The 72,089-nt window shown below is 43.6% G+C and overlaps 1 protein-coding gene across 2 annotated transcripts; it reads right to left on the minus strand.

Annotated features, from left to right (window-relative positions):
* Nucleotides 1-9,392: 9,392 nt before the first annotated feature.
* TREM2 (triggering receptor expressed on myeloid cells 2) lies at nt 9,393-37,676 on the minus strand. Of its 2 annotated transcripts, XM_066598690.1 has the most exons (4): nt 37,551-37,676; nt 36,617-37,022; nt 36,415-36,525; nt 9,395-10,221 (listed from the first exon to the last, which is right to left on the minus strand). In XM_066598690.1, exons 1-4 carry the CDS (start codon nt 37,591-37,593, stop codon nt 10,053-10,055), a joined length of 729 nt encoding a protein of 242 aa, XP_066454787.1. In that variant the 5' UTR covers nt 37,594-37,676; the 3' UTR covers nt 9,395-10,052. The 2 variants fall into 2 exon arrangements, with proteins under 2 accessions (XP_066454788.1, XP_066454787.1); XM_066598691.1 differs by lacking the exon at nt 36,415-36,525 and having other exon boundaries at nt 9,393-10,221.
* Between the last annotated feature and the right edge of the window lie 34,413 nt (nt 37,677-72,089).

The following is a 72,089-nucleotide window of genomic DNA, read 5'->3' on the forward strand; positions in this document are numbered from 1 at the left end:
GTAGCCCCTCGCCTGCCCTATCCGTTGCTGTGTCGTTCCCATCACTTTGTTGAATTGCCCAGATTTTCACACATGAAAACCTTAGCGAGCATCGGCAAAATACAAAAATGCTCTGGTCGCCCATTGACTTCAATGGGGTTCGTTATTCGAAACGAACCCTCGAACATCGCGGGAAGTTCGTTTCGAATAACGAACACCCGAACATTTTGGTGTTCGCTCATCTCTAATATTAATCCGAAAAAGGACATGACTATCCAGTTCTGACTATTACCCCCCAATGTTGATCAAGAGGAAGGCAAAAAACACCAATTACGTACAAGCCAATTTTCTCCATTTAAGGGAAAATAATTCCTTCCTGACTCCAATCTGACAATCAGAATAATCCTCAGGAGAGAATTCCATAGTCTAGGTCCCTGTGTATTGCTTCTGTACGGTGAGTGATACATAATAACATAGTAACATTAGTATATTAATCTGAAAAAGGACATGACCATCCAGTGCAGCCTATTACCCCTAATGTTGATCAAGAGGAAGGCAAAAAACACCAATCAGGTAGAAGCCAATTTTCTCCATTTATGGGAAAACAATTCCTTTCTGACTCCAATCTGACAATCAGAATAATCCTCAGGAGAAAATTCCATAGTCTCACTGCTCTTACAGTAAAGAACCCACTTCTATTTTGGTGTAAAAACCTTTTTTCCACTATACATAGAGGGCACCACCTTGTTACAGTCATAGTCCTGGGTATAAACAGATCATGGGAAAGATCTCTGTACTGTCCCCTGATATATCTATACATAGCTATTAAAGCGCCTCTTTGTTACAGCCACAGTCCTGGGTATAAATAGATGATGGGAGAAATTTCTGTATTGTCCCCTTACATATTTATGCATAGTTATTAGAGTGCCCCTATGTTACAATCACAATCCTGAAATGATATGCAATTCACAGCAGCACCACGCAATAAGTAGTAACCTTCAGTATAAGTACTTGCCTTGCAAGCCTTGATCTGGACCCGGACACCAAGGATCCCTTATCCAGAACAAACTTCATCCACAAGGAAAGGCAGCAAGAAAAAATGGGATCTCTCATTCAGAACACATGAGAAAGTTGGGTTAAAAATAACCTCCCCACTTTTATTAAATAAAAACTGGCATCTTACAGCAGCGACGTTTCGGCCATGGTCACTATGGCCTTTGTCAAGCTAATGCACCAGAGACTGAACATACATATATATATCATAAATGTTAAAAACAATAGCACTCACCTGTGTCCATCCGGAGGCACCATTAGCCATGTTTCCCGCTTGTCATCACGGCGTCCAGACCGCTCTACTGCGCATGTCTCCAAATCACAATGCCCTCAAAGTACCTATGAGCAAATCGCCTCAAAACAGAACTGCACATGCGCAATTCTGTAGCGGCCAATTAGAAAGAGGACCAAGCCGGCAGTACCCTACAGAGCAGACGGCACATGCGCAACCAACGTGTAGCCAATCCCGGAGCAAGCCCAGACCACAGTCATAGCACACAGCGTCGGCGTGCATGTCGTTTGGAGGTACACTTAGCCATGGTCCGGATAATCACATTTTTTCTTGTGTTTTTTGGCATGTTTCCCCTTTTTTTGGATTATATCTTTTTTTGATTATAACTTTTTTTGATTACTATTGTGGTTTCAATAACGTTTATTTGTTTTGGCATATTTTGTCTATTGTTTTTCTTTAGTGTTCCTTAATAAATAAATCTTTTTTGGTGGTTACGGTTGATTCATTTATTGTTACCACCATTGTTTATGAAATGATTTTATTTTTGGTAGATTAACATAGGGAATGATAAGATTAAATAGATATAATAAAGTTAGATTACTGGGTACTCTTGTTTATTTTAAATATTTGTATATATGTGATCCGCTCAGAGTACTGGGTGGTGTTAAATATCTGTGTTGATATGTAAGAGTTGGAGGATATATATGACAATGTTTATGACAGGCGTTTTCGCCATTATTGACTATGCAGCCAACACATTGTGGTTGCTAGGTAACGCTAGATGCTGGGTGATCCTCCGGACACAGATTTTGACTGTGTTATACATTTAATATGCATGTAATGATGCCGGATGCACGCCGACGGTGTGCGCTATGACTGTGGTCTGGGCTTGCTCCGGGATTGGCTACAGGTTGGTTGCGCATGTGCCGTCTGCTCTGGAGGCGATTTGCCCATAGTTAAGGTGAGGGCACGCATGATGATGCCGGACGCACGCCGCTGACGTGTAGGGTACTGCTGGCTTGGTCCTCTTTCTAATTGGCCGCTACAGAATTGTGCATGCGCAGTTCTGTTTTGAGGCGATTTGCTCATAGGTACTTTGAGGGCATTGTGATTTGGAGACATGCGCAGTAGAGCGGTCTGGACGCCGTGATGACAAGCGGGAAACATGGCTAATGGTGCCTCCGGATGGACACAGGTGAGTGCTATTGTTTTTAACATTTATGATATATATATATGTATGTTCAGTCTCTGGTGCATTAGCTTGACAAAGGCCATAGTGACCATGGCCGAAACGTTGCTGCTGTAAGATGCCAGTTTTTATTTAATAAAAGTGGGGAGGTTATTTTTAACCCGACTTTCTCATGTGTTCTGAATGAGAGATCCCATTTTTTCTTGCTGCCTTTCCTTGTGGATACAATCACAATCCTGGGTATAAATAGATGATGGGAGAGATCTCTGCATTGTCCCCTGATAATTCTATACATAGTTATTAGGTTGCCCTCTTGTTACAGTCCTGGGTATAATAGATGATAAGAGAGATCTCTGTACTAATCCCTGATATATTATACATAGTTATTAGATCGCTCCCTTGTTACAGTCCTGGGTATAAATAGATGATGGGCTAGATCTCTGTATTGTCCCCTGTATTATACAAAGTTATTAGGTCGCCCATCAGCCGTCTTTTTTCTAAACTAAATAATCCAATCTTGATAGCCTCTCTGGGTATTGTAGTCCACCTATTCCTTTTTTTTAGTTTGGTTTAGTTGCTCGCCTTTGTACCCACTCAAGCTCTGATATATCCTTCTTGAGTACTGGTGCCCAAAACTGTACACAGTATTTCATGTGTGGTCTGTCCAGTAACTTGAAAAAAAGAAAAGAATAGTGTTCTCGTCATGTGCCCCTATAACTAGAGATGAGCGAACGTACTCGGTAAGGGCGATTTCGCAATCGAGCACCGCGATTTTCGAGTACTTCACTACTCGGGTGAAAAGTACTCGGGATCGCCGGGGGGCAGGGGGAGGCGCCGCGGAGCGGGGGGTAGCAGCGGGGAACAGGGGGGAGCCCTCTCTCTCTCCCTCTCCCCCCCATTCCCCGCTGCAACCCCCCGCTCACACACAGCGCACCCGAGTACTTTTCACCCGAGTAGTGAAGTACTCGAAAATCGCGGTGCTCGATTGCGAAATCGCCCTTACCGAGTACGTTCGCTCATCTCTACCTATAACTCTTTTGATGCACCCCATGATCCTATTTGCCTTGACAGCAGCTGCCTGACACTGGTTGCTCCAGTGGAGCTTGCAGTTAACTAAAATTCTCAATTTCCATGTCCGTGTTACCCAGTGGTTTCCTATTTAATGTGTAATAGTGACATGTATTTCCTCTGCCCATGTGCAGAACCTTACATTTATCAGTTTTAAACCTCATGTGCCACTTTTCTATCCAAACCCCCAAATTATCCAGATTCATTTGCAACCATGTACTGCCCTCTTGTGTTAATATCTTTACATAGCTTTGTATCATCTGCAAATATTATTGTTTTACTCTGAAATATTTCTACCAGGCCATTAATAAGTATATTTAAAAGAATTGGGACCAATACTGCCCCCTGTTGTACCCCACCAGTAACAGTAACCCCTTTTATACTGCCCCCTGTTGTACCCCACTGGTAACAGTGACCCAATCAGAGTATGTACCATTTATAACCACTCTTTGCTTTCCATGACTGACCAATTACTTACCCAAACCAAGCATTCCCATTTTATATACCAACCTTTTATGAAGCACAGCATTAAATGCTTTGGAAAAGTCCAGATACACAAGATCTAGTGACTTTCCCTGGTCCAGTCTAGAACTTACCCACTCATAGAAGTTGATCAGATTGGTTTGACAGGAGCACCCCCTCATAAACCCAAGCTACGGCGTTATGCAGCTATTTTCCTTCAGGTACTCCAGGATAGCATCTTAGAAACTCTTCAAACATTTTACTCACAATAGAAGTAAGACTTACTGGCCTGTAGTTTCCAGGTTCAATTTTTGGACCCTTTTTTGAATATTGGCACCACATAGGCTATACGCCAATCCAGTGGAACAGACCCTGTCACTATAGAGTCCTTAAATATGAGAAACAAGGGTCTGTCTATCACATTACTTAATTCCTTTAGAATCTGGTGGTATATGCAATCAGGACCTGGTGATTTGTCTATTTTAATATTTTTAAGCGGCTCTGGACTACTTCCTGGGTTAAACCGGTAACATTTAGCTGAGAGATTATAACTCTGTATTTCACCTGACATTTTGTTTTTCTCTGTAAATGCACTGGAGAAAAAACTATTTAATAGATTTGCTTTCTCCTCATCACCCTCTACAATTTCACCTACATTATTTATTAATGGGCCAACACTTTCAGTATTAATTACTTTGCTATTTACATAGTTGAAGAACAGTTTAGGGTTAGTTTTACTCTCTTTGGCAATGAGTCTTTGTCTCCACTTTTACTGCTTTTTACATAAATTATTTTTTTCTCTATAGGTGCCTTTTTGTTTTAGTAGGTTTAACACTTTTTCTTTTGCTGTTTATTGCCCCATTTAGATCTTTATCGAGCCACACTGGTTTCCTTCTATTACTAACCTTTTTATTCATGTAAGGTATTAAAGGGGTTGTCTAGCGAAAGCAAGTGGGGTTAAGCACTTCTGTATGGCCATATTAATGCACTTTGTAATATACATCGTGCATTAAATATGAGCCATACAGAAGTTATTCACTTACCTTCCCTGCGCTGGCGTCCCCGTCTCCATGGCTCCGTCTAACTTCAGCGTCTAATCGCCCGATTAGACGCAGCAGCAGCGTCTCCATTGAAGAGAATGCCTGCATTTTTTTTTACACTAAAATTTTTGTTTTTCAGGGAAGAGCTTATATGTAAAGCTCTTCCCTGAAAAGCAATTCAGGGGTGCCAGCAGACCATTGTCTTCAATGGAGCTGCCGGCATCAGCCACGGCTCTATTGAAGACAATGCGTGCATTCCCTATTGTGCACGCATGTACTATCTTTACAGGCACGTACCTGTAAAACACGGACATGTGAACACACCATAGGGAATGCATTGTTTCTAATAGAAGCGTGTTTTTGTGCGTGCGTACGCACGCACAAAAACACGCTTGTGTGAGGCCACCCTTGACCTCTCTAAAACTGACCTCTCGTCTTTCCGCCTTCCAACAGACCTCCCGTTAACATCTCCATTCCAGTGTCTGGCACCATCATAACCCGCAGACAGCATGCTCGCTGCCTTGAGGTTACACTGGATTCTGACCTCTCCTTAACCCCCCACATCCAATCTCTGGTCCGATCATGCCTAGTGATGAGCGAGCATACTCGCTAAGGGCAATTGCTTGAGTGAGCATTGCCCTTAGCGAGTACCTGCCCACTCCAGAGAAAAGATTTGGCTGCTGGCGGCGGGCAAGGAGCGGCGTGGGAGAGTGGGGAGGAACGGAGGGGAGATCTCTCTCTCCCTCTCTCTTCCCCCCCCCGCTCCCCCTGCTCACTGCCGCAACTCACCTGTCACCCGCGCCGGCAGCCGAACCTTTTCTCTCGAGCGGGCAGGTACTCGCTAAGGGCAATGCTCGCTCGAGCAATTGCCCTTAGCGAGTATGCTCGCTCATCACTAATCATGCCACATGCACCTCAAAAATATTGCCAAAATCCAACCGTTCCTCATCATGGACACGCTAAAGACCCTCGTAGTCGCCCTCATCCACTCCCCACTCGACTACTGCAATTCGCTATTCATTGGCCTTCCCCGCACCAGACTTGCTCCACTCCAATCCATACTAAATGCGGCAGCTAGGCTCATTTTTCTATCCAGCCATTACTCAGATGCCTCTGCACTATGCCAGTCACTGTATTGGCTGCCCATCCACTGCAGAACTAAATTTAAACTCCTCATTCCCACCCACAAAGCTCTCCATGGCGCTACACCACCGTACATTGCCTCCCTCTTGTCCGTACACCACCCAGCACGCACACTCTGATCTGCTAACACACTGAGACTAAACACCCCTCTAATACGAACCTCACATGCTCACCTACAGGACTTCACCAGAGCAGCACCCATCCTCTGGAACACTCTACCCCAAGGCATCTGGACAATTCCCAATGCACGAAATTTCAAATGCGCCTTAAAAACTCCAAATCTCCTGATGTAGTCCCCCTTCCCCTCCCTATGGCTCCCCACACTTTCCACCCCTGCACCTGCTTACCACCTACACTCCGTTTGCTTTCTAATAACTGATTTCCACATGTAATTCTCGTATTGCGTGTGTTCCCCCATGCCTCATCCCCCCCCTGTACCTCCTGTACCACCCCTACCCCATTTTGTTTCAAACTGATTGTATATCACATGTAATTCTTGTATTATCTGTGTTCCTCCTATGCTTGAAAGCGCTGCAGAATAAGTTGGCGCTATACAAATAAAGATTATTATTAATATTATTATTAAATTGGGATCCGCAGGTTACGGCTTTCCAGTTTATATCTATTTGCCTCAGTAATAGATTTTCGGTGCCTTCTGTTATATTTGGTGGCCTATAGAAAACCCCTATGATGATAGTTTTTCCCTCCATGTATTTCTATCCACAGAGATGTGTTCATCTCCCTCACATATATCTTCCCGTAATGTGGGCTTTAAATAGAACTTTACATATAGACAAACCCCTCCCCCTCTTTGGTTTTCACAATCCCTTCTGAAGAGACTGTAATCCTTTAAGTTCACCGCTCAGTCACAGCTTCTATCCAACCAGGTCTCTCTTATTCCCACCAAGTCGTAGTTTTCCTCAGACATCATTCCTTCCAGTTCGTAAACCTTATTGGTCAGACTTCTTGCATTAGTCACCATGCAGTTAAGAAGGTCTTGGTTATTTTTTATATTCTGTGTATCCCTTTTAACTATCCTGACAGTTCTAACTGTACTAGCCCCTCCCACCTCCATTTCCATTCCTTAGTCCCAGATCACTGTCTACACTATCTTCCTCTTTATCTCTCTGGTTGCCTTTCCCCCAGTCCATAGTTTAAACACTCCTCCAACCTTCTAGCCATCTTCTTCCCCAGCAAAGCTGCACCCTCCCCAATGAGGTGCAGCCCATTGTCTTTGTGTAAGCAGGGGGACACCAAGTGCTCACCTGGCCAAACATATATGGTTAGCCAGGGAAGGGCTTCTATGCCAGCCATCAAATATGAGGGAACTTGCCACAGCTTCTCAAGGTCAAGGTACAATGGCTCCCATCTGGTAACCAATGTTGGGAACCTGCATTCCACTCCATGCTGTGGATATATTGTCACCCTATCACACTTTTATATATATATGTTTGGAGCTAAGCACAGTAGGGCCACCAGCATTGAAAAGGTTAATGAGGCTGCTTGCACAATAAACATTTTTTGTGCAATTGTGCTTACATCCCTCTGACTTGGGGCGCTAGCGCTATGTTCATTGCTAGCTATGCTGGCATGCACCAAGACCCACACTATCTGCTTCGACTCCAGCCATCTGTTGGCCGTCCCTGAGTTTGGCAGAGCTGGAAGCACATTGTAGCTGTTGCTGGAAAGTTGCAGCATTTGTAGCTTCTGGTTCACGCACTAGAAGCTCTACATGCCTCACTTTCCCACAGTGTTCTCACCTGTTTTATTTTTTTTGCATTCACCCTCTGTTGGACCATTCACTTGAATTTGGCGCTTCTGCGGTTATATTGTAAGCATTGTGGGTGGCATTGTGCAGCCTTTTCTTGCTTACGGTTCAATGACTGGGAGCTCCATGTGCCTCACTTCCGACCTTCCTCGGACCACTTCTAGCACAGTCTGCCCCACTTCAGGAAACTAAAATGAGGTTGCTGGAGGCAGTCCCTCTACACTTACAGCACAGTTCGCCCAACTTTTAGTGATTGCACTGAGGCAGCTAGAAGTAGTGTTCACTCCACTTCTAGTGCATCGAGAAAAGTACCTAGGCTGACTGGGAGTTCATGGACTGTGCTACATGATGCAGCTGCGCCCAAGCTCACCAGGCATAGGAGAGGCCTCGCTGACACAGAAATGTGGTCATTGCAAGATAACTGTTCCTGGACACCATCCCTCTCCTGTGGACTCCAGAGATTATTATTGTTAGAGACTCCTGATGCCTGTTCTTCTATTGACTCTCCTAAGAACTTATTATTACTAAACCTGTTAAACCTTCTTACCCAGCTAAAGGTGTTCCCATAAGTGATATGGTACCATTCACCTCTGGCGAGGCATCTTGATAGACGGCTCCCTTCTACAGTCCAAGTTCTCAGTGATCTCCATTGTTTGCTAGATTATATTCTGACTGGTACATGGATGTTCATCAGTAAGTAAGCAGCAAAGCAGAAAAGGTTCTAGGTTAAGCAGCAAGGGGCTGAATGACCTCTGCATACATGGCTAACTCTTTATATCCTGGTTAAGGCGGACTGCTTACTTTTCTGAATTTTATTCCTCCTATCATCTAACCTTCTAACCACTGCCTTTTGTCTAACAAAAGACCCCCAATTTAGCCCATCCCCATAAGCTGTCTCCCAGGGCCATTTTTTGCTAGCTGTCTGCAGGTGTACCTTGCACTAGGTATACTAGCATAAACCAGACTTGTATCCTCCCCTTTAGTTGCCTTCTTTTCCTTAATATGACAGCAGTAACACTCCTAATGGCCACTCTTTCTTAGTTTACCCACAGTCTTCGCTCTTTTCCTAACTATTATTCTAAAAATTAGCAATGGAACGTAGACGCTGTATCTTTGCTGAGCTTTCTTTTCTCTACATGTTCATTTTTGTGGCTGTGACTCAGATGCATGCTGTTGGTGATTCAACACTTATAAAGTACGGGGAGTTCAAATAAGGAAGTTTGAGAAAGAGTACTTGACCACTAACTCGCTGATCTGCAGAACACTTAAAGGAGAACCAGTCATTTTTTGTGCACCTGCACAATGCTGTGTTCATTCCTGCTCAGGAAGTCATCTATGACACAAATATCTTGTTACACAATTTGTTATTAATAAGAAATCTAAAATCACAATACTATAACTACCTGTATGATATAGATTTGTATAATGTAAATTTTCTAATGACTTTTTCAGTTATATTTCTTATATATTTTTTATTTTTTTAATTATCCATTTCTCCTTTTTATTATTTAAATTTCCAAAAACCACTCAGATAATAACAGTGTACTGTTCCCCATGCCCATGAATAACAGCCCAAACTGTTACTAAAATCTGACTAATCATATCCTAGTTATGGAAGCTAACAAGAAAGAAATACAGCAACAAACTTCCCAAGCGATCCTTAACAGACAGACAGCTAATAATTTTACGATTGATGGGATAATAAGGCTTTCTAAGTATGTAGTTTAGCATTCTAAGAAGCTGTGCTCCTGTGCTTTATAGCTCCCAAGCCTCTTTCCAGCGTGTAGGACAACAGCAGTGGCAGAAGACATTAATAGGTGGGATGTGTTAGACACAACCTTTTGTTTTTTGGAAAAGAGATGCAGGTTTTCTGGCAGTTTTTCATGCACCTTTTTTTTTACCCTAATGGACCTTTCCCACAGTATGGAATTGCTCTGCATGGACATTTCTACGACACAATGTTATCCCTATGGGGCTTGAATTTAGCATCCTGATAGTGAAAACAAAACTACTGAAATCCAGTGGTTTTGTTTTGTCCCGTTATGCGGCTGAGATGATCATAGCCACATAACGGGAGAGAAACACAACCAATGTGTTTAAGCCTTAAATGTGAATTAGTTACTGTTGCCACTGGGCCTGGTTTAGATGCCCCATGTAAACGTAATTAATATACTCGGGATAGTCATTTCTTTCCTCTCTGACAACGGCCAGGGAATGTTCAACCTCTGAATGTCCAGCAGACAACGGAATGAAGGATGGTTCTTGGTCCGCACCGCTTGAGTAAAAGCTGCAAGACATAAAGAGACGGTGGTAATTGAGAAACTGAAATTATTGTTACATAAAGAAAAATCTTATTTATATTTATTAGGAACAGATAAGGGCCTTAATACACCTACTCACTGAAAAAGAGTAATACATACTATCTTATTATTTACAGTCTTTGAGCCACCATTTGTCTTGATTAGCCACCAGGCCAGCCCTAACAGTAACTACTTTTTAAGTAGTTCCTACACATCCTGGATGAGTCTTGGGTCACCATCATATTGAAAAACAAAGAGAAATAGCTGTGGCAGCAGGAAACTATGCAATCACAAAATCTTTATTCCTCCAGACACCATACGACGTTTCGATCTAGCAAGATCTTTTTGATAAAGATCTTGCTAGATCGAAACGTCGTATGGTGTCTGGAGGAATAAAGATTTTGTGATTGCATCGTTTCCTGCTGCCACGGCTATTTTTCTTTTGACTGGTTCCTTGGAGCTGAGCGATCCGGCTCCTTGCTGCGGCTGGCACATTGGACGGTCCCACCCAGAGGGTTGTATGGCGTTGTGCTGCCCTGGACTTTGCTATTGATATTGAAAAACAAAGGATGTCCCAATTAGGAACAAAGCAGATACAATGATGTATTGTTACAAAATGCTGTGGTAGGCATGCTGGTTCAGTGTGTCTGTATCAGCCCTACACCATCTTACCACTAAATTACCTGACCACTACACTATCTTACCCCTACACCATCTTACCCCTACACTATCTTACCCCTACACTATCTTACCCCTACACTATCATACCCCTACATTATCTTATCTCTACACTATCTTACCCCTACATTATCTTACCACTACACTATCTTATCGCCACACTATCGTACCGCTACACTATCTTACCTCTACACTATCTTACCTCTACACTATCTTACCTCTACACTAGCTTACCTTTATACTATCTTACCGTTATGCTAACTTACCACTACACTATCTTACCTCTACACTAGCTTACCTTTATACTATCTTACCGTTATGCTAACTTACCGCTACACTATCTTACCTCTACACTATCTTACCTTTATACTATCTTACCGTTATGCTAACTTACCTCTACACTATCTCACCTCTACACTATCTTACCACTATAGTATCTTATGTCTACACTATCTTATGCCTGCTTTAGACACAACAATTATCGCTCAAAAGATGTCTTTTGAGCGACTTTTGAGCAAAAATCGTTGTGTGCATTTTAAGGGCGAGGTGATCGCTCAAACGGCAGTTTGATTGACAGTTTTGAGCGATCACCTTGTGCTCCGAGCGGGCTATGCAGAAGACAAGTGGGGCCACTTGTCTTCTGCATCCACCTGTTCTCTTCTTGGAACGCTCAGCTATTATACAGGTAAGCGCTCCGAGCGGGGTATAAAGAACACAGCTGGAGCGCTGTGTTCTTCATACCCCACTTGTGTTCAGGGAGCAGGATACAGCTAAAACAATAGTATCAGCTGTATCCCGCTGTGAACTTCTGATAAGGCTGATTGTTCTCTTTCAGCATGCTGAAAGAGAACGATCAGGGATTCGTTAACAAAAACAGCACGATGTCAGTGCAGTTCGACATAACGATCCTCGCTCAAAAGATGGCTTTGAGCGATTTTTGAGCAAGAATCGTTGGGTCTTAGCCAGCCTTTACCTCTACACTATCTTACCTCTACACAATCTTACCTCTACATTATGTTACCACTACACTATCTTACCACTACATTATCTTACCTCTACACTATCTTATTACTACACGATCTTACCTCTACATTATCTTACCACTACACTATCTTACCACTATACTATGTTACCCCTACATTATCTTAGCACTACTCTATCTTACCACTATGCTATCTTACCGCTACACTAACTTACCTCTATACTACTTTACCACTACCCTATCTTATCACTACACTATGTTACCTCTATACAATCTTACCACTACACTATCTTACCTCTACACTACCTTACCTCTAGACTATCTTACCACTATGCTATCTTACCTCTACACTCCCTAAAGCCCCATTTACACGCTCAAAATTCATTCAAAAGATAGGGAGAATGACAGTTTGAGCGATCATTCTGCATAAGCTGCTAATGGACACTAATGCCCATTGGCTTCATTGGCATGTAAATGAGGCTCCCTTCACTGTATGCAGATAACAGTAGGTGGTATGTTATCTGCATACAGCCCCTTTCTTCTGTCAAGGGACTGCAGCTAAGAACAATGCTATCAGCTCTCCCGGGGAGAATCACAGCGTGTGGTCCCTGCTATCAGCTGCCTGGCTGAACAATGGATTTTAAACTCAACATAAAATCATCGTTCAGCCGAAAAGCAAATGATGGTAGTATTTGCATGCAATGATTATCGCTCAAAAGACATCGTTTGAGCGAAGTTTTAATGATAATTGTCCCGTGTAAATGGGGCTTTACTTAGCTCTATACTATCTTACCTCTACTCTATCTTACCACTACCCCATGCTTTATGGTGGGAAGTGCACTTTGAGGCATAATTGATTAGCCTTATATGGACTTGTCAGACCAGCAGAAATTCATCACTTCATCTAATGTACACGTCTTTGTTCCTTGGACCAAACAATTGTCTTCCTTTTTTGTATTTCTCAGTAGAGGGTTTTTTGCAGCAGTTTTACAGGGGGGGGGGGCATGACTCACACAGTCTGGTCACAACAGGGGATATTTATATTCGTCTGCTACTTGATTCTTTGAAATTACTTGGACTGTAATCTCAGGGGCGGGTAACATACATTTTCTGAGGCTGGAAAGTGCAACATATTTATCCCGTGTAATGAAGATTACTCTTGGAATATTTTTCCTCTGGCGATTAGAGTCTGTACCATTACAGCAGTTATTTCTTGTTGCCACTCCATTTGAAAAAACATTGAAAGTTTTTGCATTTCCAGTATTTACTGATCTAAATTTCTTAGAGTAGGGGCTTATTCACACAGGGCCAGAATCTCGCATGATGATTGTGTGTTGCAAGACACACAAAACGCACTTGAATGTGAACTCCATTCTTTTGAATGGACTTATTCACATGAGCTTTTTTCTTTAGTCCTTTGCAGCTGCACTGTGAAGATAAAAATCACAGCACATTCAGTCCTCGAGCGTTCCTGCCTCCGGAGCGTTTGCTTTCAATGGGACCTTAAAAGACATCCCATAGCACTCACATGCCGTGCAATGTGATGTTTCCTGCTCAAATCAATGGGAAAAGACTTGCGATCCTCTGATGGTGTTTTATTTTCTTCTTTGCTTACATGAGCAGGTCCTGCCATATTGTGGATTTCTTCAAACTGAAAGAACCAAACGGGGCTATTTAAAACCCACCCTACTTTGTTGATGCTGATGATTAGAGTATGATAGTTATAGGGGATTGAACAGATTAGTGCATGCACAAATACGATTACCCGTATGGAGCGTATTAGCGCATGGACAAGTGATAATAATTTTTTTTTTTAACGTTTAAATTTAGCACTATTGTGCGTGGTGAAAAAAAAACAAAGAAAAATAGGACAGGACCTATCTTTTCTCGCACACTAATGAAAACGAAGCCATTGAAATCAATTGTTTATTTCGTCACATTTTGCAAAACCTGAAAAAATCATGTTTGTCTGTTTAAGCCCTGAATGAGGAAAGACATTCCATAAATATAACTTTTTAAACTATGCAGAATAAATTGACTTTCCCTGGATTTAAAATGCGCACTGCATGTCAGTTCTGCTATGGATTTCTTAAAACTTGTTCACATGGCTTGTACTGTAAATGTGCTACTTTGGTCCGTTTTTGCCTTGTATTTGATTTTGTCAGTATCATTTTCTATTGAGCAAATATGAAACCATGCTTAGGCCGCCTGTCCCCGGCGGGTCAGATTTCGCAAGCAGATTCAGGCCTTAGTCAGACGGGCGTTTTTAGCCGCGATTTGCGCATGCGCATGTGTCCGGCGATTTTATAAAACCATTGCTTTGCAATGGTATCGGACACATGAGCGCTTTTTATGCGCTCGTCCGATAAATTATAGAACAAAAAATCGCAGATCTGCGATTCCTGTTCTCTTCTGTATATGTGCTCAATGGGGCCGGCGGCAGCAGCGCCGACCCCATTGAGAACATATAGAAGACAAATCATTCTTCTCTGCCACAGCTGTAACAGCTGTGGCAGAGAAGAACGATGTTTGCCCATTGAATTCAATGGAGCGGCAATACAGCCGCTCCATTGAAAGCAATGGGCTGCCGGCGTGCGCGGGGTGAATTGTCGGGAAGGGGTTAAATATATAAGCCCTTCCCTGCAATTCATCCTAAAATATGTTAAAATAAAAAAAAATTGTATACTCACCTTTCCGCTGCAGCCGGAGTCCAGCCACGGCCGCTGTCAGTTCTCCTGAACTGCTTCTCGGCACTATTCAGCCGGCGGGGCTTTAAAATCCCCGCCTGCTGAATGATCTGCCTCTGATTGGTCACAGCCCTGACCAATCAGAGGCCGGTTTCACTCACACACCCATTCATGAATTCATGAATGGGTGAGTGACTGCTGCCTCTCAGCGCTGAGCCAATCAGGGGCAGGTCTGACTCACATCCATTCATGAATTCATGAATGGGTGTGAGTGAGGCATGCCTCTGATTGGCTCAGCGCTGAGCCAATCAGGGGGCAGGTCTGACTCACACCCCCTTCACACCCACTGCAGGACGGCCGTGCGGAGCTCCGGCTGCCGGGAGAAGGCGAGTATACAATTTTTTTTAATTTTAACACATTTTAGGATGAATTGCAGGGAAGGGCTTATATATTTAAGCCCTTACCGACAATTCATCCCGGGCTCCCCCGCAGCGCATTGCTTTAAATGGAGGCGGCTCTATTGCCGTCTCCATTGAATGCAATGCGCTGGACAGCTTCGGCCCGTTTCTAATGAAACGCGGCTAGGAGCAGATTTTCGGGCGATTTGCGGACGACTTGCGCGCACCGGTCACGCGATTTGCGGATGCGCATCCGTCATGCGATCCGCAAATCGTGCGAAAAAACGCCCGTCTGACTAAGGCCTTAAACTGCGAAAGAACATTAAAAGTCATTACGATTTATCGTAGGACTGACTTCAATGGAAGCTTCAACGTGTAGATTCGCAGCAAATCGTGGCATACTGTGATGGGATTTTTATTGCGCAAGCGGAAAATCACAATGTATGTCCGCTCGTGGACAGCGGGCTGTGTTTTCCATAAGCATCCTATGGAAAGCATTTTATGCGTGATTCGCGTGTGGATTATCACCGCGGATCACGCAATGTAAAATTGCCTGTGGACAGGCAGCCTTAGTCTGTACAAAAATCCAATAAATAGCAAATATGGAGACAAATACAGATCAAACAATGATTAAATACTGATGACATGTGCAGTATCATCTGTAACACGTCCGTATTACAGATCCGCATTATGGATGTCTGACTAAATGGTTGAGTGAAATTGGCCCTGGGCCATTTTCACAGGGCTAAGAAAATCGCAGGAGATTTGTGAGATGCTAGATGAACAAATCTTATATGAATATGAATCCCATTCTTTTTTTAATACACGAGTGATTTTTCCCTGCATCGCACCACAATGTTTATTTATTTAATATATATCTATGTATCTCATATCTATCTATCTCATATGTATCTCATATCTATGTAACTATCTCATATCTATCTATGTATCTCATATCTATCTCATATCCAGCTATCTACCTCTCATATCTATCTATATCTCTCTCATATCCATATATCTATCTCTCTCTACCTATCTATCTCTGTCTCTCATGTCTATTCATCTATCTCCTGTCTCTCTCGTATATATTTATCTATCATCTATCTATCTATCTCATATCTAGTTATTTATCTACCTCTCACATCTACCTATGTATCTCTTTTATATCGATCTTATATCTCTCTTATATCTATCTTATATATATCTATCTCATATATATCTATTTCTCTTATATCTCTCATACCTCTCTCATATCTTTCTATTTCTCTAGCTATCTCCCTCATATCTATCTGTCTATTTCTCTAATATCTATCTGGCTATCTCTCTCATATCTATCTATCTAGCTTATCTCTATTTCATATCTATCTATGTATCTCATATCTATCTATCTACCTCTCATATCTATCTATCTATCTATCTATCTATCTATCTATCTATCTATCTATCTATCTATCTATCTATCTATCTATCTATCTATATGCATCATATCTATCTCTCTCTCTATCTCTCTCATATCTGTATATCTAATATCTATCTCATATCTACATATGTAGATCATATCTATCGATCTATCTATCTATCTATCTATCTATCTATCTATCTATCTATCTATCTATCTATCTATTTATTTATTTATTTATCTATCTCATGTCAATCTATCTCTCTCTACCTATCTATCTCTGTCCCTCATATCTATAAATCTATCTTTATTAGAGATGAGCGAGCACCAAAATGCTCGGGTGCTCGTTACTCGGGACGAAATTTTCGCGATGCTCGAGGGTTCGTTTCGAGTAACGAACCCCATTGAAGTCAATGGGCGACCCGAGCATTTTTGTATTTCGCCAATGCTCGCTAAGGTTTTCATGTGTGAAAGTCTGGGCAATTCAAGAAAGTGATGGGAACGACACAGCAACGGATAGGGCAGGCGAGGGGCTACATGTTGGGCTGCATCTCAAGTTCACAGGTCCCACTATTAAGCCACAATACCGGCAAGAGTGGGCCCCCCCCCCCCAACAACTTTTACTTCTGAAAAGCCCTCATTAGCAATGCATACCTTAGCTAAGCACCACACTACCTCCAACAAAGCACAATCACTGCCTGCATGACACCCCGCTGCCACTTCTCCTGGGTTACATGCTGACCAACCACCCCCCCCCACGACCCAGTGTCCACAGCGCACACCAAACTGTCCCTGCCCAGCCTTCAGCTGCCCTCATGCCACGCCACACTCATGTCTATTTATAAGTGCGTCTGCCAGAGGAAAAGCAGGCACACACTGCAGAGGGTTGGCACGGCTAGGCAGCGACCCTCTTTAAAAGGGGCGGGGCGATAGCCCACAATGCTGTACAGAAGCAATGAGAAATATAATCCTGTGCCACCGCCATCAGGAGCTGCACACGTGGGCATAGCAATGGGGAACCTATGTGCCACACACTATTCATTCTGTCAAGGTGTCTGCATGCCCCAGTCAGACCGCGGTTTTTAATTCATAGACACAGGCAGGTACAACTCCCTATTGTGAAGTCCCTGTGGACCCACAGCATGGGTGGCTCCCTGGAACCCACCGGCGGTACATAAAAATATCCCATTGCATTGCCCAACACAGCTGAGGTAGTAATGTCGTGCTTAATGCAGGTGGGCTTCGGCCCACACTGCATGCCCCAGTCTGACTGGGGTTCTTTAGATGTGGAAACAGATGCATTTATAATTCTCTGTGGACCCACAGCATGGGTGGGTGCCAGGAAGCCACCGGCGGTACATAAATATATCCCATTGCATTGCCCAACACAGCGGATGTAACGTCAGCTGTAATGCAGGTGGGCTAAAAATTCATTTGATTACACTGTAGGCGAGGGCCCACAAAAATTGCTGTATCAACAGTACTAATGTACATCCAAAAAATTGGCCATGGCCAACCAAGAGGGCAGGTGAAACCCATTAATCGCTTTGGTTAATGTGGTTTAAGTGGTATCTAGGCCTGGAGGCAGCCCAGTTTAATGAAAAATTGGTTCAAGTTAAAGTTTCAACGCTTTTAAGAGCATTGAAACGTATAAAAATTGTTTAGAAAAATATGAGTGAGCCTTGTGGCCCTAAGAAAAATTGCCCGTTCGGCGTGATTACGTGAGGTTTCAGGAGGAGGAGCAGGAGGAGGAGGAGGAGGAATATTATACACAGATTGATGAAGCAGAAATGTCCCCGTTTTGGATGGTGAGAGAGAACGATGCTTCCATCCGCGGGTGCAGCCTACGTATTGCTTAGGTATCGCTGCTGTCCGGTGGTGGAGAAGAGAAGTCTGGGGAAATCCAGGCTTTGTTCATCTTGATGAGTGTAAGCCTGTCGGCACTGTCGGTTGACAGGTGGGTACGCTTATCCGTGATGATTCCCCCAGCCACACTAAACACACTCTCTGACAAGACGCTAGCCGCAGGACAAGCAAGCACCTCCAGGGCATACAGCGCGAGTTCAGGCCACGTGTCCAGCTTCGACACCCAGTAGTTGTAGGTGGCAGAGGCGTCACGGAGGACGGTCGTGCGATCGGCTACATACTCCCTCACCATCCTTTTACAGTGCTCCCGCCGACTCAGCCTTGACTGGGGAGCGGTGACACAGTCTTGCTGGGGAGCCATAAAGCTGGCAAAGGCCTTGGAGAATGTTCCCCTGCCTGCGCTGTACATGCTGCCTGATCTCTGCGCCTCCCCTGCTACCTGGCCCTCGGAACTGCGCCTTCTGCCACTAGCGCTGTCAGATGGGAAGTTTACCATCAGTTTGTCCACCAGCGCCCTGTGGTATAGCATCATTCTCGAACCCCTTTCCTCTTCGGGAATGAGAGTGCAAAGGCTCTCCTTATACCGTGGATCGAGCAGTGTGTACACCCAGTAATCCGCAGTGGCCAGAATGCGTGTAACGCGAGGGTCACGAGAAAGGCATCCTAACATGAAGTCAGCCATGTGTGCCAGGGTACCTGTACGCAACACATGGCTGTCTTCACTAGGAAGATCACTTTCAGGATCCTCCTCCTCCTCCTCTTCCTCCTCCTCAGGCCATACACGCTGAAAGGATGACAGGCAAGCAGCATGGATACCGTCAGCAGTGGGCCAAGCTGTCTCTTCCCCCTCCTCCTCATCCTCCTCATGCTCCTCCTCCTCCTCCTGAACGCGCTAAGATATAGACAGGAGGGTGCTCTGACTATCCAGCGACATACTGTCTTCCCCCGGCTCTGTTTCCGAGCGCAAAGTGTCTGCCTTTATGCTTTGCAGGGAACTTCTCAAGATGCATAGCAGAGGAATGGTGACGCTAATGATTGCAGCATCGCCGCTCACCACCTGGGTAGACTCCTCAAATTTTCCAAGGACCTGGCAGATGGCTGCCAACCAGGCCCACTCTTCTGTAAATAATTGAGGAGGCTGACTCCCACTGCGCCGCGCAAGTTGGAGTTGGTATTTCACTATAGCTCTACGCTGCTCATAGAGTCTGGCCAACATGTGGAGCGTAGAGTTCCACTGTGTGGGCACGTCGCACAGCAGTCGGTGCACTGGCAGATTAAACCGATGTTGCAGGGTCTGCAGGGTGGCAGCGTGCGTGTGTGATTTGCGGAAATGTGCGCAGATCCGGCGCACCTTTCCGAGCAGGTATGACAAGTGGGGGTAGCTTTTCAGAAAGCGCTGAACCACTAAATTAAACACATGGGCCAGGCATGGCACGTGCGTGAGGCTGCCGAGCTGCAGAGCCGCCACCAGCTTACGGCCATTGTCACACACGACCATGCCCGGTTGGAGGCTCAGCGGCGCAAGCCAGCGGTCGGTCTGCTCTGTCAGACCCTGCAGCAGTTCGTGGGCCGTGTGCCTCTTCTCTCCTAAGCTGAGTAGTTTCAGCACGGCCTGCTGACGCTTGCCCACCGCTGTGCTGCCACGCCGCGTGACACCGACTGCTGGCGACGTGCTGCTGCTGACACATCTTGATTGCGAGACAGAGGTTGCGTAGGAGGAGGAGGAGGGTGGTTTAGTGGAGGAAGCATACACCCCCGCAGATACCACCACCGAGCTGGGGCACGCAATTCGGGGGGTGGGTAGGACGTGAGCGGTCCCAGGCTCTGACTCTGTCCCAGCCTCCACTAAATTCACCCAATGTGCCGTCAGGGAGATATAGTGGCCCTGCCCGCCTGTGCTGGTCCACGTGTCTGTTGTTAAGTGGACCTAGGCAGTAACCGCGTTGGTGAGGGCGCGTACAATGTTGCGGGAGACGTGGTCATGCAGGGCTGGGACGGCACATCGGGAAAAGTAGTGGCGACTTGGAACTGAGTAGCGCGGGGCCGCCGCCGCCATCATACTTTTGAAAGCCTCCGTTTCCACAACCCTATACGGCAGCATCTCCAGGCTGATAAATTTGGCTATGTGCACGTTTAACGCTTGAGCGTGCGGGTGCGTGGCGGCGTACTTGCGCTTGCGCTTAAACACTTGCGCTAGCGATGGCTGGGCGGTGCGCTGAGAGACATTGGTGGATGGGGCCGAGGGCAGCGGAGGTGAGGGTGTGGGTGCAGGCCAGGAGACGGTAGTGCCTGTGTCCTCAGAGCGGGGTTGGATCTCAGTGGCAGGTTGGGGCACAGGGGGAGAGGCAGTGGTGCAAACCGGAGGCGGTGAACGGGCATCGTCCCACCTTGTGGGGTGCTTGGCCATCATATGCCTGCGCATGCTGTTGGTGGTGCCTCCCCAGCTGATCTTGGCGCGACAAAGGTTGCACACCACTGTTCGTCGGTCATCAGGCGTCTCTGTGAAAAACTGCCACACCGTAGAGCACCTTGACCTGTGCAGGGTGGCATGGCGCGAGGGGGCGCTTTGGGAAACAGTTGGTGGATTATTCGGTCTGGCCCTGCCTCTACCCCTGGCCACCGCACTGGCTCGGCCTGTGCCCACACCCTGACTTGGGCCTCCGCGTCCTCGCCCGCGTCCACGTCCTATAGGCCTACCCCTACCCCTCAGCATGGTGTATTAGCAGTGATTTGATTTCCCAGGCAGGAAATAAATTGGCGCAAGCCTGCTGTTAAACGTAGCTGGCTGCGTATGATTTGTTTACTATCTCCACCCACCACACACGTACACAGAACGCTGAGGACTGACAGAGACAGGGCACATAAAAATGTTTCCCTTTTTTTAAAAAGAAAAGGCCCACTGACTATATTCAATCAGATAAGATATGTGTTGCACAGAAATGCAGTTATATGAAGTGCAGCACACCGGAGACTTTTCCCAGGCAGGAAATAAATTGGCGCAAGCCTGCAGGACAAATAGAATGTTTCCCTTTTTGGGAAACGGAGGGCCCACTGACTATATTCAATCAGATAAGATATGTGTTGCACAGAAATGCAGTTATATGAAGTGCAGCACAGCAGAGACTTTTCCCAGGCAGGAAATAAATTGGCGCAAGCCTGCAGGACAAATAGAATGTTTCCCTTTTTGGGAAACGGAGGGCCCACTGACTATATTCAATCAGATAAGATATGTGTTGCACAGAAATGCAGTTATATGAAGTGCAGCACAGCGGTTACTTTTCCCAGGCAGCAAATAAATTGGCGCAAGCCTGCAGGACAAATAGAATGTTTCCCTTTTTGGGAAACGGAGGGCCCACTGACTATATTCAATCAGATAAGATATGTGTTGCACAGAAATGCAGTTATATGAAGTGCAGCACAGCCGAGACTTTTCCCAGGCAGGAAATAAATTGGCGCAAGCCTGCAGGACAAATAGAATGTTTCCCTTTTTGGGAAACGGAGGGCCCACTGACTATATTCAATCAGATAAGATATGTGTTGCACAGAAATGCAGTTATATGAAGTGCAGCACAGCGGTTACTTTTCCCAGGCAGGAAATAAATTGGCGCAAGCCTGCAGGACAAATTGAATGTTTCCCTTTTTGGGAAACGGAGGGCCCACTGACTATATTCAATCAGATAAGATATGTGTTGCACAGAAATGCAGTTATATGAAGTGCAGCACAGCGGTTACTTTTCCCAGGCAGGAAATAAATTGGCGCAAGCCTGCAGGACAAATAGAATGTTTCCCTTTTTGGGAAACGGAGGGCCCACTGACTATATTCAATCAGATAAGATATGTGTTGCACAGAAATGCAGTTATATGAAGTGCAGCACAGCGGTTACTTTTCCCAGGCAGCAAATAAATTGGCGCAAGCCTGCAGGACAAATAGAATGTTTCCCTTTTTGGGAAACGGAGGGCCCACTGACTATATTCAATCAGATAAGATATGTGTTGCACAGAAATGCAGTTATATGAAGTGCAGCACAGCGGTTACTTTTCCCAGGCAGCAAATAAATTGGCGCAAGCCTGCAGGACAAATAGAATGTTTCCCTTTTTGGGAAACGGAGGGCCCACTGACTATATTCAATCAGTACTGCACACGGATAGATGTGGCCCTGAGAAGGACCGTTGGGGTTCTTGAAGCCTACACTAACTCCTAACACTCTCCCTATAGCAGCTTCGGCACCAACAGCACTTTCCCTCAGCTAACTCACAAGACATATGAGGCGAGCCGCGGGAGGGGCCGACTTTTATACTCGGGTGACATCTGATCGCCCCAGCCACTCACAGCAGGGGGGTGGTATAGGGCTTGAACGTCACAGGGGGAAGTTGTAATGCCTTCCCTGTCTTTCAATTGGCCAGAAAAGCGCGCTAACGTCTCAGAGAGGAAACTGAAAGTAACCGGAACACCGCGTGGTGCTCGTTAAGAGTAACGAGCATCCCGAACACCCTAATATTCGCACGAATATCAAGCTTGGACGAGTACGTTCGCTCATCTCTAATCTTTATCTATTCATCTATCTCATATCTGTCTATCTAGCGCATATCTATCTTTTTTTATCTATTTTTCGTATCTATCTATCTATATCTCTCTCTATCTATCTCTATATCTATCTATGTCTGTCATATCTATCAATCTGTCTATCGCTCTCCCATGTATCTGTCTATCTGACCTATAAAATCTCTCTCTCTCCCTCTATCATATATATATATATATATATATATATATATTTATTTATATATAGATAGATAGATATACTGTATATACCGGCGTATAAGACGACTTTTGAACCCCGAAAAATCTGCTCTGAAGTCGGGGGTCGTCTTATATGCCGGTAATACAAAAAAAAAAGTGTAAAAAAAAAAAATCATTACTCACCTCCCCCGGCGTTCTGTTGCGCTCCGGCAGGATGTCGCTCGCTCCTCGTCCCCGGCGCAGCATTGCTTTCTGAATGCGGGGCTTGAAATCCCCGCCTCCAGAAAGCTAATACACACGCCGTCAGCCAGTTACAGCCATTCAACGACAGCATTGAATGGCTGTGATTGGCTGAAGGCGCACGTGTGTTAGCAATCACACCCATTCAATGATGATCTCTCTCTCTCTTTATCTGTCTATCGCTCATATGAATCCCATATCTATTTATATTTCTTCCATATATATATCTCACATCTGTCTATCTCCCAAAACTATCTATAGGTCTATCCCTCACATATCTATTGATCTCTCTCATATATATCTATCTCTCTAATATCTATCTGTCTAATCTCTGTCTCATATCTGTCTTTCATATCTATTTACCTCTTATATCTATCTATACATCTCTCATATCGATCTCTCTCTCTTTATCTGTCTATCTCTCATATCTATTTCATATCTATTTATCTATCTTCTATCTCATATCAATCTCTCTTTCTCATATCTATCTATCTATCTATCTATCTATCTATCTATCTTCCCAATGTCATAGAAACTTAAAATTTGGCACGAGCATTGAATATGTCATAAATAGGAAAAGTTAATAGGTCCCAACTCAATTATTCAATCTATGCGCAAAAGAATTAGCGTCCAAATTTTACGTACGGAATCAAATTCTCTCACTTCTCCGTGTCATAGAAACTCGAAATTTGGCAGGAGCATTGATTATGTCATAAATAGGAAAAGCTAATGGGTCCCAACTCAATTATTCAATTCTAAGCGCCAAAGAATTAGCGTCCAAATTTTACGTACGGAATGTAATTTCCTTTTTTTCCGGTGTCATAGAAACGTGAAATTGGGCACGCACATTGATTATATCATGAATAGGAAAAGCTATTGGGTCCCAACTCGATTATTCAATTCTATGCGCAAAAGAATTAGCGTCCAAATTTTACATACGGAATGTAATTTTCTCTCTTTCCGGTGTCATAGAAACGTGAAATTTGACACGGGCATTGATTGTGTCATAAATAGGAAAAGTTAATGGGTCCCAACTCAATTATTCAATTCTAAGTGCAAAAGAATTAGCGTCCAAATTTTACGTACGGAATGTAATTTTCTCACTTCCTGATGTCATTTTATATAAAGGAAACATCGCATGGTTACCTCCTCATGGTGTTTCCTGGGTAACGCAGAGAACTATGCAAAATGGTGAACATATGTTTTTCCGGTATCTCTAAAGTAACCACGACTTCATAAGATTTTCCGTGTGAACACCAGATAAACACCAGTACCAAATTAACTCGGGCGAAGCCGGGTATATCAGCTAGTCTATATATATAAAGATGAAAGCCCTCACTGACTCACTGACTGACTCGCCACTAATTCTCCAACTTCCCGATGTCGTAGAAACATGAAATTTGGCACAAGCATAGATTATGTCCATAATAGGAAAAGTTAATGGGTCCCAACTCAATTATTCAATTCTAAGCACAAAAGAATTAGCATCCAAATTTTACGTACAGAATCTAATTCTTTCACTTTCCAATGTCATAGAAACTTGAAATTTGGCACGAACATTGATTATGTCATAAATAGGAAAAGCTAATGGGTCCCAACTTGATTATTCAATTCTATGTGCAAAAGAATTAGCGTCCAAATTTTACGTACGTAATCGAAATCTCTCACTTCCCAAAGTCATAGAAACATGAAATTTGCCATAAGCATTGAATGTGTCATAAATAGGAAAAGCTAATGGGTCCCAACTCAATTATTCAATTCTAGCGCAAAAGAATTAGCATCGAAATTTAACGTACATAATCTAAATCTCTCACTTCCCAATGTCATAGAAACTTAAAATTTGGCACGGGGATTGATTATGTCATAAATAGGAAAAGCTAATGGGTCCCAACTCGATTATTCAATTCTATGCGCAAAAGAATTAGCGTCCAAATTTTACGCATGGAATGTAATTTTCTCACTTTCTGGTGTCATAGAAACGTGAAATTTGGCACGGCATTGATTGTGTCATAAATAGGAAAAGCTAATGGGTCCCAACTTGATTATTCAATTCTAAGTGCAAAAGAATTAGCGTCCAAATTTTACGTACGGAATGTAATTTTCTCACTTCCTGATGTCATTTTATATAAAGGAAACATCGCATGGTTACCTCCCTGTGGTGTTTCCTGGGTAACGCAGAGAACTATGCAAAATGGTGAACATATGTTTTTCCGGTATCTCTAAAGTAACCACGACTTCATAAGACTTTCTGTGTGAACACCAGATAAACACCAGTACCAAATTAACTCGGGCGAAGTCGGGTATATCAGCTAGTCTATATATATAAAGATGAAAGCCCTCAGTGACTCACTGACTGACTCGCCACTAATTCTCCAACTTCCCGATGTTGTAGAAACATGAAATTTGGCACAAGCATAGATTATGTCCAATATAGGAAAAGTAAAGGGGTCCCAACTCGATTATTCAATTCTAGCGCAAAAGAACTAGCGTCCAAATTTTACGTACAGAATCTAATTCTCTCACTTCCCGATGTCGTAGAAACATGAAATTTGGCACAATCATAGATTATCTCCATAATAGGAAAAGTTAATGGGTCCCAACTCAATTATTCAATTCTAAGCGCAAAAGAATTAGCGTCCAAATTTTACGTACAGAATCTAATTCTCTCACTTCCCAATGTCATAGAAATTTGAAATTTGCCACGAACATTGATTATGTCATAAATAGGAAAAGCTAATGGGTCCCAACTCGATTATTTAATCCTAAGCGCAAAGAATTACTGTCCAAATTTTATGTACGTAATCTAATTCCCTCACTTCCCAATGTCATAGAAACTTGAAATTTGGCACGAGCATTGATTATGTCATAAATAGGAAAAGCTAATGGGTCCCAACTGGATTATTCAATTCTATGCGCAAAAGAAGTAGCGTCGAAATTTTACGTACATAATCTTAATCACTTCCCAAAGTCATAGAAACATGAAATTTGCCATAAGCATTGACTATGTCATAAATAGGAAAAGTTAATGGGTCCCAACTCGATTATTCAATTCTAGCGCAAAAGAATTAGCATCGAAATTTAACGTACATAATCTAAATCTCTCACTTCCCAATGTCATAGAAACTTAAAATTTGGCACGGGCATTGATTATGTCATAAAAAAAAAAAGCTAATGGGTCCCAACTCGATTATTCAATTCTATGCGCAAAAGAATTAGCGTCCAAATTTTACGTACGGAATGTAATTTTCTCACTTTCTGGTGTCACAGAAACGTGAAATTTGGCACGGGCATTGATTGTGTCATAAATAGGAAAAGTTAATGGGTCCCAACTCAATTATTCAATTCTAAGCACAAAAGAATTAGCGTCCAAATTTTACGTACAGAATCTAATTCTTTCACTTCCCAATGTCATAGAAACTTGAAATTTGGCACGAACATTGATTATGTCATAAATAGGAAAAGCTAATGGGTCCCAACTTGATTATTCAATTCTATGTGCAAAAGAATTAGTGTCCAAATTTTACGTACGTAATCGAAATCTCTCACTTCCCAAAGTCATAGAAACAGGAAATTTGGCACGAACATTGATTATGTCATAAATAGGAAAAGCTAATGGGTCCCAACTTGATTATTCAATTCTATGTGCAAAAGAATTAGTGTCCAAATTTTACGTACGTAATCGAAATCTCTCACTTCCCAAAGTCATAGAAACAGGAAATTTGCCATAAGCATTGAATGTGTCATAAATAGGAAAAGCTAATGGGTCCCAACTCAATTATTCAATTCTAGCGCAAAAGAATTAGCATCGAAATTTAACGTACATAATCTAAATCTCTCACTTCCCAATGTCATAGAAACTTAAAATTTGGCACGGGGATTGATTATGTCATAAATAGGAAAAGCTAATGGGTCCCAACTCGATTATTCAATTCTATGCGCAAAAGAATTAGCGTCCAAATTTTACGCATGGAATGTAATTTTCTCACTTTCTGGTGTCATAGAAACGTGAAATTTGGCACGGCATTGATTGTGTCATAAATAGGAAAAGCTAATGGGTCCCAACTTGATTATTCAATTCTAAGTGCAAAAGAATTAGCGTCCAAATTTTACGTACGGAATGTAATTTTCTCACTTCCTGATGTCATTTTATATAAAGGAAACATCGCATGGTTACCTCCCTGTGGTGTTTCCTGGGTAACGCAGAGAACTATGCAAAATGGTGAACATATGTTTTTCCGGTATCTCTAAAGTAACCACGACTTCATAAGACTTTCTGTGTGAACACCAGATAAACACCAGTACCAAATTAACTCGGGCGAAGTCGGGTATATCAGCTAGTCTATATATATAAAGATGAAAGCCCTCAGTGACTCACTGACTGACTCGCCACTAATTCTCCAACTTCCCGATGTTGTAGAAACATGAAATTTGGCACAAGCATAGATTATGTCCAATATAGGAAAAGTAAAGGGGTCCCAACTCGATTATTCAATTCTAGCGCAAAAGAACTAGCGTCCAAATTTTACGTACAGAATCTAATTCTCTCACTTCCCGATGTCGTAGAAACATGAAATTTGGCACAATCATAGATTATCTCCATAATCCTTCAATTCTATGCGCAAAAGAATTAGCGTCCAAATTTTACGCATGGAATGTAATTTTCTCACTTTCTGGTGTCACAGAAACGTGAAATTTGGCACGGGCATTGATTGTGTCATAAATAGGAAAAGTTAATGGGTCCCAACTCAATTATTCAATTCTAAGCGCAAAAGAATTAGCGTCCAAATTTTACGTACAGAATCTAATTCTCTCACTTCCCAATGTCATAGAAATTTGAAATTTGCCACGAACATTGATTATGTCATAAATAGGAAAAGCTAATGGGTCCCAACTCGATTATTTAATCCTAAGCGCAAAGAATTACTGTCCAAATTTTATGTACGTAATCTAATTCCCTCACTTCCCAATGTCATAGAAACTTGAAATTTGGCACGAGCATTGATTATGTCATAAATAGGAAAAGCTAATGGGTCCCAACTGGATTATTCAATTCTATGCGCAAAAGAAGTAGCGTCGAAATTTTACGTACATAATCTTAATCACTTCCCAAAGTCATAGAAACATGAAATTTGCCATAAGCATTGACTATGTCATAAATAGGAAAAGTTAATGGGTCCCAACTCGATTATTCAATTCTAGCGCAAAAGAATTAGCATCGAAATTTAACGTACATAATCTAAATCTCTCACTTCCCAATGTCATAGAAACTTAAAATTTGGCACGGGCATTGATTATGTCATAAAAAAAAAAAGCTAATGGGTCCCAACTCGATTATTCAATTCTATGCGCAAAAGAATTAGCGTCCAAATTTTACGTACGGAATGTAATTTTCTCACTTTCTGGTGTCACAGAAACGTGAAATTTGGCACGGGCATTGATTGTGTCATAAATAGGAAAAGTTAATGGGTCCCAACTCAATTATTCAATTCTAAGCACAAAAGAATTAGCGTCCAAATTTTACGTACAGAATCTAATTCTTTCACTTCCCAATGTCATAGAAACTTGAAATTTGGCACGAACATTGATTATGTCATAAATAGGAAAAGCTAATGGGTCCCAACTTGATTATTCAATTCTATGTGCAAAAGAATTAGTGTCCAAATTTTACGTACGTAATCGAAATCTCTCACTTCCCAAAGTCATAGAAACAGGAAATTTGCCATAAGCATTGAATGTGTCATAAATAGGAAAAGCTAATGGGTCCCAACTCAATTATTCAATTCTAGCGCAAAAGAATTAGCATCGAAATTTAAGGTACATAATCTAAATCTCTCACTTCCCAATGTCATAGAAACTTAAAATTTGGCACGGGGATTGATTATGTCATAAATAGGAAAAGCTAATGGGTCCCAACTCGATTATTCAATTCTATGCGCAAAAGAATTAGCGTCCAAATTTTACGCATGGAATGTAATTTTCTCACTTTCTGGTGTCATAGAAACGTGAAATTTGGCACGGGCATTGATTGTGTCATAAATAGGAAAAGCTAATGGGTCCCAACTTGATTATTCAATTCTAAGTGCAAAAGAATTAGCGTCCAAATTTTACGTACAGAATCTAATTCTTTCACTTCCCAATGTCATAGAAACTTGAAATTTGGCACGAACATTGATTATGTCATAAATAGGAAAAGCTAATGGGTCCCAACTTGATTATTCAATTCTATGTGCAAAAGAATTAGTGTCCAAATTTTACGTACGTAATCGAAATCTCTCACTTCCCAAAGTCATAGAAACAGGAAATTTGCCATAAGCATTGAATGTGTCATAAATAGGAAAAGCTAATGGGTCCCAACTCAATTATTCAATTCTAGCGCAAAAGAATTAGCATCGAAATTTAACGTACATAATCTAAATCTCTCACTTCCCAATGTCATAGAAACTTAAAATTTGGCACGGGGATTGATTATGTCATAAATAGGAAAAGCTAATGGGTCCCAACTCGATTATTCAATTCTATGCGCAAAAGAATTAGCGTCCAAATTTTACGCATGGAATGTAATTTTCTCACTTTCTGGTGTCATAGAAACGTGAAATTTGGCACGGGCATTGATTGTGTCATAAATAGGAAAAGCTAATGGGTCCCAACTTGATTATTCAATTCTAAGTGCAAAAGAATTAGCGTCCAAATTTTACGTACGGAATGTAATTTTCTCACTTCCTGATGTCATTTTATATAAAGGAAACATCGCATGGTTACCTCCCTGTGGTGTTTCCTGGGTAACGCAGAGAACTATGCAAAATGGTGAACATATGTTTTTCCGGTATCTCTAAAGTAACCACGACTTCATAAGATTTTCTGTGTGAACACCAGATAAACACCAGTACCAAATTAACTCGGGCGAAGTCGGGTATATCAGCTAGTCTATATATATAAAGATGAAAGCCCTCAGTGACTCACTGACTGACTCGCCACTAATTCTCCAACTTCCCGATGTTGTAGAAACATGAAATTTGGCACAAGCATAGATTATGTCCAATATAGGAAAAGTAAAGGGGTCCCAACTGGATTATTCAATTCTAGCGCAAAAGAACTAGCGTCCAAATTTTACGTACAGAATCTAATTCTCTCACTTCCCGATGTCGTAGAAACATGAAATTTGGCACAATCATAGATTATCTCCATAATAGGAAAAGTTAATGGGTCCCAACTCAATTATTCAATTCTAAGCGCAAAAGAATTAGCGTCCAAATTTTACGTACAGAATCTAATTCTCTCACTTCCCAATGTCATAGAAATTTGAAATTTGCCACGAACATTGATTATGTCATAAATAGGAAAAGCTAATGGGTCCCAACTCGATTATTTAATCCTAAGCGCAAAGAATTACTGTCCAAATTTTATGTACGTAATCTAATTCCCTCACTTCCCAATGTCATAGAAACTTGAAATTTGGCACGAGCATTGATTATGTCATAAATAGGAAAAGCTAATGGGTCCCAACTGGATTATTCAATTCTATGCGCAAAAGAAGTAGCGTCGAAATTTTACGTACATAATCTTAATCACTTCCCAAAGTCATAGAAACATGAAATTTGCCATAAGCATTGACTATGTCATAAATAGGAAAAGTTAATGGGTCCCAACTCGATTATTCAATTCTAGCGCAAAAGAATTAGCATCGAAATTTAACGTACATAATCTAAATCTCTCACTTCCCAATGTCATAGAAACTTAAAATTTGGCACGGGCATTGATTATGTCATAAAAAAAAAAGCTAATGGGTCCCAACTCGATTATTCAATTCTATGCGCAAAAGAATTAGCATCCAAATTTTACGTACGGAATGTAATTTTCTCACTTTCTGGTGTCACAGAAACGTGAAATTTGGCACGGGCATTGATTGTGTCATAAATAGGAAAAGTTAATGGGTCCCAATTCGATTATTCAATTCTAAGTGCAAAAGAATTAGCGTCCAAATTTTACGTGTGGAATGTAATTTTCTCACTTCCTGATGTTATTTTATATAAAGGAAACATCGCATGGTTACCTCCCCGTGGTGTTTCCTGGGTAACGCAGAGAACTATGCAAAATGGTGAACATATGTTTTTCCGGTATCTCTAAAGTAACCACGACTTCATAAGATTTTCCGTGTGAACACCAGATAAACACCAGTACCAAATTACCTCGGGCAAAGTCGGGTATATCAGCTAGTCTATATATATAAAGATGAAAGCCCTCACTGACTCACTGACTCACTGACTGACTCGCCACTAATTCTCCAACTTCCCGATGTCGTAGAAACATGAAATTTGGCACAAGCATAGATTATGTCCAATATAGGAAAAGTAAAGGGGTCCCAACTCGATTATTCAATTCTAGCGCAAAAGAACTAGCGTCCAAATTTTACATACAGAATCTAATTCTCTCACTTCCCGATGTCGTAGAAACATGAAATTGGGCACAAGCATAGATTATGTCCATAATAGGAAAAGCTAATGGGTCCCAACTCAATTATTTAATTCTAAGCGCAAAAGAATTAGCATCCAAATTTTACGTACAGAATCTAATTCTCTCACTTCCCAATGTCATAGAAATTTGAAATTTGGCACGATCATTGATTATGTCATAAATAGGAAAAGCTAATGGGTCCCAACTCGATTATTTAATCCTAAGCGCAAAAGAATTAGTGTCCAAATTTTATGTACGTAATCTAATTCACTCACTTCCCAATGTCATAGAAACTTGAAATTTGGCACGAGCATTGATTATGTCATAAATAGGAAAAGCTAATGGGTCCAAACTTGATTATTCAATTCTAAGCGCAAAAGAATTAGTGTCCAAATTTTACATACGTAATCTAATTCTCTCACTTCCCGATGTCATAGAAACTTGAAATTTGGCATGAGCATTGATTATGTCATAAATAGGAAAAGTTAATGGGTCCCAACTTGATTATTCAATTCTAAGCACAAAAGAATTAGCGCCCAAATTTTACATACGGAATCTAATTCTCTCACTTCCTGATGTCATTTCATATAAAGGAAACGTCGCATGGTTACCTCCTGTGGTGTTTCCTGGGTAACGCAAAGAACCATGCAAAATGGTGAACATATTATTTTCCTCGGTATCTCTAAAGTAACCACGACTTCATAAGATTTTCCGTGTGAACACAAGATAAACGCCAGTACCAAAATAACTAGGGCGAAGCCGTGTATATCAGCTAGTCTATCTACCGTATATATATCTCTTATATCTGTCTATCTCTCTCATATCTCTCCTATCTATCCATCCATCTATCTATCTGTATCTCTCTCATATATATCTCTCTCACTTCTATCTGTCTATCTATGTCTCTTTTTCATATATTTGGGATAGAGATTAGAGATAAATACGAGAGAGATAGATACGATATATATATATATATATATATATGTCTATCTATATATGTCTATATATATGTCTATCTCATATATATGTTTCTATCTATATATCTCTCTTATATCTATCTATCTGTCTTAAATCTATCTATCTAGCGATCTAGCTATCTCTCTTTCCCATATAAGAGTTTATGCTCATTCTCCAATTTCAAAGCCCCAAATTCTCAGTAGTGTTTAGCTAGAGAGAAAATGTTATCTCTAGCTAATGCTGGTTCTAGAGAATAGGGATATCTATTCTCTCAGATAACGCAAGCAAATATTACAGGATCAGCTGATGCGATATGCTGAACCAGAATCAATTTTAAAGTTTCAGTATTTTCTAGTTGATACAAAAAAGGCAGAATCTCACTATCAAAAAGTGCTTAGATGCTGAAATGCCAGAAGTAAAATGATAAACTAATAAATAAACGATGCAATAAGACCTGTGGCCCTTATGGTGGACCACAGGTATAGCCCTGTGGTAAATCCCATCGTAGATATCCCTATTCCTGGGAACCAGCATTAGCTAGAGATAACATTTTCTCTCTAGCTAAACACTACTGAGAATTTGAGGCTTATAAATTGGAGCATGAGCATAAACTCATCCACTACAATTGTGCAAAGCTTCAATTTAAGCCTTATTCAGCCAGTTTTTCTCTTATTAATAGATATTGTGTTGAGTGAACATATATAGATCCAACAAGGTCTCAGTTTTCACCCTGTCACAAAAATATCTAATATATCAAATAGACCACATATAGAAGTCAACTTGACAGATGCCTTTCCACACCGGAAACCTAGTGGTTCAGATTTTTATTAAGCTAAATTCTTGCTGTCTGAATGTTGTCCTATACTGAATAATATAGAACATTGGTTTTTGATTAACTGTTTGTACCCTGACAGGGAAACGTGTTGAGACATTCTATGATATATAGTAGTTCTCTCTAGTAGGTTGAGGGACAAAATAGAGTCACCTTGTATGCGTGGCGAGGTCCTTTGGATTGAGTTGTTTCATAAATATTTAGTATACCATGCTAAAGGACAAAATAAAGTCAGCTTGAATGTGTGGCTGGATTTTGGTTGGACTAATACACACACCGAATATAGAGACTGTGTTCTCCCAGTGAGCTTGTGGTACTGAGATCCCTATTCACATTTAGTTCACAAAGATATCAATCTTACGTGTGCTTTCAATCACAATCATAAGTGCAACATCATTAGCTGTCAACTAGATACGTGGACAGACTTTTGTTGTATTTCATTTTCTTCTGAACCTCTTATCTGAGAGGTACCTATTATATGTTTTCAGTGACACCTAAAGGACCCCTTTATTTACAATCTGTAGAATATCCACTATTAGAGATGAGAGAGTATACTCGCTAAAGGCAATTGCTCGAGCGAGCATTGCCTTTAGGGAGTATCTTCCCCGCTCGAGACTGCAGGTTCGGGTGCCGGCGCGGAGGAGCGGTGAGTAGTGGCTGTCAGCAGGAGGGAGCGGGGAGAGAGAGATCTCCCCTCCGTTCCGCCCCGCTCTCCCCCTCCGCCGCTCAGTGACCGCTGCCGGCACCCGAACCTGCAGTCTCGAGCGGGGGAGATACTCGCTAAAGGCAATGCTCGCTCGAGCAATTGCCTTTAGCGAGTATACTCACTCATCTATGTCCACTATGCTACCTGGATAATTACTATCCTATTTAAGGTGCTATCAGATTGTATATGTATTTGTACGTCTGTTTATCAGCCCTCTCTGTTTTTTAATTAAATAAAAATGATCTTTTATTTCTATAAGTCTATTCTGTGAAGGGCCTTTTTAGTGAAATCATAGACTTTTTTTCTGCCTCTGTGAGTTTGGTTATCTCTCTCTCTCATATCTATCTATCTATCTATCTATCTATCTATCTATCTATCTATCTATCTATCTATCTATCTATCTATCTCCTATCTAATATCTGCTTTTCTATGCATCTCATATCTATCTATCTCCCATATCTATCTATATATCTCTCTTATATCTGTCTATTTCATATCTATCTCTCTCATATCTCTCTTATGTCTATCTTTCTCATTACATTCTCTCTCTCTCTCTCTCTCTCATATATATATATATATCTGTTTCGCTCTCTCATATCTATCTAATCTCTATCTCGTATTCATCTATCTAATATTTATATTTCTATCTATCTCAAATTTATCTATCTCATATCCATCTAGCTATCTAATATCTATCAATCTATCTTTCTCATATATATCTCTCTCATACCTATCTGTCTATCTCTCTCATATTTATCTATCTATCTCATATCTATCTATCAATCTATCTACTATATATCTCTCATATCTATTTATCTATCTATCTCATATCCATCTAATATCTCCTTTTCTATCTATCATATATATATATATATATATCTTTTATATCTATCTCTCTCATATCACTCTGTCATATTTCTCTTATCTCTCTCTCTCTCATATCTATCTATCTGCTTATCTCTCTCATAGCTCTCTGTCTATGTCTCTCATACCTATCTATATCATATCTATCTATCTATCTCAAATATATTTATTTAGCTATCTATCGTATATCCCTCTCTTTTTATCTATCTGTCTCTCTCTCTCTCTTATTTATCTATCCATCTCATATCTATCTATTTATCTGATATCTATATATCAAATCTCTATCTCATATATCTAGCTATCTCAAATGTATCTATGTATCTATCTATGTCATATCTTTCTATCTATCTACCTATCATATCTATCTTTATATCTCTCTCATATGTATTTATCTATCTTCAATCTATCCATCTATTTATCTTTCTCATATCTATTTATATATCTCTCTTATATCTATCTAATATCTCCTTTTCTAGCTATCTATGTATCTATATATCTTATATCTATCCATCTCCCTGTCTCTCATAGCTATCTCATATCTATCTATCTCATGTCTATCCATCTCTCTCATATTTATCTATTTATCTCATATTTATCTGTCTATTGCTTTCATATCTATATATCTATCTTATGTCTATTTAATATCTATCTATTTGTAAGTGCGCAATTGTCCAGCTACTAAATGACTAGACTTGTTCTTCGACAATACAGCTTGAGTACAGATGTACTTTGCATTCTTGAATGTCAAAACTAGCATTTCTTTAAAGTTTTGAGAGTCTGTTCTCTACAGGTGATTTTCTCATTTAAAAACATAGAATTTGGCACTCCTGTATAATATAGACATATAGCTTGTTTATTCATCTTTTCTTGACCGTGGAGGTAGCAGTATAGTTAGGGCATGAGTCTGCATTGCCACCTTTGATAGCAGTAATTCCATCCATATTTCATCATGCAACACTAGACCATCATTTCTTATTATGTATGCACTTTTTACTTGTCAGATTAATGTCTTTAATTTTTAGCTTTTATTTTCTATGCATGTTTAATATGCTAGTATTTAACACTTAGGATCTGTTCACATCTGTGTATGAGGTAGTGATGAATAGGAGTGCATGTGCACAGCCTTCTGAAAGGAATCATGCTGGTGTGCTGACTTCCCTGGGGACACCACTGGAACCACTGTGGATAAGCTGTGGATAAAAAGATGCTCCCCAGACCCCACATCACCCAAAACTATAAGCACCATAACTTAGTTTATGGTCCTTGTAGTTGATGACTGGTTCCCTTTAGTAAAGACTGTTTGTAATATTATAATCAACATATCGTAGTGTTGCTGCTAGTTGTGTATATCATTCATGAAAGGAATATTTAGGATTTCTTACGGCTCATGTTTTTTCCACCAGATGTAAATGAGTCCTAGCAGAAGTAACTTGAATGAAATGTAGCTGGTTCCAATTGCAACCAACATTCCAGGCGTTAGTGTTGATGGAGTCCTTTTTAACAATAAAACACACAGAATTAGTCAACTTAAGGTAATATTATGAAATTCTTAAGCCTTCTTAATGCAATGCTAAGCTATCTTACCCAGATATGCTGTACTGTGTATTTATAAGTTCTGAATCACTTAAATCCGGTTTGTCTTCAAGAACGTTTACTTGGATCCTTTGTAGAGTGGTAACATCAGAGTATGAGACTGTCCTACACTGGTAAAAACCAGCATCCGACTTCTGTAGATTTGTCATATTGATTGTGATAATACCCTTGTGATAATTATCAGTGATTTCAGCGCTCACATTTCTTCTTTTGTATTTCAACCAAAACGGACGAGTACTAACAACAAGCTGACAAAAGCCAACATCATCTTCTTTACACCATATCTTCTTCTTCCAACGGCCTCCATGTTGCTCGTATGGACAGACAACATTAAGTGTTTCTCCTAATTGTCCTGTATACACAGTTTTATCCTTTGACAGACACCAGTCTGATATACCTAATAAAAGATGGACATTATCTCAATCAGAAAAATTGGAAATTGTCTAAGATCCACAAGATTTACACAAATGGTAACAAAATTAAAATGATTCATGTGTAGGCCATTATATTACTGAAAAAAAGGTGTACGGAGCTAAGATAGCATGATGCAAACCTTTATACATGTTACAGGAAGACAGAAGGGAGAGAGAAACATGATGAAAATCTTCATATATGTTATCCAATAAGAATTTCAAAATGATTTGTTGACTTAATGGTAAAAAGAACTAGTATATTATTACTTTATATCAGGAATATTGAAATGTCAGCATTTTTCAAGGATAAAGGTTGAATAAGTGAAATAGCCAGCATTGAAACACTAGTAATTTTCATGGACAATACTGTTGGTATCTGAGAATAGTATCTCTGTATTATGCCATCATACTCCCCAAACAATCCACAACTGAAAATGTATTCTGCAAACAATTAGTCAAACTAACAATACAAAAACTCATTCATCTGGTATTTTTTTAAGGTGGACGCTTACCCAGTAAAATGATAGTGAAGGTGAGTGAGGAGTAATTGTCCATTCCTGGAACATGTGGAGAGAAAAATCCAAAAGATCCCTTCTCTTTAAACTATTCACAGACAGTGAAGTTGCAAAATAAGTGATGCAGCCTTTGGTACTGATGATTGTGCAATGTATTCAGACAAAGATATATTTAACTAAATGCTTACATACAGAGGCCATGTGATGTGAGGTAGCATTATCCAAGCGTGCATCATGAATATGTGGCAATTTCCTGACACTATTTTAAATAAGGTTATAGTAACATTCACAGTAAAACAGTAGGGTTCAAGACATAGAATTAAAAGCAGAAAAATACGACAAGGTCCATCTAGTCGCCCTTATATTATTCCCTTGTTATTCCTCTCTTAGGATAGATCTAGGCTTATTCCCAGCAGCTTGATTTGTAATTGATTTTTATTGATAAAGTGTACCATAATAACCCCCCTCTCCCTTCTCTCCTCCTGTAACATATATAAAGGTTTCCATCATGTCCTCTTCTCCCTTCTCTCCTCCTTTAACATATATAAAGGTTTCCATCAAGTCTCCCTCTCCATTTTCTCCTCTTGTAACATATATAAAGGTTTCCATCATGTCCCTCTCTCCCTTCTCTCCTCCTGTAACATATATAAAGGTTTCCATCATGTCCTCTTCTCCCTTCTCTCCTCCTTTAACATATATAAAGGTTTCCATCAAGTCTCCCTCTCCATTTTCTCCTCTTGTAACATATATAAAGGTTTCCATCATGTCCTCTTCTCCCTTCTCTCCTCCTTTAACATATATAAAGGTTTCCATCAAGTCTCCCTCTCCCTTCTCTCCTCCTGTAACATATATAAAGGTTTCCATCATGTCCTCCTCTACATTCTCTCCTCCTGTAACATATATAAAGGTTTCCCTTCCCCGAAAATAAGCCATAGCTACGCTACATGAAAAAAAATACAATACTCACCTAGCAGGCGCCGTTCGGCTCCCTTAGGCTGGGCTATATATATAAAAGGAGGAGAGTAGATAGAGGAGTGACATGATGGAACCTTTCATATATGTTACAGGAAGAGAAACAGGAGAGGGTGACATGATGGAAACCTTTATATATGTTACAGGAGGAGAGGAGGCAGAGGGCCACATGATGGAAATCTTAATATATGTTACAGGAGGAGGGAAGAGAGAGGTGTGACATGATGAAAACCTTTATATATTGTAGCAGGGTGAGAGGAGAAGTCAGGGATGGAAGATATGTGTCGCAGAGGTTGCTCAACTTGGTGATGTAGGCCTCGCATCCTCTCTCCTGTAGAGGGTCTTCACCTGAGCCAGGGAACCAGGTGGAGCTCAGGCACCTGATAGATATAAAAGGAGTCAGTCTGCAGAGCAGGGTGTGTGTGTCTGTGTGTGTCTGTGTGTGTCTGTGTGTGTGTCTGTGTGTGTGTCTGTGTCTGTGTCTGAGTCTGTGTTTGTGTCTGTGTCTGTGTCTGAGAACTTCAAACATGTGCACTGGGGAAGATTAAACAGGAGTTTGACTTCCCAGGAGGCTGATGAGATCCCTGTCCCTGCTACCACTGACTAGAGGAACTACTCACAAGTCTGCTAAGAGGTTGCTACCAAGGAGGCTCCACTTCAAGTTGGTAAAAACTGCCTGAACCAGAACTACCACTGTTATATGATTTATTGCTATGGATAAAAAGGACATTCAGATGTTCATAGTACTTACTGCACTGAACTTAAAGGACTTTTGATTTCTTTCACTTTTACTGAGATACCAGCTGTTTATGTTATAACCTCTCGTGTGAATAAACAAACACGAACGGACTTTTGTTGTTTGCCTGGTGTTTAAACCCCCTGGAGCGTCACAAGTAGTGGAGGATTGCGCTGGCAAATAAAGACCCACTAATAAATGTCCTGGGTAAAAACAGCAATAGGAGCCGCCTCTACAAGCATGGAGGAGGTGATGAAACAGTTGGTGCAAGCAAATCTGCAACAACAGGAGACCAACCAACTCCTGATCAAGCAAATGGCTATACTGTCTAAGACTGTCAAAAAAGAGACTGCAGGTTTTTTCAGTAAAAAGACCAGTATGGACATACTAAAGACGGTAAGAGGGGCATTGCAGAAAATGACCCCAGAAGACGACGTGGAAGCTTTCCTTACAATCTTTGAGAGAGTAGCAGAAAGGGAAAAGTTGCCTCCAGAGCAGTGGGCGGAGGGGCTAGCTCCTACTTGACTGGGGAGCCGCAGAAGGCCTACTATGATCTGACACAGTAAGGCGTACATGAATATGGCAAACTGAAAGCGGAAATTCTTGCTCGCTTGGGAGTTAGTATGGCGGTCAGAGCTCAACGGGTCCACAACTGGAAGCACCGCCCGGACAAACCTCCCAGGTCCCAGATATTTAACCTACTACACCTGGCCCAGAAGTGGCTACAACCAGAGTCTTCCTCCCCTGCACAAATGGTGGAGAAAGTGGTGATGAACCGGTTTGTGCAGACCCTGCCCAGAGCCATGCAAAGTTGGGTTGCTCAGAGAGATCCACGAGATGCAGACGTGCTCGTAGGTCTGGTGGAAAGGTACCTCACCGCGGAGGAGATGTCGGCTGCTGTGGGATCCGTGTGCCGTGACCCTAAACCTAAGGGGGATAACCAGTCTAATGCAGAAGCAGCCAAGCAGCTCCACTTACTTGTTGGGAGTGCCAGGCACCTGGGCATATTGTAGCTCACTGTCCTACCCGAGCTGAACCAATGGAATGTACATATAAACGCCGCTGCTCGTTATGGGCTCACCCAACATGTGGCGCAGTTCCTTCAAGAGACCAACAGCCACAGATGTTTCAGGTAACAGTGAACAGTGCCCGGGTTGCTGCGCTCTTTGACTCAGGGAGCCTGGTCACGTTGCCTCCCTACCCCACGTGCTCACCCCTGAAGGGAGGTTGGGGGTGGTGTGCATTCATGAGGATACCAGAGAGTACCCGGTTGCCCAGGTATCGATTACCACAGACTCTGGGACTCATCAGCATCAGGTTGGGGTGGTGGGAAAATTACTCCACCCTGCAATTGTTGGGAGAGCCTTTCCCTTGTTTTGGGACCTGTGGATGAAGGTGTCACACCCCGGTGATCGTGTGGATACTACAGGACTCAATAAGGGTACATTGGACCCTCCGATGGACAATTCTGTTGCTACCAATAACTTTCCCTTTGCAGGTGTGACTGTGGGTGATGATGAAGTCCCAGAACCACAGGTGCTTGCTCTGGAGGTGGCTCAAAGTGACTTTCGGTCAGCCCAAATCACTGATCCCACATTGAGAAATGCATTTGAAAATGTTTTGGTGGTAAATGGTACTCCCCAAAATGTGGGGGCTGAGGAGAGCTTCCCCCACTTTGAAATGTATAATGAATTGTTGTACCGAGTAACACAAGTATGGGGTGAGTTAGTGAAACAACTACTGGTACCTGGTTGCTATAGACACAGAGTCTTCGATATGGCTCACACACATGTATTGGGGGGTCACCTGGGAGCAGACAAGACACAGGAGTGCATCCTACAAAGGTTCTTTTGGCCAGGATGAATTCATGAGATAACGTCGTTTTGCCATTCCTGTCCTGTTTGCCAGGTGACCGCACCTGTTCCTCAATTTAAAAGCCCATTGGTAGGGAGATAAGGACACGATGAGGACAGGGGGACATGACGAATACCTATATACATGTTACAGGAGGAGAGAAGAGAGAGGGGCACATGATGGAGATCTCTATATATGTTAGAGGAGGAGAGATAGGAGAGGGGGACATGATGGAGTCCTTTATATATGTTACAGGAGGAGAGAAGGGAGAGGATGACATGATGGAAACATTAATATATATTACAGGAGGAGAGAAGGGAGACAGGGGATATGATGGAAACCTTTATATATATATATGTTACAAGATGAGAGAAAGGAGAGTGAGACATGATGGAAACCTTTATATATTACAGGAGGAGAGAAGTGAGAGAGGGGACATGATGGAAATCTTTTATATACCATGTTTCCCTGGAAATAAGACACTGTCTTACATTTATTTTGCCCCAAAAGATGCACAGGGTCTTATTTCCGGGGGGTGTCTTAATACTCACCTAGCATGCGCCGTTTGGGTTCCTTTCGCTGGGCTGCGGTACTCCGACAGTCTTCCGTGTAGTTTACCACTTTATGGCGACCTTGGCTTTTGATTTTCAATTGAATGGCAAGAAGGATGTGACAAAACAGTTTTTGGTCAAACAAGCCCTGAAAGGTTTTAGAAAAGGAAAGAGGAGACCAGACCGGCGAAGGCTGGTGTCGTTCAGTTTATTGCAAAAATTGGGGATGGTATTAGATGAAATTTGTTTGGAAAGTTTTGAGAAAGCGTTAATCAGATTGACTTTTTCACTGGCATTCTTTGGGGCTCTATGGTTGGGGGAGTTGGTTTCTCCTAGTAAAAGGTTAGGGGGTGATTTATATGTAGAGGACGTTAGGCTTGTTGAAAGGTGTTTGGAGATTTGCATTCCAAGACAGACCAAGTGGGAAGAGGTAAAATAATTGTTGTGCGTCAAGTTAAGAGGGCGCAGATGTGTCCAGTTAAGCGTTGGGAAGTCTACAGAAAAGTATCGGGGCCATTGTTGTGTCATGCGGATGGTACTTTCTTGTCCAGATTCCAGTTTTTCACAATTTTTCGCAAGGCCTTGAGGAGCCTGGGACTTGATAGTTCCCTGTTTGGGGCCTGAAAATACAGGCGGTAAAAAGGATTGGCAGATAGGAGTCCAGGCAGTATAGGTCATATATATAACCGCATTTATTAATGAGGGTTGGGAGGGTGTGAAATAGGATGTGTGGTTTGCATTATGTTGGGGTAATTCCTCCCCCTTTTTTCTTCTTCTTTTTTTTTTAACAATAATTTTTATTGAGTTTTCAATTATACATACAAAGGCACAGCAGTATGGAAAGATTTCAAATAACAAGAATGTAGCTAAGAGCCTTGTATCTTCTGAGAAGGGGTATATAACAAAATAATAGCAATCAATTGCTATCGTAGTTCACATCTTTCATTGCTATTTTCAAGAAGAACATTAGACAATAAATAACAATGGCCTGGCTAGGGCCAAATAGTATTTCAGGGGGGGGGGGGGGGGGAAGGGAAGGATTGGATGGTGGGGTAAGGTGGGGGAGTATTCCTTCTCTCTCAGGACTGCCGCTCCTAGGGGAAAAGACACTAGGAAATCGTATTTAGGTTACTAGGCTCATCCCTGCCGTAGGAAGGGTATAATTTATCCATTTAGTCCATATATCAAGAAATGTATTGCTTTTATCTTCTGCTATCGAGGTTAGCCTTTCATTTATCAAATACCAGTTCATGCGGTGTTTAACTTCAGAAAAGTCCAGAGAAGCTTTATGCCAGGAATGGGCAATAATTTGTTTTGAAGCTAAGAAAAGGAAAGAAATCAATTTTCTAGAATTTGGGAATATATCCTTGATCTTTTTATTGAACAGAGCCTCCCATGGATTTTTGCGCAGGTTATGGTACATAACTGAGTAGATTAGGGAGTATGTTCTAATCCAAAGTCTTTTGACTCTGGGGCAGGACCACCATATATGGAGCATGTCTCTGGGGAAAGAACAACCCCTGAAACATTCTTTAGAGTAGCCAGGGACCGCATGTGCGATTCGAGTGGGGACCAAATACCAACGAAGAAGGATTTTATATGAAGTTTCCAACATTAATATGTTACGGACCCCTTGATTGGTGGAACTCCAAATCTGAGACCACCCCTCCTCACTTAGAACATCCCCCAAGTCCCGTTCCCACTTGGTTACCTATGATAATTGTGTGTGGTATATACTGTAAACAAGGTTCGAGTATATTTGAGAAATGAGACTTTTTGCCTGCAGGTGTTTAAGGCAGAAGGATTCAAAGGGGGTGATGGTGTGCGGAGATTTTGTATTTTTCAATAGGAAGGACAACCAGTTTTTTAACTGTAAATAGCGGAATATTTCTGAGAATGGCATGTTCTTATTTTTCTATAGGATAGGGAACGTGGTCACACCTTCCCGAGCGAGTAAATGGTGAACCTTAGTAATGCCTCTATGTGTCCAGTTTTGAAAAGCTAAAGGGCAGTCATGACCTGGTGGAAATAACGGATTACGTAAGAGTGGCAGCAAGGGTAGATGAGGGGAGAGCAGATTCCTGGAGTATTTTATGGAGTCCCAAACTCTAAGAGAATGTTTTATAATTGGGTTAGATATTGTGGGCCTATGAGTCGGGGGGTTCCACAATAGTGAATCTACTGTGAGGGGGTGGATTTCCATGGCCTTTATCGAAAGCCAAAGAGGGACATTTATGGTGGAATGCAGGGAGGCTAACTGGGCCACTAGGGCTGCCTCGTAGTATTTTGTAAGCTGTGGGGTTCCCAAACCTCCTTTACGCGTATGTCTGTACAAAGTGGAACGTTATACTCTGGGGATAGAGTTATTCCAGATGAAGCAGAGGGTCATCTGTTGGAGTGTTTTCAAAAAATGCCCAGGAACCTGAACTGGAAGAGCTCTAAAAAAATAGAGAAGTTTAGGAAGGAACAACATCTTTAAGGGGTTCACTCTTCCAATCCACGATATGTGGGATCGGTCCCAGCTTTCCAACAGTAGGTGAAATTTACGGAGGAATGGTATATAGTTTTGTGTGTATAACGTATCATAGGAATTAGTCAGGCTCACCCCCAGATAGCCCAGTGACCCCGTTCACCATTGAAATGGGAAGTTAGATTGTAGCAAAGAAAGTGTGTGAGAGGGCAGGGTAAGATTAAAAGCTTTTGATTTTGTTTCGTTAATTTTCAAGCCGGAGATTGTGGGGGATGATATTATAGCAAGAATGTTGTCGGCAAACATGCTGATTTTGTGGTGGACCCCAGCAATTTCAATTTCACTAATGTCACGATTATTACAGATTTTTTATAGCTAGTGGTTCTAAGGCTAAAATGAAGAGGAGTGGAGAAAGTGGGCAGCCCTGCCTCGTGCTCCACTGGATCGTAAAGTTATCAGAGCAGAAGCCCTTGTACCGAACAAAAGCTTTAGGGGAATTACATAGAATTTGCAACCAAGTTATAAACTCGGCAGGGAACTTCCAATGCTCTAATACCGAGAACAGGTATGACCAGCTCAAGGTATCAAAGGCTTTATAGATGTCCAGGGAGAGCAACATTGCAGGGATGCCCCTGGTTTAACAGATATGTGTGAGGTGTGTTATCCGACAGATGCTATCTGGAGCTTGGTCCTTTCCAATTATAGATGGTAAAGCCGTATTTAATCACGAAGCTAGAATTTTAGTGAAGAGTTTTATATCAATATTGATTAGAGAGATTGGCCGGTAACTTTGTTTGTCCAACAGATCTCTTTCAGGCTTGGGGAGCATGGAAATGGCTGCCATAAGTGATGCTTGTTGAACGTGTTGACCATCCCGCATCACGTTAAAATAATTAGCAAGGTGGGTATGAAGTAATGGGGAGAATTTTTTAATAGTAAGTAGCAGAGAAGCCGTCCGGCCCTGAGCGCTTATTCACCTTCAGTGCTTTTATCGCATCTGTAACCTCATCTGGAGTAATTTTTGCAGCCAATTGTTTCAAGAATGCCTCTGGGAGTGTGAAGAGTGTGGTGTCTCTGAGGTATGCGCTCCATAGGTCTGTTGGCGTGTTTCGTGGTTGGGAATATAATTTGGCTAAGAACTGTCTGAATTCTGCGTTATAGTCAATGGGTTTGCCGTGACTGTGCCATGCTTTGTACGGAGCCTAAAGATGGGGCTCACTATATAGGGTGAGCACGGAGTCTGCGAGTTAGTGGCGTTGTCGGTTTATTATTTAGTATGTAGTATCATTGGTAGGACCAACGTAATTTTCTTTCAACTAGATCTGTTATACATATATCCAGCTCTGTCTTAACTTGCGTAAGCACCCTTATATTTTTACGAGCTGGACATTTTTTAGCAACATCTTCTAACTGTAGAACTTTCTATTCTAGATCTAATTGTCTTTGCAAGCGCTCTCTTTTCCTCCGAGAGGATGTTTGGATCAGGATACCACGAAATACCACTGATGAGGCAGAAGGGTTATTGATAGCAAAATATTCCTCAAGTTGAGGTGTTATGGAAGACACTATATCAGGAAGCGCTAGTAAAGAATCGTTAATGGTCCAGGAGGTATTAGTAGGTTTTGACATTAAGGAGTCGCAGATGATGGATACTGGACTATGGTCGGACACAGGGACAGAGAGGATTTTAGAATGTGAAATTTGTGGCAGAAATAAAGCCGGTACTAGTATGTGGTCTATTCTCCGGTATAGAGAATGTGGGGCAGAGAAGTGTGTGAAGTCCTTGACAGTGGGATTAACTTCCTGCCTGGAATCAACAAGATGGTATTGCGAGAGAAGTCGTTTAAAGTTGTGTGAAATGGCATGTTGTGGTTGTATATGGGGCGTTGGGAGGAAAATCGCGTTTCTGTCCAGGGTCGGGTCTAAGATACAGTTGGAATCTCCGCACAAGATAACTGTACCACTCTTATTGGCTTCTACAGATTCAAGTAGCTTTGTAAGAAAATTTATTTGTCTGCAATTTGGGGCGTAATATGCTGCGATGGTGACTGGGACGTCTTGAATTACACCTGTTAGAATTAGGAAGCAACCTTCAGGATCTAATATGGTTGATGTATGAGTAAAAGGAACAGAGCGACCAAGATAGATAGTCACCCCTTTTGTTTTAGATGGTCCCATTGCCGAAAAGAAGGTGGGATAATGAGGAGAGAGATATCGTGGGAAGGAGTGGTCAGAGAAGTGGGTCTCCTGTAAGCATACAATATCGGCTTGAATACTTTTATAATAGCGGAAGGCTTTGGATTGTTTATTGGGGGAGTTAAAGCCCTGCACATTGTGTAAAACGATTTTTAAATCCATGGGGTCGTGTTTGAGAAATTATGAAAAATAAATGATCTTCTGAGACCCCAGTCCCGATAGAGAGGGAGGGAGGAGGGGGGTGAAGGATAGTGGGGGGTGGAAGGAATGGCCAACAAAATAAGCATTGTCACTAAGACAAGTAACTTGTATAAGAGAGGCTGCCGTAGTAGTCATGACAGCAACTGCTAACAGTAACGGCACACTGCAATGGTGCCAGAGAGAAACCGAGAATTATGATAGGAAAATTGAAGTAAGGAGACCCCTACTTTAGGGGGATGTCAAAAAAAAGGGGAAATAGGATATTAGGAGGGAAGGATAAATTGAAAAGAAAGAAGAAAAAAAAAGGGATGGGAGGAGAGAAAAACTTACTGCCTACAGCAGTGGTTAATATGTGATAAACAGCAATCAATGAAAGCCAACATCCGACTCTCTGCAACAACCAGATAGTAGGCTTGCAACTGAGACTGGAGAACAGTCATCTGTCGTGGGAGACCAACTATCGAACCTTATATAGATGAAATTCAGAGAATAAAATAGGAATAACCGTGACAGAATATACTTGTAGGACAATAGATAAATTTCACAAAAGTCAATGTGATCCACGTAATGGGGATTGTCCTGTATAAAAGAAGGGACGTCATGTACCACTATGAGTGTAGCGTTATTTGGGACTAATGGGAGGACTCCATAAATGTTTAATGTCCAAGTCCTGCCACGAGTCTCTGTAAAAAAGTAATTTAGAAGTGGAATGAGCTGCCCACAGAAGTTGTTCTTGGGTGCTATGGAAATGCATTTTGTGAACTTTGTCCCTCGGGGGACCTCCTGGTTTACGGGCTCACAGTGCTCTATGGACTCCAGCCTCTCAATAGGGATGTTGGGACAGAGTTCCTGAAACAAGGTTGTTGTGGTGGACTGGAGGTCTTGGATGGATTCAGGAAGGCTTCAAATTCGTAGGTTGTCCCTACAGACTCTATTTTCAGCGTCCTCCAGCTTGTCGTGGAGGATCAAAATTTCCTCGTGCAGCTGCTCTACTTCCTTTTCATGGGACTCGAGGACAGTTGTTGCATTGTTCATTCGGTCTTCCTATGATGCCGTTCGGCATCCGGGGTCTCAAATCTCTTTAGTAAGCTTAGACATAATGTCATCTGAGGTTTGTGAGAGCTCTTTTTTTAGTATAGAGTGTATTTGGGGCAGAGGAGAGTCAGATATAGAGGCTGTGATAGCATCTGGATTGGATGGGTCCGTAGGTGTGGAGATCTGGGCGGCTGAGGTGCCTTCCATTGATGAACGAGACGACTCTTCTGAAGCGGCCAGGGAAAGCGTATGTCTCGAAGATCGCTTGGACATTGTCTGAGATTGATCATTCTTCCCCTGCTTTGTATAAGAAGGACACATAATTTCGGTGGAACTTAACAGGAAGCAAGTAGGTAGAAGAGGTGGGGAAGAGGTAGGGGTCTCCTTAGGTTATTACCCTCTATCCGTCACCGGACACAAGTTTAACTACATTAGGGCCATGTGGTCACCCGTGCGGCCAAATGTCGGCTGTAACAGTTTTAGAGGGCGGCGGAGTCTAGGCCACCAGTGTATGTGGTGGATAGAGAACTATAGTTGGTGTCCTGTTGTAGATGGTCAGTTAAAGTGGATCAAGAGGATGTATCATGTATTTATACACTTAAAAGTAGTAGGCTCTCAATTTTATAATAATAGATTCTAATAATAGATTATGGTAGGACAAAAGGAGATAGCGGTCTAACAGGTGGTGAACAGGCGATTGATGACCGTATCCCGTTCACAACAGTTTGTTGAGTTAACTGTCAGTTCCAATGAGACAATTACTGGGAGTATGAGCTGCAGATGAAGTTTTACTGTAGAGTTACAAATTTCGCCACTAGATGGCAGCAGAGTCACATAGAATCAGGGAACTGAAGTGTAATAATCAGGGACCTGAAGTTCCTAATTCCAGGAAAGCCGTCCTGTTCTGTAATCCACAAAATGGAGGCTCTGGATTATTTAATTCACAATGAAGTAGATGAATTTGCCCATGCTTGTAAACTGTGGATTTATTCCTGCTGGGATGATAAGGAACCCCTGCCTTCTCAGCTCCGCTCCCTCCTTACTTTCACTACCCTCTCCTGTAGCTGCAGGGAAGAGCACGCTTAGAAATGTTCCAACTTAAAATTGTGGTTGCCACGTGTGTAGGGAACCCCCCCACCCTGGTCAGCGGCCCCACAGCAGTGAATCCCGGGTGGCTGTGTCCATCTCCTGCGAGGAAGGGGCGATGTAGTACTCACTGCGGTCCCCGATGCCCTCCATGACCCATTTGGTGGCAGTCCGCAACATGAGGGAGATCTCCTCTCAGCTCCAGTAGTCAGTGGTAGTCAGCAGCGCCGCGGGTGGGAGCCTCAGAAGTAGCGGAGGCCACCGGTGGAGAGGAGCAGGATTGGCCCCCACCTCAGGATGGTATACAGGAGGAGTGCCCAGCGTCCACTGGCCGTGGCCCCGGCCATCTGCAGAGCGCGCCCAGCGACAGGGAGCAGCGTGGAGGAGCCCCTCTGTAAGTGCCGATAGTCGGCGGCACAGCGAGCAGGAACCCCAAAGGCAGTTGAGGACACCGGCATTACAGGGGAATCCCCTTTCACCCCGTTGGAGAGGAGCAGGAGCGGCGCCCACCACAGGCCATAATGTGGAAGGGCCTGGTATCAGTTAGTGGAGGAAGGTTGTGGGTGCAGGCTGGAGGTTCCCGGGGGGTAGCAGGCCGGACCCGGCCGTAAGCCAGTGCAACAAGGTGGGGGAGAGAAATAACACTGCAGACGGTCACTCGGACAAAAGAGGGTTAGGGTGACTAGCACTGGAGCGTCTTTGAGCCAGCAAAAACTCCCTAAATCCGGGGGTTTTGTGGATAGATCGCAGGAGCAATGGAGGTCTGCGTCCTCTTCCTTTGGCTGCTAAGCCACGCCCCCTTTTTTCTTCTTTTACAAGTCATCGCCCAGGTTTGGTGTGGATTATGGGCCATTCCTACATTTATTGGGGCGCAAAGTGGGCAAATATGCATCTTAATGGTAGACAGCTGGGTTTCGCTGGGAGTATGGCGGTGATAAGGTGGATAGGGATGCGTGGGATGGCGTGGTGTTGGGTGTTGCTAGGTTTTCAAAATTATAGTTAGTTTTGACAGTGTGGAAGGCAATGATTTGAGCGGGAAACTGTTCCGGGATCTGTCTCTGGACATTTGGTATGATATTTTGCAAATGTTGACGTCGTATACAGGGTTGATAATTGTGTGGTTGGAGATTGCGCGACACCTTATGCGGCACAATGTGAGGTCGATGGGAAGTTTAAACAAGGCTTGGGTGAAGTTAAATCATGAGGTTTCAAGATTTGTGGCTTGTAATGGGGCATGGCTGGCTTTGCAGCATTTGGATCTGGAATCGGGGCACAGTAATTTTTGGAGGCGTGACTTTTAAGGGGACTTAAAAGTAAAGTGAAAAAAGACCAATAAAGTTTTTTTAATTGTAAAAAAGGAAAAAAAGTTTAAATCACTCCCCTTTGACAAGTGACCCCTCTACCAGCTACCAGCTCCTCAACAGATGCCCTGTGTCCGGAGTCACCCTATGGGACGCTGCACACCTGTTGCGGCTAAGGGTTGGTGCAGTCTAGCCCCCATTGCCCAGAAGCCTGTAGTAAAACTCGTACACGTATGTAACGAGAAGTGGGTGGGCTCCTTTGAAATCTTCCTGAAGGATGTCACCAGCCAGGTCCAGGCGCCCTTCAGGGGAGCGAGGTGCATATACACCCTGAAACACGGGTCACCGGGTCACTGAGCTGGAGGATAAATAAATCTTGCTATTTGTATAGTGCCAACTTATTCTGCAGCGCTTTCAGGTAATTTTTAAAAATTATTTATTACCCCCTACCAAGCTGGGTACTCATTTTACTGACCTCGGAAGGATGGAAGGCTGAGTTGACCATCTTGAGCCAGCTACCTGAACCATGCGGGAATTGAACTTGCAACCTTCAGGTCGTGAGCGAGAGCAGGATGGAATGTGGTGACAAAGTGGCACTTGTGGCTCATGGGGACAGGATGGAGTGTGCTTGACAAGGTGGCACTTGTGGCTTGTGAGGACAGGATGGAGTGTGGTGATAAGGTGGCACTTGTGGCTTGTGAGGACAGGATGGAGTGTGGTGACAAGGTGGCACTTGTGGCTTGTGAAGACAGGAAGGAGTGTGGTGACAGGGTGGCACTTGAGGCTTGTGAGAACAGGATGGAGTGTGGTGACAAGGTGGCACTTATGGCTTGTGGGGACAGGATGGAATGTGTAGACAAAGTGGCACTTGCGGCTCATGGGGACAGGATGATGTGTGGTGACAAGGTGGCACTTGTGAGGACAGGATGGAGTGTGGTGACAGGGTGGCACTTGTGGCTTGTGGGGACAGGATGGAGTGTGGTGACAGGGTGGCACTTGTTTGGACAGGATGGAGTGCGGTGACATGGTGGCACTTGTGGCTTGTTGGGACAGGATGGAGTGTGGTAACAAGGTGGCTCTTGTGGCTCATGGGGACTGGATGGAGTGTGGTCACAAGGTGGCACTTGTGGCTCATGGGGACTGGATGGAGTGTGGTCACAAGGTGGCACTTGTGGCTTGTGAGGACAGGATGGAGTGTGGTGACAGGGTGGCACTTGTGGTTTGTGGGAACAGCGTGGAGTGTGGTGAAAAGGTGGCACTTGTGGCTTGTGGAGACAGGATGGAATGTTGAATGTGTTGACAAGCTGGCACTTGTAGCTTGTAGTGAGAGGATGGAAGGAATGTGACATGTAGTGACAAGCTGGCACTTGTGACGTGTGTGCGGCCATAGAATTACATTGCACCACATATTGCGTGAAATATGTATCAAAGAAAAGTTGCAGCATGTTCTATCTTGGCATGTATTACGTGGCTATACACGCCAAGATAGTACATGGGATTGGCAGTACAAAATGTTCATTGCGTTCTCGCTGCATGCCTACCTTGCAGCAAATTACGTCTTTCTGAGCCCAGCCTAAATCCATGTGCGGATCCGCTGCAAAAACTGCAGCAGAAAGACACAGCATTTGCCACAGTTTTTAAAGGCGGAATTTGCACCAAAAGTTCAGCGGTGAATTTCACAAACCTTAAGGGGGATCCAGATGGGACGGTTTTGCCGCTGGATTTCCATGCAGATCCTCCACAGGGAAATTCCATGGCATTTACAGTAGCAGCAAAGTGGATGAGTGTTTGAGCATCTGCCAGTCAGCTGATACACAAGCAAATAATGTCCTGGGGTGCATTAAAAGAAGTATAGGGGCAAGGGATGAGAAGATTATTCTTCCACTATATAAGGCACTTCTCAGGCCTCACATGGAATACTGTGTACAGTTCTGGACAGCGGTGCTCAGGAAAGATATTGCCGTGCTTAAGGGGGTTCAAAGAAGGGCAACTTCCCATGATCTATTTATACCCAGGACTAGAACGGTAACAAGAGGGCATCCTCTTTGGTTAGAGGAAAGAGGGTTTCATCACCAACACAGAAGTGGGTTATTTACTGTAAGAGCAGTGAGACTGTGGAACGCTCTGCTTGAGGATGTGGTGATGGCAAAATCAATAGAGGAGTTTAAAGGGGTTGTCTCGCGCCGAAACGGGTTTTTTTTTCCCATAGGCCCCCCGTTCGGCGCAGGACAACCCCAAAGGATGTGTTTAAAAAAAAAAATATTATTACTTACCCGAATCCCCGCTCTGCGACGTCTTCCTTCTTCCTTCACCAAGATGGCCGCTGGGATCTTCACCCACGATGCACCACGGGTCTTCTCCCATGGTGCACCGTGGGCTCTGTGTGGTCCATTGCCGATTCCAGCCTCCTGATTGGCTGGAATCGGCACACGTGACGGGGCGGAGCTACACGATGACGTGTAGAAGGGGGCGGAGCCAGAACACCGCTCGTGCCTGGACCTAGGAAAAGGGGAGAAGACCGCACAGCGCAAGCGCATCTAAAAAAGCAAGAAGACAGCGAAATTAGACGGATCCATGGAGACGGGGACGCCAGCAACGGAGCAGGTAAGTGAATAACTTCGGTATGGCTCATATTTAATGCATGATGTACATTACAAAGTGCATTAATATGGCCATACAGAAGTGTATAACCCCACTTGCTGCCGCGAGACAACCTCTAGAGCACTATGATATTACAGGATATAGACATTAAATAACCATCGGGGTTATTGATCCAGGTCTTGGAGTCAGGTAGGAACTTTCAAACGTTAATCCAGGGATTATTCTGACTGCCATTACGGAGTTGGGAAGGAATTTTTCCCCCAAATGGGCTAAATTGGCTTCTGCTTCATTGGGGTAATTTTTGCCTTCCTCTGAATCAACAAGGGGGGGTGGGAGCATCTTTCAGCCTAACATACTGTGTTACTGTAACATATCTAAAGGCTTCCATCATGCCCCCTCTCTCTTTTCTCCCCCAGGCTACAAATGAAGTTCTTTAAGTCTTTGCTGATAACTTTTGTTCTTGAGACCTTCCATCATTTTTGTAGCCTGTCTTTGGACTTGTTCTATTTTATCAATTTTTTTCTGCAGATGGGATCTCCAGAACTGCACACCATATTCCAGATGTGCCTTAGCTAGAGCTCTATACAGTGGAATAACAATCACCCTCTTTCTACTGGTAATACCTCTAGCTATACAGCCGAGCATCCTACTGCACTGTGAACTCATTTGGAGGCTGTCAGAAGTCAGAACCCCCTGAATCATTCTCTTCTGAAGTCCTAAATAACACGAAACAGTTAATTTAATACTCATTCCAAGGATTACTTCTCCCTAAGTGCATTATTTTACATTTGGAAACATTGAACTGCAGTTTCCATTGCTTTGACCAGTTATCCAGTATGGGGCTTGAGCTAAGGGCCCGTGGGGATCCTTTAAGAGAAAGCCACCCATGACACAGGGGGCTCATGTAGCCAGGGGACTGGCAGTGAAGGGGCTAAGGAAAGGAAGAGGGGTTAGGAAAATGTTAGAAAGCAAGGACCGTGTAAAGATAGATTGGATTGGTGGGGAGGAAAAGAGGCGGGGAGGATATAAAAGAAGGGGAAGAGCAGGAACATGCTGAACATGCTTATGTGTTTTGTTTGTCTAGAGATCTGATACCCCAGACGTTTGCCATTTGGCTCCAGGCTTTTGCCATTTTGGCAGGGGTAATCGGGAAAAAGGCGCCGGAAAATTGTTCGCTGCTATTTTGCTACCTAGATTCAATCAGGGAAGTGTACAGGACTTATGGAGGGCAGGCATGGTTGCGGTATGACGAGCAATTTCGTCAGCGCAAAGCAGTGAGGCCCAATATCTAGTGCATGAGAGGACCAGGGTGTGTCCAAATGGGAGGCAGTTGGGTTTCAGGAGGGAAGTGGCGGTATTTTGGTGGTTGAGAATTAGGTAGACGAGGTGGTGTTGGCTTTTAAGGGAGGGATCGTTTGTGGGAATGGATAGGTGTCCTGATATTTTGGTGTTGCACGTGGGGGGGGGGGGGGGATGATTTGGGGAGCCGCCACGGCACAGGAACTGCGACCGGATATACAGTACAAATTGTTGTGGTTTCATAGCCCTTTTTTTTTTCCAAAAAAAGGTGATTGTCTGGTGGGAGATCATTTTGAGGAAGCATTGGCGTTTGATTAGGGTGTTGGAGGTTATTAACAGAGCCATGGTAAAGCTTAACAGGCATATTTCAGCATTTGTTTTGTGTAACGGGGGGGGGGGGGGATTAGTGTTCGTCATGTGGATTTGGGGAAGGGGTGGGGGAATTTTGGCTAGAGGATAGAGTGCATTTGAATGAGTTAGGTATTGGCATATGGGCGTTAACAGTACAGGAGAGAGTAGAAAGGGCATTGTGTTTGGTAGGAGCTGCGCAGGATTAGGTGTAAGCCGCTCTGTCTGTGGAGGGTGGGGAGGTCCTTGGAGTCGGTTTCAATTGGCTAGGGGGTAGTTATGTTGGCACGGTCTCACTTACTAAGGCCCCCTGCTCACGGGCGGAAATTCCGCGGCGGGATTTCCCGCAGAATTTCCGACCGTGGCCACTGCCATAGGATTGCATTAGAAAATGCAATCCTAGGCAGACGGACGCGATTTGTCCGTGCAAAATCACGAGCGGAAAACAATTTGGGGCATGCTCTATTTCTGTGCAGGGCTCGCAGAGCCCCGCACAGATATGTCACTACCCGGTTGCCGGCTCTGCTCTGCACATACGCCGGCTGGCCGGCAGCCGGCACATCGAAGAACTGGAGCCGCGGGAGAGGTGAGTGCCGTGCTCGTCCCTGCGGGGCCCCGGGTCTAGTCCCGCTGTGAAAATTCTTGCAGTGGGATCCGACCCAGCCGTCTGCAGGTGGCCTAAGACTCCCTCCTTTGTGTAATTTGGTTCATGTCTGGTGTTGTGTGACTTAACTAGTTGGGGCAGGGTACATTGGTTAAGTACGGTTAGCACCAGATTATGTGGCTCCAAGGACTCCCCCTCGCATGTTTATTTTCTGTTCATTACGTTAATAAAGTAGCTGCTGTGACCATTTTTTTCCAAAGCCATTTGAGTCTGTCGTTATTAGTTGGGGCTAGCTACAGCAGAGGGTACACTGGCCTCCCCGGGTCAAGTATGGAGCTAGAGTTAAGGGCCCACAGTGACCCTTTAAGAGAAAGCCCTGCATGACACGGGGGAGGTGGGGGTGGGAGTCAGGTGGGCAGGAGACTGGCAGTGAAGGGGTTAAGGAAAGGTAGGGGGGTTAGGAAAATGCTAGCATGGGAAAGTAGGGATAGATTGGATTGATGGGAGGAAAAGAGGTGGGGAGGATATTAAAGAATGGGAAGAGGGGGAATGCCATCTTTTAGGGAAAGTATGGAAGCAAGGAGTCCCGCCCTCCAGCCCTATTGTGTGGTAGTTGGGCAAAAGGTTTGTATTGTCATGGCAGAATTGACAGGATGTGGGTCCTTCGAGTCAGTTTCAATTGGTTGGGGTGGGGTGGGGAGTAGGGTGGGCATGGTCTCACTTGCTAAGATTCCCTCCTTTGTGTAATTTGGCTGGTGTCTGGTGCTGTGTGACTTGGCTAGTGGGAGGGCAGTAAATCCCTTATGGCCGTGAGTTACAGTTATTAGCCACCCAAGGGCAGCTTATGATGCCCCCGAGGCTGTTGATATGGTTTGGGGCAGGGTACCTTTGTTAAGTACGGTTAACACTAGATTTTGTGCCTCCAAGGACTCCCCCTCATATGTTTATTTTCTGTTACTTGAGAATTTTATGGTCATTATGTTAATAGATTAGCTACTGTGGCCATTTTTTGGCACACTTTTATGTCATCAGCAGACAGACATTCATCACCTATTAAACCTTTTTCTATGTCACTTATGAACGTATTAATAACAATAGGACCCCAGACAGACCCTCGTGTATTGTAACTCATCCATTTTCAGAATATACTCCGTTAACAACACTCTGATATCTATGTTTTCACCAATCGAGAATCCACCAGACTATCAAAGGATTAAGTCTAAATTTCGATAACTTATCTATAAACTCTTCATGTGAAACTTTATCAATGGATAGCTGATAAATATTGCACCACCTTCATCCACCACTTTCATGAGTAAGTCAAAGACCTCAGTGAGATTAGTTTGACATGATTCCTCCTCAGTTAAGCTGTTGCTGTTTAGTCTTCAACAGCTTGCTTGTTTTCAAGTGGTCAAATATCCTCTTTTTCAGGAAAGTTTCTATTTAACGACTACAGATGTCAAACTGACTGGCCTGCAGTTTCCGTCTTCTTCTATAGTACCCTTCTTATGGATGGCTACATTACTGGCCATTCGCCAGTCACCGGGTACATCACCTGTTAGAAAGGACTTGTTAACCAAGTCAGCTAGAAGTGCAGCAATCACAGATTGAAGTTCCTTCATAACTCTGGGGTGGAGCCATCTAGCTCTATAAACATGCAGGTTCACCTTCAACAAGGGGCATAACTATAGGGGATGTAGAGGATGCAGTTGCACAAGGGCCCAGGAGCCCTAGGGGCCCATAAAGCCTCTCTTCTCCATATAGGGAGCCTAGTACTATGAATAAAGCCCTATAGTTGGGGGCCCTGGTACAAATTTTGCATTGGGACCCAGAAGCTTCAAATTACACCTGTGCCTACAACATTAGCCTCCAAAAATACTAGATCTGAGACCTTCTAACCAGATGTACAAACAGGCCCAAACATGTTATTCTCATATTCATAAAATACTCATCAAAAGAAGTTATTCAAATGGTCAGTGACTGCCTTATCTCCAATAATATAGTTATTATCCCAATTTTTATACCACAGTTTTTCTTCTGTCACTAATATACCTGAAAAATGTTTTATCCCCTTCATAAAATTTGACCATTTCTTCCTCCGTCTGTGTTTTAGCAGCATTAGTATGTTTTGCCTCCTTCTGTCTGGAAGTGTAGCTGACAGTTGTGGAAAACTAGTGTCTTTTAACCTTTTCTAGGCTGACTTTTCTGTTACTATGTTACTAACTTCCCTAGTGAACCACAGCAGTTTCTTTTTATTTTTGCCTGGTTTGTTTGATATAATGTTTAGTTGCCTTTAAAGCAGACATTTTTCATAGTGTTCACTGGACACACTCCGACTGTTTTATTCCACCATGTTAATTAATTATTTTTTTAAAAACTCACCTATAACCTTGAATTTAATCTTTCTAAAATCTAATACTATGGTTGTTATAAAGGATTGCTCAAAGTCTGTTCTTATGTCAAATCATAAACATTGGTGGCAGCTGGATCCTAAATTCTCTTCCACCTTAAACTCAGACTCAGATCTTAATTAGTAACTACTAAATCTAGAAGATCTCCTTCTGTTGATGACCTAACAAGCTGTATTAGAGATGCTTCTTTAAGTACCTCCTATCAAATATCTGCTTGTGTTTGAAAATGCACTCTGGATATTCCGATCTACGTCAGTCATGTTGAAGTCACCCCTTTATTACAATATCTCCTTTTATTGCCATTTGAGTCATTTCATCAACAGACATGTTATCATTTCAATTTTCCCCGTAGGCCTATATATGACCCCAATTCTAATCAGAGTTTTCTCTGAAGTTTGCATGCAACCCCAGAGAGCTTCAAGTTCTTTGTGTTTATTTTGAATCTCTGTTAATTTAAGACTATCCTTGACATAAATAGCTACTCCACCGCCCTTCTTTCTACTGTCTTTACAAAAGAGTTGTTGTTGTTAGCCGTTTAGTCATTCACGACCCTTGGTGACCCTAAGGTGAGCTCCCTCCATGTTTTTCGATTTTGCACTGCTTCTTTCATTTGTGTGATATCCATGTTAGTATCAGCTTTGACAGTATCAAGCTGGAAACCCTATAAAACAGCTCTCAAAAGAGTTATAGGTCCATCTATTTCAACTTGTTCTACTACAGTGTACAGGAAAAAATTCTTATTTATGCCAAATATCAGAATAAATCACTGGATGAGCTACCCATTTGCATTAATCTAGTACTGATAACTAGTAACTTTATTACTTTCAAGAAAGGCATCGAGGCCAACTCTTTTAATAAAATAATCATGACAACTTTCTCAGGCAGTTTCAGATTTAATGTCCTGGGTATAAATAGATAATTGGACTGTGGTATTAAAGGGGTTGTCTGCTCTCTTTTTAAAACATGACTTCTCTTCTTGATTGGTCTTCAGTAGTTGACAGATGGGGGTCCATCTGTTGACAGAATCCCCACCCATCAATGTTTATTAGAGATGAGCGAACGTACTCGGATAAGCACTACTCGTCCGAGTAATGTGCTTTATCCGAGTACCTCTCTGCTCGTCCTGAAAGATTCGGGACGCGCTGCGGAGCGGGGAGCTGCAGGGGAGAGCGGGGAGGAACGGAGGGGAGATCTTTCTCTCCTTCTCTCCCGCCCTCTCTGCCCCGCTCCCCGCTGCGACTCACCTGTCAGCAGCGGAGCGCCCCGAATCTTTCAAGACGAGTACAGCGGTACTCGGATAAAGCACATTACTCGGACGAGTAGTGCTTATCCGAGTACGTTCGCTCATCTCTAATGTTTATGTATACTTAAGAATTTAAAAAAAAATCCTTCTACCCTAAACACATTGAAAAGTCGATTGTCTACAGCCAGGCCATCAGATATAACTAGATCTGCTCTAGCCCAACAGATGGGGATGAACATTTAAACCAGCTTAAAAGGCAATTTTTAAATATGGGCTACCATCCAACTTTGGTTGATGATTAAATCACCAGAGTCACCAGGATACCCAGAAGTCAATTACTTCAATACAGAGGCAAAGAACAAAACAATCGTGTTTCTCTATTAGTGATTTACAATCCACAGCTAGAGGTACTAAGGAAAACGACAAGGTAACTCCATCATACCCTACACAAGGATGACCATCTGAAAACCATATTCCCTGACCTTCCCCTTTTATGTTACTGGCAACCTCTATATCTGAGTAACTTCATAATCAGGAGTGCATTACCCTCTGACACACAAAAAGGAACTTATCCCTGTATGGAGCTGCAAGACCTGCTCACATGTACTGACCAAGCACAGGATACAAATCCCCAACACACAGCAAGGACTATAAGATCCTAGGGACATTCATATGTTCCACGTCTGATGTTGTGTACCTGATCCTGTATAGTAAATGTCCTGTTGGATGGCTTTGTGTTGGAGAAACAGGACAAAAACTTAAAGCAAGGATGAGATCGCATCGCCACACGATTAAAGAGAAAAAGACAGAATTACCTCTGGCTGAATATTTTCATATTCAAGGACAGGGACGTAGAACATACGTATGAGGGTTGTCATATTAAAAGGCAACTGTAAATCCCAAAGAGATAGGAGGAAGTGGGAATTCAAATAGCTAAAAATGTTCTTACTGAATGCATATGACCGCGTTATGGAGGATTAATTATGGAGCACAGGGCTGGGTAGCTGTCTGCTCACCCACCACTGAGAAGAGTAAAGAAAAGCAGGCACCTTAATGGGGAAGTTGCAGAGAAGAGCAGTTAAGAGCTCTACGTCAGCCTGACTTAAAGTATCCCACCTCCAGTGCGGCGGCTTCACTGATTCATCCAACAAGGTTACTGTGATGTCAGCTCCATTATCAAATCCACCAATATCAGGTTCTCAAGTTCAAGAGTTAGGTCTAGTGCAGCTTTGGAGGTCCAAGCATAAGATAGAATGCTACTCTCCATCTCTGGTTTGCAACAATTATCAGGGCTCCTGTTCAGTACGTTGTGCCTCCTATTTCAGTTCTGCTCTTGAGCCTCATTCCTGGTCCAGACCTTCATATAATTGTGGACATACAGGGTTCTTGTGTGTGGCTTTAACCCCTTCCCGCTCCAGGATGTACATTTACGTCCTGGAGCGTCGGGGTATGTATGCAGAGCTCTGCATACAGCGCGGGGGTCAGCTGTTTACTACAGCTAACACCCGCGTACAATAGCCGCGATTGGCCGTTTGTCTGATCGCAGCTATTAACCCTTTAAATGCCGCTGTCAATTCTGACAGCGGCATTTAAAGCCCCCGAACGCTGTTGGGGGTCCCGTACGGCCCCCCGCTGTGAGATTAGGGGAGCCGCGCAGGTGTCATGGCTGTCGGGGGCCTTCTAAAAGGCCTCAGGGCTGCCTTGAGAGACTGCCTATTAAGCCATCCCCATGGGGTGGCCTGATAGACTGCCTGTCAGAATGCAGTATGACGTAATAGCATTACGGCATACTGCAGGAGCGATCAATGCATCGCATATTGTAGTCCCCTAGGGGGACTTAAAAGTTAAGTGAAAAAAAGAGCAATAAAGTTTTTTTAATTGTAAAAAAAAAAAAAGTAAAAGTTTAAATCACCCCCTTTTGCCATATCTATTGTTAAAAAGTCTAAATATTAAAATAAAAATACTTATTTGGTATCGCCACGTCCGTAAAAGTCCGATCTATCAAAGTAGCACATTATTTACCCCGCACGGTGAATGTCGTCCGAAAAAAAAATAAAGAATGCCAGAAATGCACTTTTTCAGTCACCCTGTCTCCCAGAAAAAACGCAATAAAAAGCGATGAAAAAATCATACATATTTCAAATTAGTACTAACGGAAACTACAGGACATTCCACAAAAAATGAGCCATTGCTTAACTACGTCGACGGAAAAATAAAAAAGTTATTGCGGGCACAAGATGACCGCAGAAAATAATTGAAAAGAATGTAATGTCTTTGAAAAGAAAAAAGAGTAGTACAGTAAGAAAAAACCTATATAAGTTTGGTATTGTAGTAATCGTACTGGCCCATAGAATAAAGTTTTCATGTCATTTTTGTTGCAGTTTGTGCGCCGTAGAAACAAGACGCACTGAAAATGGCGGAATGTCGTTTTTTTTTTCCATTTTACTCCACTTAGAATTTTTAAAAAGTTTTTCAGTACATTATATGGTACTTTAAATAGCACCATTGAAAAATACAACTCGTCCTGCAAAAAACAAGCCCTCATATAGTGACGTCGATGGATAAATAAAGGAGTTATGATTTTTTTAAGGGGCAAGGAAAAAAACGAAAATGGAAAAAAAAGGGGGCCCGGTCATGAAGGGGTTAAGGGATGAAGACTCAGTGCCAGTCTGCCAAGCCCTTGTTGCCACCATCCCGTACAAGTGCTCTATTTCCTGGTCAGTAGCTACCCTTCTCACTCCAAATCTCCAGTTCCAGCAGCGCATCGTCCAATACCAGTATCAGCAGCAATAGCAGCGGTCCTAGCAGGGTCATCAGTTTTCTTCATGCCTGCAAACAGGATCTTTAGCCTTCTGGAAACAGGCAACCTTCATTCCCCCAGCTGCACTACCAGCATTACTCCAGAAAGCTGGTGCAGGGTAAAAGGTAACAATATCTTCCTGGCCTGTAACTGGACTGTCTGCATCAGAAGCATAGGTCCCATGGCCGGTGATGTCTGGCCTCAGCAGCTGATGGCACCCCTCCAAAATGTTGGCTCAGGATCCCTACAACCGTAATGCCTGAATAAACTTAGCAAAAACAAGAGCACACATTGAGTGAAAAAAACAACTTTATTTCAGTTTGGGAAATTCAAAGACAGAGGAAAGAAAAGACAAATGACCACCCATAATTAAAAAATAATTCAAAAGGAAGCGTACACAAATACAGGCCGTCAAAGTAAAAGTGCTAACGGTCTACCTATAATAGAAATCTCCTACAGTGCATATGAAAAATATGGTAATATTGCTGAAAAAGATGTAATTATGGCAATTCTTAATATATATTCTCCCAAGTTACAAGAACCTAAAAAATTAAATATTAATTGATGCTCATAAAATGCAAATGAATCAAGAGGTATAAAAATGTATTTACATATTCCATTGCTCATAAAAGAGCCATTGGATATGCATACCTCAAAAGGGACAAAGCAGTAGAAAATACAGGTATAGGGTATATACCCACGTGTCACTAATGAGTCAATGACTTCAGCCTTGTATATCCCTCCATATAGCATAATATGGCATCAGATGATATAACCTGACAAGCATCAAGAAAGGAAAGAGAAGCATAAAGTCTGCAATAATCCATATGCACAAGTCCTGAGGCAAGAACCACACTTGTATGATCACCTAAATTGTGGTTTCCTCAGGGGTAATGGGCATTTACCAAACTCTTCTGCAGCGAGCAGAAATAGCCCGAGTGAGTGTGCTAACTCTGACCTTGTGACAGTGGTTACTACCCGCCCTATTATGGTGGCTTGCGCAGTAGAAGGGATTGATTGCAATAGTTCCTGGTGAGAATAACTAGTCTAAGTACGCTGTGAGGCCCGTGCCTTTGGATGAGGGTGTCGCAGTGATGAAATAAAGAGACAAGTCCAATAGAGCTTTAGTAAAACCGAAGGCACACAGTTTACTTGTTCTTGTGGACTAAGCATGATTTTCATACTTGGCAGGGTAGCAGGTAGCCAAATACTTCAACAATTTCTAGGCAGATGCAATACCATAACATACAGGGATTCCTCAATTCTCTCCTGACAAACGGGGCTGCTAACCGGAGTTGAGTGGGTGCTGTAATTGGACGGTTATTTGTGGAGGAAAGGTGGGATTAGCGCAGGCTTCCCTGTGGGCAATCTGACTTCTGACTATGCAGGGACAAGTCTAATTTACAGTTGCGTTGGCTTTTTTACTCCAAGCTTGCACAGGATTTGCCCTGGCTTAGGTTCCTTCTGGCAGGATGAAGAAAACTCTGCTTCCACTCCGGGCTCCATCAGATGCCCAGTCTTGGCTCCTGCGCCTCTTTAGCCCTTGTTAGCTCCTTTTCATCTCCGCTCCTCCTCTCATACCCGCTCTTCCCTCTTCCTCTCTTCAGGCTCTCTTTCTCTACCACACCCTCACACTTTCGTGGGCTTCACTTGACTCCTCCCCCATCACATAAATCCATTCCAAAGGAGGGAATGGCCAATCAGAAAATTAGCTGACAGAAGCCAATCAGAGGGGGTGCTGTTGCTAAGCAGATACCCTTTTACCCGGTTTTCAGGGAAAACAGGGTTTTTCCCTAGAAGGTCACCTCCTATGTCACCTGAAGGGCTCATAGTAAGGTCCCCAGGACTATTATTTCTTTGCCTACCCTGTAGGGTTCTCCAGGTCACTATACATCTATTATATAAGCAAACAGTTAGTTAGCAAAATACAATTAAAAATACATTATACTACAGCTGCATGCATCAGAAACATTGAATACAGCATAACTGATAAACTGCAGATAAGTAGCAAGTGATAAAATATCACTTACTGGCATCTGGGATTAGAACTGCGCTTGTAAGAGTTTCCACCCAATGGTGAGCCAATGTACCTACTCAAGACTCAAAGGAAATCAAAGATGGTGCACATAATCACACTGTGTACTACCAAATACAAAGGAAATTTGATGATCCGGCTGACAGGAAATACTGATTAAAATCTATTACTTTCGTAGAATATATATTTTTAAACTTGAACCAGTGAAACTGCACACAAAAGAAAATGGAAATAAAATCATGATTAAAGATCCTTTTACATGCAAAAATAATCTTTCAAATTGCCGAAAGATTGAAAGATTTAGCAATCTATTCGCATAAAGTGTTAATGGCCATTAACACGTTATCATCTTCATTTGCATGTAAAAAGACCTCCATGAGTTGTTTGCTGGGGCTAGCTTGTGTTTAAACATACAGCCAGCTATACAAACAGCTGCTGCCACATTCCTTGGTTCTCCTTGTGGTTAGTATAAACATGCAAACAGCTGTCAGAACATTTCATTCCTGCAGTCTTTTGAAAGATGAACGAAATGCATTCAAATGGAACGTATTTGCTCAGCCTTTCAGCAGTTGAATCGTTCAGACGAAAAGTGTGCGATATTTGCGTGACAGGTCCAAATTATTGGTCCTTTTTTAGCCATTTGGATGAATTTTGATTGATAATTGTGTGTAAAAGGGCCTTAATAATAATGAATTGCTCTGTGAACACAGCAGTCTTCTGGTTGATTTCTAATTGATTTTTTATGTCCATTGTTACCACACGATTGTAAATTTGTGTTTTGTTGCAGGGGTGTGATATACAAAAGGGCAATGTTTTGACACTTGTAGTACAACATGAATTAGGACGCAAATCTCATCTAAAGCATGTTGAAATGTGCATAAAACACCCCCCCACTCTGGCATCAAGAACTGATAGTGGGTAGCGGATGTAAGATTATTATTGCAAAGACACCATGCGCCGCCCCCCACTTCCCCTTCACCCCCAAAAATGCTTCACTTTTGGGTGCAGGAAATGGTGATGATGTCACTGACATCAGGGTCATGTGACTGCTGCAGCCAATCACTTGATGTTGGTGACATTAGTATTTTCAACCACAGGTGAAGGCCAATGGGGACTGGGTGCCAGCAAAAAGGCAGTGGTGGAATAGCTGAGAAGGTATATATATATATTTTTTATTTTAAGGCAGCAGGCTGAACAGCTTTTGGAAAAAATAAATGTTGCCTGATAATCCATTTAACCTCTGAGGGCTTAGTCACACGGGCGCATCAGCAGCAAGAAAAAGACGGCTGCACTTCAGGATGGACAACTCCCCGGAGCGCCAAAGAAAGAACACATGACCGGCAATGAAGCCGGTCACATGTTCTTTCTTCCAGCACTGCAGAGAGACGTCCATCCTGAAGTGCGGCTGTCTTCTTCCTGCAGTAACACGGGCGCCGATGCCCGTGTGACTAAGCCCTTAGTCAGCAGTACGATATGTGTAAAAATAGTGTTCGCTCACCTGCTGCCTAGGTGTCTCCTCCGTTGAAGAAATCATGCATCGGCTTGGGATCTCGTTTGGACTGCTTCAACCGCTCTGTCCAATTGCAGTTGGTAGTAGATGAAGGAAAGTGCTGTCTTCACAGAGATAGTGTCCACAAGCCTTTATTTAATGAAGTGCTACATAAAAAAACATTCAGACGTCTACACAGGACGCGTTTTCACTCCATAAGGAGTCTTGATCACCTGATTATGGGGGTTAAGTCACTCCCTTAAATATCTGAATAATTAAAAACAATTAAAAACAATACAAAACAGCTGACTTGCACAATTCCACATAGAGTTAAACCAGATCTCAATATAGCACTTGGCAAACATGTTCTAAACTAGTTCTGCATGTAATTATAGCATAATAATTAATAAATTCATATTCATATCTATAATATAACATTTTTCACATAAAATTGGTTATGTTTAGATTATCAATTTACCGGTATTTCTTTTCTTGTCCTTCTTATTTCTTTCCCCCCCTTCTTTTCTTCCTTTCTCCTTTTGTTTCCCTTCTTAGATGTTTTGATCATAGTAATAAGTGAAAATTTAGTATATAAAGTATGTGATATTTAAATACCATTAAATAGAATTTGATGGAAAATATCCTAAGGTTTAAACATATGTATTCTAATTATAGATGAGCGAACGTACTCGTCCGAGCTTGATACTCATTCGAGTATTAGCGTGTTTGAGATGCTCGTTACTAGAGGCGAGCACCACGCGATGTTCAAGTTACTTTCACTTTCATCTCTGAGACGTTAGCGCGCTTTTCTGGCCAATAGAAAGACAGGGAAGGCATTACAACTTCCCCCTGCGACGTTCAAGCCACCCCGTATACCACCCCCCTGCAGTGAGTGGCTGGCGAGATCAGGTGTCACCCGAGTATATAAATCGGCCCCTCCCGCGGCTCGCCACAGATGCATTCTGACAGAGATCAGGGGAAGTGCTGCTGATGCCGGAGCTGCTATAGGGAGAGCGTTAGGAGTGATTTTAGGCTTCAAGAACCCCAACGGTCCTTCTTAGGGCCACATCTGACCGTGTGCAGTACTGTTGAGGCTGCTTTTTGCAGTGTTGCACATTTTTTTTTCTTTTTTTTTGTATATCGGCCGTGCAGAGCATTGCGTCCAGAGCATTGCGTCCTGCAGTAATTTTACATAGTCCACGGCCAGTAGTGGTGGTGAGGCAGGGACAGTGAAAGACATATCCAGTCTATATACGCAGTGGGCTTTTCCAAAAAAATTTGGGAAAAAAAATCTATTTGGGCTGCCTGTGACCGTCCTGACTGTACTGCGTCTCTGCTGGGGGTAGTTATCCTAATTCATACGCAGCCAGCTAAGTGTTACAGCAGGCTTGCGCAAAATTCTTTCCTGCCTCTCTCTGCGTTGCCTCTTACATCACCGCTGTCATCCTGTCCAGAGTGAAACAGTCTGCAGTAATTTTACATAGTCTGTGGCCAGTAGTGGTGGTGAGGCAGGGACAGTGAAAGACATATCCAGTCTATATACGCAGTGGGCTTTTCCAAAAAAATTTGGGAAAAAAAAATCTATTTGGGCTGCCTGTGACCATCCTGACTGTACTGCGTCTCTGCTGGGGGTAGTTGTCCTAATTCATATGCAGCCAGCTAAGTGTTACAGCAGGCTTGCGGAAAATTCTTTCCTGGCTCTGCTGTGCGTTCCGTAAGCGAAGTCAGCCTCCAACCACAGGCCAATAAGCGGCACATTTAATTACAGCGTTCTGTTTCTGCACTACTGGTAATACAGCATGCTGAGGGGTAGGCCTAGAGGACGTGGACGCGGGCGAGGACGCGGAGGCCCAAGTCAGGGTGTGGGCACAGGCCGAGCTCCTGATCCAGGTGTATCGCAGCCGACTGCTGCGGAATTAGGAGAGAGGCACGTTTCTGGCGTCCCCACATTCATCTCACAATTAATGGGTCCACGCGGTAGACCTTTATTAGAAAATGAGCAGTGTGAGCAGGTCCTGTCGTGGATGGCAGAAAGTGCATCCAGCAATCTATCGACCACCCAGAATTCTGCGCCGTCCACTGCTGCAACTCTGAATCCTCTGGCTGCTGCTCCTCCTTCCTCCCAGCCTCCTCACTCCATTACAATGACACATTCTGAGGAGCAGGCAGACTCCCAGGAACTGTTCTCGGGCCCCTGCCCAGAATGGGCAGCAATGGTTCCGAATCCTCTCCCACTGGAGGAGTTTGTCGTGACCGATGCCCAACCTTTGGAAAGTTCCCGGGGTCCGGGGGATGAGGCTGGGGACTTCCGGCAACTGTCTCAAGAGCTTTCAGTGGGTGAGGAGGACGATGACGATGAGACACAGTTGTCTATCACTCAGGTAGTAGTAATTGGAGTAAGTCCGAGGGAGGAGCGCACAGAGGATTCGGAGGAAGAGCAGCAGGACGATGAGGTGACTGACCCCACCTGGTTTGCTACGCCTACTGAGGACAGGTCTTCAGAGGGGGAGGCAAGTGCAGCAGCAGGGCAGGTTGGAAGAGGCAGTGCGGTGGCCAGGGGTAGAGGCAGGGCCAGACCAAATAATCCACCAACTGTTTCCCAAAGCGCCCCCTCGCGCCATGCCACCCTGCAGAGGCCGAGGTGCTCAAAGGTCTGGCAGTTTTTCACTGAGAGTGCGGACGACCGACGAACAGTGGTGTGCAAACTTTGTCGCGCCAAGATCAGCCGGGGAGCCACCACCACCAGCCTCACCACCACCAGCATGCGCAGACATATGATGGCCAAGCACCCCACAAGGTGGGACGAAGGCCGTTCACCGCCTCCGGTTTGCACTGCTGCCTCTCCCCCTGTGCCCCAACCTGCCACTGAGATCCAACCCCCCTCTCAGGACACAGGCACTACCGTCTCCTGGCCTGCACCCACACCCTCAACTCCGCTGACCTCGGCCCCATCCACCAATGTCTCTCAGCGCACCGTCCAGCCGTCGCTAGCGCAAGTGTTGGAGCGCGAGCGCAAGTACGCCGCCACGCACCCGCACGCTCAAGCGTTAAACGTGCACATAGCCAAATTTATCAGCCTGGAGATACTGCCGTATAGGGTTGTGGAAACAGAGGCTTTCAAAGGTATGATGGCGGCCACGGCCCCGCGCTACTCAGTTCCCAGTCGCCACTACTTTTCCCGATGTGCCGTCCTAGCCCTGCACGACCACGTCTCCCGCAACATTGTACGCGCCCTCACCAACGCGGTTACTGCCATGGTCCACTTAACAACGGACACGTGGACAAGCACAGGCGGGCAGGGCAACTATGTCTCCCTGACGGCACATTGGGTGAATTTAGTGGAGGCTGGGACAGAGTCAGAGCCTGGGACCGCTCACATCCTACCCACCCCCAGAATTGCGGGCCGCAGCTCGGTGGTGGTATCTGCGGCGGTGTATGCTTCCTCCACTAAACCACCCTCCTCCTCCTCCTACGCAACCTCTGTCTCGCAATCAAGATGTGTCAGCAGCAGGACGTTGCCAGCAGTCGGTGTCGCGCGGCACGGCAGCACAGAGGTGGGCAAGCGTCAGCAGGCCGTGCTGAAACTACTCAGCTTAGGAGAGAAGAGGCACATGGCCCACGAACTGCTGCAGGGTCTGACAGAGCAGACCGACCGCTGGCTTGCGCCGCTGAGCCTCCAACCGGGCATGGTCGTGTGTGACAACGGTCGTAACCTGGTGGCGGCTCTGCAGCTCGGCAGCCTCACGCACGTGGCATACCTGGGCCACGTCTTTAATTTGGTGGTTCAGCGCTTTCTGAAAAGCTACCCACGCTTGTCAGACCTGCTCGGAAAGGTGCGCCAGCTCTGCGCACATTTCCGCAAGTCCCACATGGACGCTGCCACCCTGCGCACCCTGCAACATTGGTTTCATCTGCCAGTGCACCGACTGCTGTGCGACGTGCCCACACGGTGGAACTCTACGCTCCACATGTTGGCCAGGCTCTATGAGCAGCATAGAGCTATAGTGGAATACCAATTCCAACATGGGCGGCGCAGTGGGAGTCAGCCTCCTCAATTCTTTACAAAAGAGTGGGCCTGCTTGGCAGACATCTGCCAGGTCCTTGGAAACTTTGAGGAGTCTACCCAGATGGTGAGCGGCGATGCTGCAATCATTAGCGTCACCATTCCTCTGCTATGCCTCTTGTGAAGTTCCCTGCAAAGCATAAAGGCAGACGCTTTGCGCTCGGAAACAGAGGCGGGGGAAGACAGTATGTCGCTGGATAGTCAGAGCACCCTCATGTCTATATCTCAGCGCGTTGAGGAGGAGGAGGAGGAGGAGTGGGAGGAGGATGAGGAGGAGGGAGAAGAGACAGCTTGGCCCACTGCTGAGGGTACCCATGCTGCTTGCCTGTCATCCTTTCAGCATGTATGGCCTGAGGAGGAGGAGGATCCTGAAAGTGATCTTCCTAGTGAGGACAGTCATGTGTTGCGTACAGGTACCCTGGCACACATGGCTGACTTTATGTTAGGATGCCTTTCTCGTGACCCTCGCGTTACACGCATTCTGGCCACTACGGATTACTGGGTGTACACACTGCTCGACCCACGGTATAAGGAGAACCTTTCCACTCTCATACCCGAAGAGGAAAGGGGTTCGAGAGTGATGCTATACCACAGGACCCTGGCGGACAAACTGATGGTAAAATTCCCATCCGACAGCGCTAGTGGCCGAAGGCACAGTTCCGAGGGCCAGGTAGCAGGGGAGGCGCGGAGATCAGGCAGCATGTTCAGCACAGGCAGGGGAACACTCTCTAAGGCCTTTGACAGCTTTCTGGCTCCCCAGCAAGACTGTGTCACCGCTCCCCAGTCAAGGCTGAGTCGGCGGGAGCATTGTAAAAGGATGGTGAGGGAGTGCATAGCCGATCGCACGACTGTTCTCCGTGACGCCTCTGCCCCCTACAACTACTGGGTGTCGAAGCTGGACACGTGGCCTGAACTCGCGCTGTATGCCCTGGAGGTGCTTGCTTGTCCTGCGGCTAGCGTCTTGTCAGAGAGGGTGTTTAGTGCGGCTGGGGGAATCATCCCAGATAAGCGTACCCGCCTGTCAACCGACAGTGCTGACAGGCTTACACTCATCAAGATGAACAAAGCCTGGATTTCCCCAGACTTCTCTTCTCCACCAGCGGACAGCAGCGATACCTAAACAATACGTAGGCTGCACCCGCGGATGGAAGCATTGTTCTCTATCACCATAAAAAACGTGGACCTTTTAGCTTCATCAATCTGTGTATAATATTCATCCTCCTCCTCCTGAAACCTGACGTAATCACGCCGAACAGGCAATTTTTCTTAGGCCCACAAGGCTCAGTCATATAATTTTTGTAAACAATTTTTATACGTTTCAATGCTCATTAAAGCGTTGAAACTTGCACCTGAAGCAATTTTTATTTTAACTGGGCTGCCTCCAGGCCTAGTTACAAATTAAGCCACATTAACCAAAGCGATTAATGGGTTTCACCTGCCCTCCTGGTTGGGCATGGGCAATTTTTCTGAGGTACATTAGTACTATTGGTAAACCAATTTTTTGGGGCCCTCGCCTACAGTGTAATCCAATTAATTTTTTGCCCACCTGCATTAAAGCTGACGTTACATCAGCTGTGCAGGGCAATGCAATGGGATATATTTATGTACCGCCCGTGGGTTCCAGGGAGCCACCCATGCTGTCGGTCCACACGGAGTTGTAACTGCATGTGTCCACTTCTAAAGAACCCCAGTCTGACTGGGGCATGCAGTGTGGGCCGAAGCCCACCTGCATTAAACATGACATTACCTCAGCTGTGATGGGCAATGCAATGGAATATATTTATGTACCGCCGGTGGCTTCCTGGCACCCACCCATGCTGTCGGTCCACACAGAGTTGTAACTGCATGTGTCCACTTCTAAAGAACCCCAGTCTGACTGGGGCATGCAGTGTGGGCCCAAGCCCACCTGCATTAAACATGACATTACCTCAGCTGTGATGGGCACTGCAATGGGATATATTTATGTACCGCTGGTGGGTTCCAGGGAGCCACCCATGCTGTGGGTCCACAGGGACTTCACAATAGGGAGTTGTACCTGCCTGTGTCTATGAATTAAAAACCCCGGTCAGGTTGGGCGAAGCCCACCTGCATTTAATCTGACGTTAGCTCTGCTGTCCAGGGCACTGCAATGGGATACATTTATGTACAGCCGGTGGGTTCCAGGGAGCCACCCATGCTGTGCGTGCACAGGGAATTCCCATTTCGGAGTTGTACCTGCCTGTGACTATTTATAAAAAATCGCGGTCTGACTGGGGCATGCAGACACCTTGACAGAATGAATAGTGTGTGGCACATAGGTTCCCCATTGCTATGCCCACGTGTGCAGCTCCTGATGGCGGTGGCACAGGATTATATTTCTCATTGCTTCTGTACAGCATTGTGGGCTATCGCCCCGCCCCTTTTAAAGAGGGTCGCTGCCTAGCCGTGCCAACCCTCTGCAGTGTGTGCCTGCAGTTCCTCCTCATGGCAGACGCACTTATAAATAGACATGAGGGTGGTGTGGCATGAGGGCAGCTGAAGGCTGCGCAGGGACACTTTGGTGTGCGCTGTGGACACTGGGTCGTGCAGGGGGGAGGGGGATGGGCAGCATGTAACCCAGGAGAAGTGGCAGCGGAGTGTCATGCAGGCAGTAATTGTGCTTTGTTGGAGGTAGTGTGGTGCTTAGCTAAGGTATGCATTGCTAATGAGGGCTTTTCAGAAGTAAAAATTGTTGGGAGGGGGGGGGCCACTCTTGCCGCTATTGTGGCTTAATAGTGGGACCTGGGAACTTGAGATGCAGCCCAACATGTAGCCCCTTGCCTGCCCTATCCATTGCTGTGTCGTTCCCATCACTTTCTTGAATTGCCCAGATTTTCACAAATGGAAACCTTAGCGAGCATCGGCGATATACAAAAATGCTCGGGTCGCCCATTGACTTCAATGGGGTTCGTTACTCAAAACGAACCCTCGAGCATCGCGAAAATTTCATCCCGAGTAACGAGCACCCGAGCATTTTGGTGCTCGCTCATCTCTAATTCTAATACATTATTACAAACGATATACAATGTACATCCATAAATAACTATGAAATATAAGCATAAATGAAAAAATATTAATTACATCTATATATATAAAGACGAAAGCCCTCACTGACTCACTCACTCACTCACTCACTCACTGACTCGCCAAAAATTCTCCAACTTCCCGATGTCGTAGAAACATGAAATTTGGCGCGAGCATAGATTATGTCCAAAATAGGAAA

Source organism: Eleutherodactylus coqui, chromosome 4 (assembly GCF_035609145.1).
Source record: "Eleutherodactylus coqui strain aEleCoq1 chromosome 4, aEleCoq1.hap1, whole genome shotgun sequence".
In the NCBI taxonomy this organism is placed as follows: Eukaryota; Metazoa; Chordata; class Amphibia; order Anura; family Eleutherodactylidae; genus Eleutherodactylus; species Eleutherodactylus coqui.

Excerpts from the sequence above, each read along its gene's own strand:
- TREM2 (XM_066598690.1), bottom strand. The coding sequence starts at position 37,593 with ATGGACAATTACTCCTCACTCACCTTCACTATCATTTTACTGG. Across the intron at positions 37,023-37,550 it reads CTTCACTATCATTTTACTGG|GTATATCAGACTGGTGTCTG; the intron begins GTAAGCGTCCAC and ends ATCTTTTATTAG. Across the intron at positions 10,222-36,414 it reads TGGTGGAAAAAACATGAGCC|CTTTTACTCAAGCGGTGCGG; the intron begins GTAAGAAATCCT and ends TATGTCTTGCAG.